Source organism: Anopheles nili, chromosome 2 (genome assembly GCF_943737925.1).
Source record: "Anopheles nili chromosome 2, idAnoNiliSN_F5_01, whole genome shotgun sequence".
Classification (NCBI taxonomy): domain Eukaryota; kingdom Metazoa; phylum Arthropoda; class Insecta; order Diptera; family Culicidae; genus Anopheles; species Anopheles nili.
The window spans coordinates 21580428-21644036 of record NC_071291.1 but is presented as its reverse complement, the minus strand read 5'-3'; the positions used below and the strand labels follow the sequence as shown (position 1 = coordinate 21644036).

The 63609-nt window shown below is 44.1% G+C and overlaps 4 protein-coding genes across 4 annotated transcripts; 3 read left to right on the top strand and 1 right to left on the bottom strand.

The window, feature by feature from the left end:
• Window positions 1-3321: 3321 nt before the first annotated feature.
• Window positions 3322-4924, top strand: LOC128720755 (glutamyl-tRNA(Gln) amidotransferase subunit A, mitochondrial). The gene is made up of 2 exons (XM_053814450.1): window positions 3322-3667; window positions 3724-4924. The coding sequence occupies exons 1-2, from the start codon at window positions 3390-3392 to the stop codon at window positions 4922-4924; spliced, it is 1479 nt and encodes a 492-aa protein (XP_053670425.1). The 5' UTR covers window positions 3322-3389.
• A 50-nt stretch (window positions 4925-4974) lies between these two features.
• Window positions 4975-5536, bottom strand: LOC128720714 (guided entry of tail-anchored proteins factor 1). Its single transcript, XM_053814407.1, has 2 exons — window positions 5468-5536; window positions 4975-5400 (listed from the first exon to the last, which is right to left on the bottom strand). Exons 1-2 carry the CDS (start codon window positions 5534-5536, stop codon window positions 4975-4977), a joined length of 495 nt encoding a protein of 164 aa, XP_053670382.1.
• Window positions 5537-7072: 1536 nt separating this feature from the next.
• Window positions 7073-11535, top strand: LOC128721160 (dihydrolipoyllysine-residue succinyltransferase component of 2-oxoglutarate dehydrogenase complex, mitochondrial). The gene is made up of 6 exons (XM_053814884.1): window positions 7073-7421; window positions 7695-7798; window positions 8117-8806; window positions 9701-9845; window positions 9919-10224; window positions 10304-11535. The coding sequence occupies exons 1-6, from the start codon at window positions 7323-7325 to the stop codon at window positions 10436-10438; spliced, it is 1479 nt and encodes a 492-aa protein (XP_053670859.1). The 5' UTR covers window positions 7073-7322; the 3' UTR covers window positions 10439-11535.
• A 26419-nt stretch (window positions 11536-37954) lies between these two features.
• On the top strand, window positions 37955-40032 carry LOC128731757 (sphingomyelin phosphodiesterase-like). The gene is made up of 3 exons (XM_053824900.1): window positions 37955-38078; window positions 38153-39585; window positions 39667-40032. The coding sequence occupies exons 1-3, from the start codon at window positions 37955-37957 to the stop codon at window positions 40030-40032; spliced, it is 1923 nt and encodes a 640-aa protein (XP_053680875.1).
• Window positions 40033-63609: the final 23577 nt, after the last annotated feature.

Here is a 63609-nt window from a genome sequence, read left to right as displayed (position 1 = left end):
GTCTTCCACGCTCGACTAGGCGCCAATCTTGGGACCCGAAATCAAAGGCGCAACCTTTCGTCTCCGCAGGAAGGCTCTCCGGGTCGCGCCGGGAAAGGTTCAGATCCGGTCCGGGAGTGCGTTGCAGTGTTTGTCACCGGACCGGAGCTATTGCACCCCCGAAGGCCGGAGGATGGCTGGAGCTTCGAGAAAAAGGATGACCCAAAGGCAGGCAGGAGCTTAGCCCGAGCCTTTTGGGCTTCGGTTGGTGAAGTAATGCAACTTTATGGTTTTACAACTGCTTACTCAGGCAAGCATTTCGGTCGTGGGCATTGTTAGTGTGACCTTGCAACTGACGGCAGGACGAAGGTGCTAAATGGCGCAGTCTCGAAAAGGACCTTCGAAATTCGTCACTCAAACGAACGCACCCTGCCGTTTTGGGATGGTTCCGGTCGGACGGGCGCATGGCGCCGATCTTTCGATAAAGGAAGAATCCTTGCTTGTTTTAGATTTTTTGTTTTTGCTCTTAACATTTTCTCACTCGTACGGGGGTTTGTTTTCCAGTCATCTAGAGAAAAAAAATATCCGCTTAAAATGTAACATGTTTTTTAAAGTAATGGTGTGTTTGTTTTCCTGAAGCGCCCGGAAATCGGTTCACTGTAGCAGAACCTAATGCCATGCCACTCTTAAACGGCCGTAAATCGCACACCAACAGAAAGGATGTCAGAGATGCAACTCATTCCTTCAAACACTCCAACAAAAAAGTTTCTCGCACTGTCGAGCAGGACCCTTTGCTCGAGTTCCCCCGTGTTTCTCGTGTTCCTCCGTGTGCTCGTTTTTTTCCCCTACATTCACCGAAATCGTGTAATAAACGCAACGAGCAAGGCATCCTCTTGGTCGAAACTAAAACCACCATTAGAAACAGCCACGAGGATGAGCGCATTTTCTGCCAAAACCCACCTCGGGAGGATTTTATCGTTTGCGCTTTGCTCTCTTATCGCCTCGAACACCGACCGCGTGGCAACCTGCGTGGGGAATGGCTAAGAGTGGCAAAGTTTTAAATTAGACCGTGTACCTTCCGGTTGGCGAAAGGATGTATATTTAATTCTCTGCCGTTCTGTTTTCCTCGGCGGCGGGCTGTTTGTTTTATAAAATGAAACTGTCTAACCGCGGATTCGCAGCTGCGTCTTATTGCTTCGCAGCTCGGCCCGGAGTTGGGGCTCGGTTGGTTTTTTCGCCTTCATCAAAAAAGAGCCTAATCCAGGGCCCCAGAGCTGTGTGTGTGTGTGGACGGTATGAGACGACGCGCCTGCCAAGATCATCGCCTCGCGGATGGCTTACCTTTTCCGGTCGGGAGGCTTCCGAGATAGGATCTTTCGATCGTGCTAACCATGAACATAAATAATTAATAAAGATGTGTCAAACGGAGGGAAAATTGGAGTTTTATTGTTCCTGCTACCGCCGTCCGCTTTTCGTGATGTTTGTTTGGGTTCGTTCAGTTTGTTCTTTTTCATACATCGGTCCCGTACGCCCTTTCCCATCGATGCCGTGGCTCGTTTGCCTTTTTCACCTCAATGGTTACCTTCATAACGAGCCGTTTTCCGTGGGCAAGGTTTAAACAGCCGATACATGCGTGCCAGTGCTTGAGGCGAGCGCACCCGTTGAGACGTCTTGCAGGCGTCGAATTGTGTGTTCCCGAGGTCTTGGCAGGCAGAAGATTTCTGATGAAATTGGTATTCAATGAATATTCAACGGATCGCGCGTATCGGTGTGTGAATGGGTCGATGCCGGAAAACAATTGGTAGCCGGGGAAAGGTCAGATGATGGGACGAATTTAAATGCCGAATATTACAGGGTAGCGCAAGAAAACAAAACATCAACCCGGTAGCCTGCCTTTTCACACCAAAGGACATGCCTTTTGCTTCTTTACATGCCAGAGAGGACAATACTCACTGGCTCATTTCCGGTGGGCGATGCAGTTTGAATAAGGACCTCATACATATATTCAAGCGTGACATCCTATGAAGTTTCGGATCAATAAAATGTACAAGGAAGATGCCAGTCTAAACGGTTTGTCAAAATTAACTCTTCATTCATGTGAGCAGTTAGTTGAAAGCATTTGAATAAATAAAGATCATTGAGATTTGATTTAACTGTCAATATGGTCGTCACATACAATACTTTCTTGAGAGATTTTTTTGGTTCTTCAAAGCTTAATTTAGCGTATATCGTTGATTTGTAACGAAGAGGGTTTATATTATTGATTCTAAATGAAGGAATTCTGTTATGTGTTGTGCTATGCTGTGACTTTCGAGAAGTGCATGAAGTAATCCGCAAAAAGTTTATGGCATTTGTTTTTAAGTTCAGTAGGCAAAATATCTTCCTCACACGAGTATATGAGACATTTCTTTAAATAAAAGATCAATCAGCCAGTGTAACAATTTTTTTAGTTTTGTATTTAATTTAGTTTTGTCTTTTGCTAGTTAGTATGAGCGGTAGTTTCTTTCTTTTTTCTTTAAAAACATTTGGCACTAGATATTTCTGAATATTTGACGACAAATCAGTGTGAATAATTGATAACAAATCTGGTTTAAACATTTTACTTCGAACAACGATTTACTAAATCACGTAAAATGATACAATTGCTGCATCTTTGCTAAGGATTTTTTCAAATCTGTCTTATTCAGAGTTGCGTATCTTTCGAATCATTTATCATTGTTCGACACATGTTTTAAACTGTATAATGAGCAAAATCATTCATGCAGAATACAGTGCGTATATTTTGTCAAATAAGTTTTTAGATTTACTCTAGTTCCTGCTCCTTTAACATACGTTTTTGACATTTTTCAAATCTTTAGAACCATTAAATCATTACATCATTTAAAATACGAAATAAGCAACTGTAATATGTGTAACTCAAGATATCTTTACTGTTGAATGGTCGATAGAATCTACTGTAATGAACGTGATGGTGTAACAATAAACAATAATTAAAATAGACAATAGACAATATACAATAATTAAGCTAGAGTTTTTATGTGTAAAACTAGCGTAATGTGTAAAATACAAATGGACAACATGAAAATCACAAAAAAAAATATAAGAATTTTAAAAATGAAATATTTCAAATTGATTCAAATATCTTGAAATATTTCATCATGATCTACGGACTTTTTGACCGTGAAACATAAACAGATTTTGTAACATAAACAAAAGGTCTTGAACGAATGAGAGACATGACATTAAAACATTTGAAAAACGTTACGTCAAGTTTAGCATAAATAAGAAACTAAGATTTAACTACTTTGCCGGTACCTAAAAATATATCTGAAATACGATTACACCGACAAATTAGTCAGCTTCTTAACGCAAAACTTTTGCAATTGCTAATTACAAAATAAAACCAAATAATGCAACGATTGCCTCTTGGAGCACGCAAATTGTCGGAGTGTTTTCGGGAGAAATCACTAAATCCCCTTGCAGTTACTGAACAAATTTTAGCTCTGATCGAAAGTTTAAAGCCTTTAAATGCATTCATTAGACTATCGTCCAGAACAGCCTTGCAGCAATCTGAAGCCGCTACAGATCGCTATCATAAGAATACTCCGAAAAGTGTCCTCGATGGTGTTACGATAGCAGTGAAGGATAACTTCTGCACCAAAGACATCCATACCACTTGTGCTTCTCGGTAAAAATCATATTTAACTGAAGATAAACATTAAACTTACGCTATTTGTTTTACAGCATGCTTGAGAATTTTATTCCCACATACAACGCTACCGTTGTGGAAAGATTAGAAAAATGTGGTGCTATCGTTCTTGGCAAAACAAACCTGGATCAGTTTGGTATGGGGTCTGGTTGTATCGATTCCATTTTTGGACCTACACGTAACAGTTGGAGTGAAAAACTTGATGATGACAATTTTCGAATCGCTGGGGGAAGTTCTGGCGGCTCCGCTGTAGCTGTAGCTGCTGGTTTATGTTACGCTGCCCTTGGATCTGACACCGGTGGTTCCACGAGAAATCCGGCTTCTTACTGTGGTGTGGTTGGATTGAAGCCTACCTATGGGCTTTTATCTCGTCATGGATTGATACCGCTTGTAAATTCGATGGATGTTCCAGGTATAATGACGCGAACCGTAGATGATTGTTTGACCGTTTTAAATGCCATTGCCGGTCCCGATGACTACGATTCAACGACAGTGAAGAAGCCCTTTGAGAACATACCAACGTTTGAAAAGGAAATATGTCTTAAAGGAGTCAGAATAGGCATACCTATCGAATATCACTGTGCCGGTCTTGATGAAGAAGTTCTTGAAACATGGACTTTAGTGGCGGATATGCTCGAATCTGCTGGAGCTACTGTACATGCTGTATCTTTACCTTATACTTCGTCTTCAATATTCGTTTATTCTATTCTCAATCAATGTGAAGTTAGCAGCAATATGTCTCGTTACGACGGCATCGAGTATGGCCACCGTTCCCAAGAAGACACAAGTACGGAACAGCTGTATGCCAAAACAAGGGCCGCAGGCTTTAACAGTGTTGTAAAGAACCGTATTCTTTCGGGAAATTATTTCCTGCTACGTCAAAACTATGACAAATTCTTCCAAAAAGCCCTTCAAGTACGAAGACTTATAGCAGACGACTTTGCGAAGGCATTCAGAACTGTTGATGTACTTCTTACACCGACCACGCTTAGTGATGCACCATTGTTTAAAACCTTCACGCAAAGCAATAATCGCGATCAATGTGCTGTACAAGATTTCTGCACCCAGCCGGCAAATATGGCTGGCATACCTGCGCTTTCGATTCCGGTGCGATTATCGTCTCGCCGGCTGCCAATAAGTCTGCAACTAATGGGTAATCATTTTACGGAACGCAATCTGTTTGCTATTGCTAGCTGGATCGAAAAGGAGGTGAATTTCATAGCAAACTACGACTAGAGAAAGTAAATAGAACTCGCACCACTAGTTACACACCATTGTGGTATTTTTTATTTAACATATCCAGCTAACGTTCTAGCAACTAAGTTGTTTACCACGATCCAGGACATAACTGATATCGAGTTGGGTACTTGAGTGGGAAAACTAATTAGCCCACCGAATGGCTCAAAATTGAAATTGTTTCCGAACACTATGATGGTGGTATTTCGGTAGGAGAATGAAATATACATCATGATTAGTGCGAGTACCGCCATCCCGCAGTAATGCAATCCGTACTCGTACGCTACACGCTTCATATTATCACGTCCTTTGGCTTCGTTCAGAGCAGTTTCCAAAGCAACAATATTACGTTCACATTTGACATATTTGATATATTCATCGCGCATGGAAATCTTAGCCAAATCCGCTCGCAAATCGGACACTTTGTTCTTTATCTCTTTAACTTCTGAGCTATCGCTGCAGAAGAAGGGAAGCAGCTGTAAATAAATATAGACCGGAAAAGTTACAAACTAACCCACAAATATCTTCAACGAGATAGCTTACGATTTTAGTTATCTTTGCACAGAATGCCAGAAGTAAGCATAAGAGCGATATAACAAACATTAAATACATGATGTGCCTTGTATTGTCTGGCTGGGATTTAAGTTTCAACACGCTGATTTTTTAAATAAGTCTAGCCTTAGAAAGTTTTGCGATCACGAGAAAGCTAAAATGACATTTTTTAAAAATAATCATGAAAATCTATAAAAATTTTAGAGTGTCTTTTCTCAAATAGTTACCTAATTTGTAGATTGTTTCACAAAGTTGATGAATTGTTAGCTTTTACATATTAAGAGCCACATAGAATAAACACAGCATCAATTTCACAGTTCTCATATATACTTGAATTAAATTCAAAACAATGTCGGGATGTATGGTTTGACGTATTTTTTGTCAGACGGATTGCACGATGGAACAAACTGCAAGAAACCTCGGTCACAAATGTTTTTTCCATAGCAATGCAACAATTTTTCACAACGTATGTTAATCTCTAAATGATGTTCGTCTAAAAAAACACATTACTAGATGTTTTGGATCCTTAAATAGCTTCATGAAGTTTTATTTATGTAACGTGTTTGTTATGTTTTTCATTTTTTTACTTCATGTCATTGGACTTCATTTTTGGAGCCTTAATTCTTAATTTCTTGCTGAACGAAAAAGTAATTTTAAGTAGAATTTCTCATGTAATTAAAAACCATTAAAACATTAAAAAGTGTTCAGTTCAAGTCAGAACGAATTTTTTAGTACAATGTTCGATCGCTTTATCAGAAATTGTATAAATCTACGACGAAGAAAAGAATGAAGATGAATTCGAATAAAAAGCTTAATCATAAGATAGCGGAATACCTGTACCTTTCGTATTGCACAGTTAGTAATACATGAACATAGTTAAAATCTTGGGATAAATTTTTGCTTCTAAGAATATGTAACCAACCACGTGCGTTACTATGTAATTCACCAATTGGTCTTTTGAAAATAATTATTGCAGTATGTAACTAAAGCATGTGAACGTTGAAGCGTCCTATGTTGTAATTTGTAGATGTTTGAAGTTTATATCTATCTAAGTTTGATTAAAGATTAACGGATTTCAAATCGACGGGTTACAAAGGGAAAAAGGACCTCTCTTGCTAAAGCAAGGATTGACAACGTTATTTCGAATTACAGTGCCTGTCAAATTAGTTTATCAGTTTTATATTAATAACCTCAATATCGTTGTTGGAAGTATACGGTTGTTTACGGGTTGTGCTTCTTAAAGAGAAGGAAATTCAATGCTTCAACTAACTTAACTAAAATCAAATGATCAAGCGACATTTTTTTTTTACATAGTTTACATGTCATTTGATGCCTACCAGCACTATAGACAGACTCATTGAACAAAGCTATGGCAAACGGCAAGTTATTATCAGTATGAAACAAAGGTATTCTCTAACAAAAAAATATCAACAAATTTTTAAACAGTGATTAAGATAAATTACTATTAATTATGCCATGAAGCCAATTATTACTAGGAAAACACAGCAACCATTCAAACCATAGCTGCTGCAATGTTTACAGTATCTGCCACGAGAGGCGCTTAAATATTGTCTGTCAAAAGTTTGCATGGTCGTAGCGTTGCGAAAATCTTCTGTCGTTATTCCGTTTGGGGCTCGCGTAATTCGCTCGACCGAGCTTGTTAGTGGGTTGTAGAAAGGGGTAATTTTGGCCAGGACAATCCGTTCAAGCAGAAATTCCATTTCCCCATCTTTGGGGATTTCTTAACAGCTGGTGTCCCACTGATCCAAACTTGGTATCGTGGGATTTGTCACACCTTTCACTTGCTGTCAGCAAACGGATCGCGGCTGCTGCGAACACTTGAACGATGGCCGGAATACTGTCGATATCTTCGCGGAATTTACCCCGAACTGCACTCCGCATCAGCCTGCGTTCCCTAGAAGGGGGACAAGCAGTTCCTCAGCAGGTAAGTTGCTTCAGCGTTGGCTATGATTCCGGAATAGAATCTACGTTTTGAGAAGTCCTCAATTTTGTTACACGCCGGCGAAAAAAGATTATGTAATCTGCCCCAAGAATTTGCGGACAAGCGGGTCTTTTGGGCTATGCTTAGCCTTAATTGCCACAGATAACAATAGTGCTGATAGGTTAGAGTGGATTTTAATCGACTCTGGTAGCATTACGGCTTAGTGTCGAAGTATGTTGTGCTAGTTTATTGATGATTTTTATCGTATATTTGTAGGTTACCGCAAGCGGTTCCAGGACCTACCACCAGGGGCATAGATTGCTGTTGAGCATCCGGCAAGCAGTTGCCGAAAGTGGTCGAGGCAGCGTATCCATTCGAAAGTAAGAGAAAGTGTTTTGATATTATTTTTAGAAGCCCAACCCCACCGCACATGCTTGGTCTCTGGCATGTTGTTTGTGAGCATGCCAACTTAATGATAACAAAGTATAATGCTGCAGTCCGCTAGCATACTTGTAGAGAGAGTAGAGTGATCACATGGTGCCACCTGCTGGCGACGATCAGTGAAACTGTTTATGTTGCGCTAGAAGCCTGTCTAGCATACCGGATCTGTTCGGATTTGTTTACCGAAATGATAAAAGAGTTATCTGTTAGCGACAAGGCTCTAATCATATTCTCATCGTTTGTTGTTTCATTGATAGCTCAATCAACGCGCACCAATGGGCAGTGATCGAGCGTTCGATTTTCACGTCGACTCGTTTGTTGTCGTCGGAAGTCGTAAAGGTACCCCCGTTCGCTGATTCTGTATCGGAGGGAGATGTAAAGTTCGAAAAGAAGGTGGGAGACGCCGTCGCTGCCGATGAGGTGGTCATGGAAATCGAGACTGACAAGACGACCGTCGGTGTGCCGTCTCCCGGACATGGCATCATCGAGGAGATTTACGTCTCTGACGGAGATACAGTCAAAGCCGGTCAGCAGCTGTTTAAGATGAAGATCACTGGAGAAGCGCCGAAGGCTGCCGCCAAACCCGCTGATGCCCCGGCACCAGCCGCAGCCGCTCCGCCACCACCACCGCCACCTCCACCACCACCGAAGGCAGCAGCGGCTCCTCCGCCGCCACCGACATTGGCTCCTGGCGCGCCTCCACCACCGCCACCTCCGAAACAAACTGGTCCGATTAGTCGAATGCCGGTAGCTGCCATCCGTCATGCGCAGGCTATCGAAGCAGCAACCGTAAAGCTGCCTCCAGCAGATTACACCAAGGAGATCACTGGAACCCGTACGGAGCAACGCGTCAAAATGACCCGCATGCGTCTGAAGATCTCCTCGCGCCTGAAGGAAGCGCAAAACACGAACGCTATGCTGACGACGTTCAACGAAATCGACATGAGGTAAGTATCGTTGATAATGTCGTTATCTTTCGTTCTAACATTGTTGCTGCATGTCGTCGTGTCTTATCGCTGCTGGCAACAGATAGTCATGTGCCCAATCCCACTTGGTTGCTTCTTTAATGATGTTTTTTGAACGGTATAATCAAACCTTCACCAAACCCGGATTGGTATTTTCCCAGATTAAGTAGAGGTGCACGCGATCTGTGACGCGACACCCGCCTTCGCCCTGGTGACGTTTACATGTGGCGAATGGTGAAGGCCAGTCGGCGCATGACGTAATCTGGGTAAATCACGCATGCGTTGGCGCTCGATCATCATTATTCTCTTGTATATTCGCGTTTCGTCTATCTTGGTATTATTTTGCTGGTTTTAGAGGGAGAGTATGTATAAATAACGTTCGCCGCCCGTGGAATTCATAAGCCACAGATGTTCGTTGATGGATAGCAGCGAGACACGTTTGTTTTTAACATAATGTTTGAGTACTGCAATGACGCACATTAAAATTAGTGTTGCGGTTCGAAATATGCAACCCTCAATAGACTATTCTTTCCTATGTGCACATAGTTCTATGAAAATTCAATCATCAATTAAAACGTTGATGTGATTTGATGAAGGCTCTAAATTTTCATGCTCTACAGCTGTTAATTTTCTTTCTGTTTAAATTGTAGCTTTTTTTAAATAGAAGGAAATATTTTATTGGCAATAATTTTATTGAAGAAAGTAATGAAACAATCTTGTTTAATGATTTTCTGAAAACATTAACTTAAAGAGTTCTTCGATATGAATGTTAGGGTTTTACAGGAGATATGGATTTTGTATTTATCAACAGAAATAATGAACCAATATTCAACGTAGTTTATAAAACAACATTCATGGTAATATCTTTTATTTTAGCTTCATCATGGATTTCCGTAAGCAACATTTGGAAGCCTTCCAGAAGAAGTACGGCATGAAGATTGGTTTTATGTCCGCTTTCTGTAAAGCAGCTGCCTATGCTCTGCAGGACCAACCTGTCGTCAACGCTGTTATTGAGGAAAACGTAAGTCATTATACACTATGGTAGACGTATTTTCATTATAATCACTTCTTTGTATTCAACATTTTGATGACAGGAAATTATCTATCGCGATTACGTGGATATCTCAGTAGCGGTTGCCTCGCCTAAGGGCTTGGTGGTGCCCGTACTAAGAAATGTCGAAGGCATGAACTACGCGGATATTGAACTTGCCATCGCGGGTCTAGCGGATAAAGCAAAGAAGGGTACTCTAGCTGTAGAGGATATGGATGGAGGTACCTTCACCATCTCGAATGGTGGTGTATTTGGATCTTTGCTGGGAACTCCTATTATCAATCCCCCGCAAAGCGCTATTCTTGGCATGCACGGAATCTTCGAACGACCGATTGCTGTTAAAGGACAGGTAAAGAAGAACAAAATTTTAATACAAAATTTCAAACTATTCAAACGGATAACATTGTTTTCTTTTCTTCATATTCAAGGTGGTAATTCGACCAATGATGTACGTAGCCCTTACCTACGACCATCGACTGATTGACGGCCGTGAGGCTGTCACCTTCCTGCGCAAGGTGAAGGCCGCTGTCGAGGATCCTCGTATTGTTCTAGCCGGTCTGTAAACGGATATAAATCGCCAATCGCCGCCTACGTTCGTTCACGGAGCAAGATCATCTAGGGGAATCAAAGTTTTGACCACCATAAAAGCAGCCGTAAATTAGAAATGCATTGACACGATACTAATGTAAAAAGAGATCTTAACACGACAACGCTTATACGCAGCACCAGCACGCCATGTATCATTACAGATTAGACGGTCGTTGTCTGGCCACTCGTTTCTTATGAATCTTTATCGTTGTTTCCTGTTAAACCTCTTGGAGGACCTTCTTTAACGTGCTGCCAGATTAAATGAAGCCTTTTCAATGACTTGAACTTTAAGCATTGGAATGTAGGGTTTTTAAATGGCAATGTCATTTACATAACCCGTTCGTTTCCGATCATCATTGACACAAAATTTGCATCAATGCCCGTTACTCAATTCCTTAGAAAGCTAATGATGGCTTTTACGATATCCGGCGAAGATTACACGTTGTAATGGAGATATTGTTTGGCAATCGGTCAAACTGAATACAAACACGTAAGTGTTCATGGTGCTCTTTTAGTTGTATTAAGCGGCAGTCAATAGCGATGGAATACTGATGATTAGCACAAATATGTGCAAGTGAACGAAGGATGAACGATTAAATATCGTGCTTAACATCATCTTAACTTTTCGAGAAAACCTTTGAATAACAAATCGATGCAACAATGCAGTTTAGGTAGAGAAGTATTTATTTGCGTAAAATGAAATAAAACACTATCAAGTTATCAAACAAATTTCATGTACATTATTCAACATTTAATTTATTCTATAGAACTGACTTTTTATGTAGATACGAATAATTACCATTGTGTCTACATTGTTTTCTCCTCAAGAGACAAGAGGCATTCTCTTCTTGAAACTGTTTATACAATTTATACAACTATTCGAGGGTGCTGCAGTTGCCAAGCGAGTATCCGTCCATCCAAGGATCCTCCTGTGCCAGCATTCGAATGCTCTAACACCAAGCTTTAATGCTCCCGCCGCGTACTGTCCAGTGAAATAAAGCGAAACCGGTCTTAAGGTCCCTTTTTTCATTTTGTTGCTTCTTTGGTCTTAGTTTACAAATAAGATAATTATACGCGCTATATTTTATAACGTCATTAATTATCAAAACAAACTTTTCAAAAACAGATTCCAATGTGCCGCCAAGTTTTAAACTGGATCTTTTTGCAGTCATTTGTGCATAAAATCAACGGTTTGTACAATCCTTTCTTTCTGTTTCATTGAATCGGTTTATGCGCTAGACGGCAAAAACAACAGAAAAAAGCAATGTAAGTAGCAGGACACATTAATGTCGGAAGTTTTGTCATAAAGCATGAGATATGAGCGAATGATTATGCTTTATTGCTCTCTTATGTTGGCAATTTTGCTCGTACTACAGCATCGGCGGAAATCATTGAAGACGGCAGTTGAGTGGAAGGAAAGAAAAGGAAGTAATGAAAGTGGATGCGGGAATCACGTGGTTGTCATGAAATGAGTGCAATTCGCCATTATTGCAAATGGAACGAACAAGGGGGATTGGTAGTTGCTGTTTACCGACATAAATTTAGCAAAATTTATAACACAAATCGAATCGGAAGTTTAAATTATGAAATTAAAAAAAATATAAAACACGTTGATTTGTAGTCTAAACATATATCTTCTTTATTTGCCGATTACAAAAGGTGTTTTCTCTATCGTCAAACGATTAATATTCTTTTCCTTTTCACGGGTGTTTTTAAATTCGTCGTAACAATTCCTTCTTATTGTGGTTACTCTTTATGCGTAACATAACGTGTTCATATATCGAATGAAGTACTGAATATAGTAAATTTTCTATCATCAGTTTTGGTTCATTTCAACGAACCGTTTAAATCGTACTTTGCATTTTTTAATCATCGGTTTATCGAATATTTATAATTTTCGCAACTCTTCCTGTGGCGTCAAATTATAATTTGAAAATACATTTCATTGTGTCTTTATTTTAATTTTATAAACTATTTCCAATTTTTAAATTCGAGTGCTTGTATAAGTCTTGCTATAGTTACTTTGGTTTTATTTTGTACAGCCTATTGCGTCATTATATGTGCATGTTTTATTAGTGCGATGTACTACGTTTGTGGGGGCTTTTTTATTGCCTCTAATTATTTTCCCTTCCAGTAAACCCATTTTAGCTACAGACAATCGAGATAAGCTCTTCCAATCTTGTTTTATAAACTTGTTTTGCCAGGCTATGTTTAATGCTATTGTCCGTTTTCTGAAAACGTGCGCTTATAAAGGAAACTCCTTTTGTTCGGTAATGAATTTCTTCACGGACAGTGACACTAATTACGGAGTATGATTGTTCCAAAGACAGACCATCGTGTACAGTACGAAAAGTGTGTCACGGATTTAGAAGCAAGATGAATTCTAAGACCTTTTATGGCACATGGCAACGTTCTGGATTCGTCCGCTCGTACTAGTTCCCTATCATGATGTAAATCTTTTCATCTGTTGAAATGTACTCGAAAGGGGGCCGGGAAATGCGTTCAGCTATGTGTTGACATTGGGAAAGGCCCGTCCCATTTTTTCCTTTTGCGTCCTGTGTGCCTAAGTTTGCCGGGGCCGTTACGCATGGTTCTGGTTTCAGGTATTGCGACAAGAGTCAATTCGAAACGATCTTAGGGGAGGATGACAACAACTGTGGTTAGCGTTTAGGGGTTGAGTTTCAATTGAAGTCAATGCGGCTTGTCCAGGAAGCAAGCAGCTGCCATGCAACTGTTTTTAGAAGCGTAAGATTTTGTTGCGTCGATAACGCTTGCTCCAAAAAGGCAAATGAATTATCGAAACACGTTGTTATTTCTATTCTTCTTATTTTGTCGAACTGCATCCAATATTAATCCACCACATTTAAGTTAAGCGTATTACGGGTAAGCTTCATATTTTGTTCACTTTTTTAATCGTTCATTGCAATCGAAATGTTGATTTACGAGTTATTCAGTATTTATAACCTGGGATTATGATACCTCAATCTTGTGTCTTGAATGTTTATGCTCAAGTAATATATTTCAATTTCATCATATAATGTGGTTTTCGTTTACTAAGGTTCGTGTGATATATATTTCATATTAATCATGGCACATTTTGTAACGTTATAATGTTAAACACAATTTTCGCTACTCAATTTAAATGCAAAATATTTAAAATTGTCCATTGAACGATTTATCCATAAACGGAAACGGTAAATTATAGAATTTCAAAAGTTATTTTTTATATTTTGACGAGAAATTCGTTAAAACAATTAGCATTGCTATTGCGCTTCTTTATGCTTTGATATGCGATAATGGAAAATTAGTTATATGATTCAAGATTTTCAATTTTCTTTTGGTTTAGTGACTCTACTGAAAGAAATTTTGATGATACAAAAACTTCCTTTGATAGATTAATTAATTCTGTTGATAATAAATTTCGATCTCAATTATATCTAGCTAGATTTAATAGCCTAGCGGTTTTAAACTGTTAAAGCGATGCTGGTTGTTTTCATGAGTAAGTGCTATTAGACATACGCGTTCCTTTGTATTGCCAAACACAGTACTTGTAGAAATTACTACCAACTCACTTATGGTGTGTTAGATTCCCTGTTTGAAACTATTTTATTGTCAGTCATTTTGAGTCTTGTAATAAATAATGTATGCTGCCTGTATTAAATATAAATGAGGTCTTTATTTCGTTGTAATTTTCTTCCACTACCTAACATAAGGCACTTTCTGGACCTCTAATTTCATTGAATATTTATTGTATTGTTTCAATACTGAATTTTAAATTTTTGAATTTTATGATAATATTGTGATCAATTGTTATAATTGTTTGTATAATTGTTGTTATAATTGTATTAATGTTATAATTGTTTTGTTTTCATACGAATGAATAATATTATACTTTTCTCGTATGACTATACCTGTGAAATTATTTGTATGCATTGCAATTAAAATGTATTAAATTCTTCTTCAATTTGAGCATAACTACACTTGGTTGTTTTTAATTGGCACGGAATTTGATTCTTCTTTTTCTTCTTTTTTCTTTTACTTCTATTTTTTCTTTATGAAATCTTCTTTGTTTGGTTTTTTGTGTATTCATTCATTTTCATGATTCAATCCAGTGCAACCTTTTTATTAACTGATTTTTGGTATTTGATTTGAAAGTTCGTATCAATTTAATCATTGCTCAAATGTTACCGAACATTTAAATAGCGCGTCTTGATAAATCAATCATTTTTTCATATATATTAGTGATGCAAAGGATGCAATTGTAACAGTTGCAATAGAGTGAACAGAGCGACATATAGTGCTAAAAAGTTTTTGGTTGTTCTAACATATTTGCATGTTTTTCATTCGCAACCAATAGTGATAATCATCGCTTTTTGAAATCACTCAAGTCGAATAAAGAATATTCATAGAAAACTATCAGTTAAACTAAGCTCACCCCTGTTTTACTAACCTATCTTAGGATTTAAAAGTTACTCTAAGTTATTCAACCTTAGCAAAACTGTTCTATTAAAAGTTTGTACCAGCAGGGTGGATGGGATTTTTTTTCGCAAGAATATATGAGCACAAATTTTCCTTCCGTGCTTTTGCATGGGTAAAATTGAAAATGCGTCAATCAGTAGTTCAACCGTTGCATTAATTTTTCGCAAAATTGTTAAACTTGAACGGTGTGTGGGGCAGTTTTGTTTAGATTGTTGTTCATAGGACAGGACACTATTGCAGAGATTTTTGTAAGTGGTGAAATATGATTTCATTGAGGTTTTACTTCACTTTATAATACTTCATTTCGATTGGGCTCTCTTTGAATAGATTAGGGCGAGATATTAGCAAAGGCATTGTAAAAAGTAAAGGATGAACACAAACAAGAATCAAGAAAACACAAAATTTCACAAAAGAGAACAAAACTACACTCGGTTGAATTAAATATTGTACGCACCTATTAAATAAACTCTCCGAAGGAGCCTGATTTTTCATCGGGATGAATTTGTTTCCGATCAATTACGCTGCGGAACGAGAAACGAAATAGTTAATTTAAATATACAATTTCGCATCGGTTCTAAACATTTTCCCCACATCATGCCTTTTTCCCACGGCATAGCGGTATTTTTAATATAAAACATGTTTTGTTACTCTCACGAAAAGTTCTAAAATACTAAGAAATTTTCAAATATAACTGCTACCCGGGACTCTCCCGACACGTTAGTCTGAAAGCATGGTATTTTAACGCTTATTACTTCAAATGATTTTACCAGACCTGGAATGTATCCGAATAATGCTGTGTAAGTGTTTTGCAATTGGTTTTTGTGTCACATTTGTCAGCTGCAGGAAGCCGCCATTGAATGCTATTATCGAAAGTGCAGGTTGAGGGCTAAGTGTATGAAAAATACGGATAATCAATTGCCATATTCATAACTTTTAAATAACTTTGCACAGGATCTAACAAAAACTAGCCTACGTCGGCAAATGGGTAACGATGGTTCACATCATTGGCCCGACCGATCTCTGTCTGAAAGATAGAGTTGCTGCCTCCGTCGTGTATGGAAAATGGAAGAAACTTATAAGAAACTTCCAAATCCTACCCCGATACCCGTACATGAAATAGACGGCAACGCTCGGCGGATTATTGAGTGAAGTTCGAGAGATTTTCTTTAGTACGGTTCATGCGTCTTAGGGAAAAGTTTACATGGCTTAGCTTCCGTTTCTTTCCCGTTGACTACTGTCTTCAAAAGGTACACTCAAAATATGCAAATTTGTTTCGGTTCACTATTCCAATGAGAGCATACTGTTTAGTTTTGCAAATCCCGTTTGGTTTGAGAAAGGTTTGCAACTTTCTTCGGATTAGAACGTTCAAGGCACCGGCTCGGGGACAACGGAGGCAGAAGAAACGAAAACTTTTCTATCGTCTTTTAAGTCAGCATTGCCGGATGCAGTTGTTGCTATTTGTGCCATGTAATCAAGCAAAATCTTTCCGAGTTTCATCAGTTGTTTGTAAACAATACGGCCTAATTGAGCTTCCGGTTGTTGAATTTGTGTGTGTGTATCAAAATGGTCGTCTTGTTGCATTCTATTTTTTCCAACCGTTTTAGAGGTTTTGAAATGGTTCAAATTTCTAGTTATATTTTCGAGCGCTCTGATTAAATATGTTTTTGATGATTTTTGAATATTTCTTTAGACCGTTTTGTTGAGCCGTGATGGTGATAGATTAATGTTTATTGCAACGTTAATTGACCCAGCGTAGCACATATTTCAAAGCACTTTTTCGAATGACTCTTCCTGTCCCGTATCCAGCAAAGAGGTGCCACCTTTATTTTAAGGCAATGATGTAAAACGTGCCATCAAGAAATAGAACCAAGACCCTTTCCACACCAATGCTGTTGGAAGAAAGTGGTTTCCTGTAACATAGGAAAAATAAATCATAAATTGCTTCACAGCATATTTCGCAGTCGCCAGTCCACAAGCATCGACCCAACCAAATGTGGCTGGGGCGATATCGCAGTAGGCGAAGAAAGTGGCTTGTTCGAATTTTAAAGTGCAAATATCTTGTCATTCACTCGGTGCATCACTCATCCCGACCTCCGACAGAGCTGCCGAGCTGGGCGAGTTGAAACAATTTGGTGAAGGAAATTTGTTTGAAGATACTCGCCATCTAGGAAATAAGTTTTTGGTATCTTTCGGTGAGCGATGTTTGCATGTGTGGGTGTGTATGTGTGCTTGCACGTGTAGTGTTTCGCTCATTCAGCGTGTACGTAGCAAGCCACGGTTGACCATGGTGACTATGACGGCGAACTTCTTCTTACCATCCAAAGTAGGTGGTGCCTCGTGGTCGGTCGTTTTGAGAGGTTAATTAACAACATATTTCGTTCGCATGCTATTAGGAATAATTTGATTACATTTCCGTGCACGGAAAAGATGCTGCACATCTGTATAGTGTGAAACGTCTTGTTGTGTTGCAATGACCTGTTAGGCTATCTTCTTTGCCGGAAATTGTTTCTACCGAAAGGAGTTTCGCAAGATTCAGCCGGGAAATGGTTTTTTTTCATACTGTTGTGGATTTTGCAATACTGGTTTTAGCTCTCATTAGTTTAAATTTCCTTTTTGCTTCTGATCAGGTATTTTATTTTCGTGAAAAATTCTTCAAGGAATAATGTTTGTTTTGAATGTGTACCAAGATGTCTATGAGAGGAGGGCTATGTTCATTGGAATACAATTTTAGCCTAATCCTTTAAACTTTCACCTATGATTTGCTTTTCGATAGAGGTTTGATAAATTGCTATTTTTTGATCACTTTCGAAGTGTAAACTTTGTAGTTCATTTTGTCAGACTGTTTTTCGAATAACAAATTTTCAACGGGTTTTCTGATATAATTTGATATTTTGAATGCAATTACTATGGGTTAGAATCTTTAATCTTCGTATAGATATGCTTTTCAAATTACGATCGTGCATTTTTGTTAGTTTTCTGTTTTAGCGATTGTTGGATGGTTTTTGACATATTTTCAATGTTGGAAAAAGATTTTTGACTATATACCAAGTCTTTAAATACAAAATGGCGTCTGCTTGATTAGGATTTCTAGTTTTGTAATCGAATGTTATCATCACTTGGTTTGGGCAAATATGTTTCGAAAAGGTATTAAATTAATTTCTTCTAGCAAATCGTATTCAAGTGCGATGAAGCGTAAATCCGTGCCCTTCTGCTTGCGCTGAGCGTGTTTTGCGGGGTATTTCGAGTTTTCCTGACGATGGGTTGAGATTTTGTTGTGATGATATGCACCAAAGACGGTCCTAAAATCCTTCGAGAAGCTGTGCGCGATGTGGGCTTTGAATAGATTTTGCATCAAAGAGAATTTCTGTATCTTGAAAATGTTTCCAGGTTTCCATTCATCCGAACACGAATCCCAAATAACCCGATAGACCAAATTCCTTAAAATTCATAATAATTAATATTTGATAGGCCTCTTGATCGTTCGCCGTTTGTATGCCTCCCAAAATTGGTCATGTTTGCCTACAGATGAGTCTGGATGCTAAAGGTTCTGTTCATAATTGAGATTTTTATCGCGGTTTTCATAGTTTGCGACCTCTTAGGTCATGGTAATGAGATTCTGATAATCAAACAATTTTAAAACAAAAGATTTGGATAAAATTACATGCATGGCCCGTACAAGAAGGGACGAAGAATGAATTTTTATCCCTTTCCACGTCAGTGTGCGTTCCTAAAAACGCATTATATTCACCATCCGTTCTCTGACTAACCGAACGAATTCAACGGAATGCCGCGTAACGTTGGACGCACCGTGGAAAAACACTTTTCATTCCATTCTTATGAAGCACACGCTGAATTGCATTTACTTGTATAAACGAACTACTATTGATTCAGAGAAAACAAACTTTTTTTAAATGCGCCAAACGCGATTATATCGATTGAATTGATTCTGTATCATAACGGCGTTATAGTTACTTAGTTCCATTCTTGATATACAGCTTTTTGAGAAATCCTTTTTTTTGGTAGCGTAATAATAATAATGGAAAATTTCCTGCTAGCAAAACAGTGACAGAGATTTGTGTAGTTTTGTTTTATATTCGAATATGTTAATTTGTCCCTTCTGCATGTATGCATCGAAAGCCCTACCGGGTAGCAAATTCGAAAAGGCTCGTCAGAAAGAAATAAGCGATTTTTTGTTCACTCTAGGTTTATAACCATATTCTGTCTAGAAGTAAAGAAGATAAAATTCATTTAAGTATTTCTGTAATAGTACTTGCTGCCCTGTGGCTAACCATGCATTTATCATTATCAGCTTAGCGAGCAGTTGGTTTGGCGAACAGAGTGTTCAAATATCATCTACTGGGACAATCAATCAGCTTTCACATTTCTCACACTGTGAAGATGCACAAAACTAATGGTAATCAGGAACAAAATCAAGAAACCAAATAGGTACTATACAAAAACTGGATGCCTTCTTTCGCGGAAGGGATTTGCTTCATATGGAATGCCTGAGTATCTTTAACTTAGTGATGCATGAAATAACAGATTTTAACGATTTCTTGTCCTCGTACAGTTAGTTCCATTCTTGATAAACACATATTTTAAGATAATTTTTTTCACAATGGTGTGAAAAGTATTGATTGAATATTGACTTTTCTAACGTATGGCCAAAGTGCCATAAAAATTGCGTGACTATCGTGAAACAGAGTCCGATTTTCAAACCAACACATTCATACTGTTTGCAATATTTTTTGCTATCTGGCAACTTTTTGTGATTTGCTTCCTTATTGTTTTTAACTATAAAATTATAAAAATCGTCAAATGCTTCAACTTTTCTGTTTTCTTATTTGCGTTTGATGCTGCTAGAGTAATTAGTGTAAAATTTTACTAACGGCTTCTTTTTGGAACACCTACGCGTTTGATGTATAGGTTGGTATTTTCAACAATAAAAATGATTTATTTAATATCAACAATTGTATTCGATTTTGTCTGGTTTGGATTTGCAGGTCGCTAGACTTTCGTGTCAAATAAATTTAACTATTTTAAATATTTTCATTGTCCACGAAACCCACCACATTGTGTTTGTGTGGAAAACCATCCCTGGATTATTTTTGAACTGGTCATTAGACAATACATTGCATGTTTCATTTGTTAATTTTAAGAATATTGCATCACAGTCAATACAGACAGTTTTCTTTATGTTTGTAATTCTGATTTTGGCCAGTGTATGAGTTATGCACTGATATTTTCATTGTCGTGTTTATCGATCATAAATTTCGACACTAGTTTGACAAAATTAGATCAAATTTATCACATTTTGGATTTTAGCTAGGCTTCATTGTCTAAAGATCGGATTCATAACTAACAAATTCCGATGTAAAGGGTACAAGCTTAAATCATATTCTAGTATGATTTTGCTGCGCTTTTTAGTCGAAGCGGAATGGTGTTTGTTGCACTCGTTAACGCGAATGTGTCGTTGGAGTAAACTGGGTGCTCCTTGCGTTTTGTGTAAGGAGCAGCCGTTTAGAACTGAACCACGTTTATCGAAACAAAACATTCCAGTTTTTGTTTATTGCTATTGTTTCTTGTTTCTGGCGATTGGCGTATGAAAGACAGTGTGTGTCGGACGAGAAATGAGATCGCGGAGCTAGATAGTGTTATGTAACTGTGTATGTTGTGTAGATGATGAAGCTGTTTCCGGTGCGTGTGTCTAATTATGTAAAAACTAAATCCTGAGTATAATCGTATCCAGTGCGGCCGTTTGCAGGAACACAAAAACTTGGTATAATTTCATGTGTGATGAGACAAACTGGCTTATCTGGTCGACATGTTTGTTCGGCTATTCTAATTCTATTGATTGCTATGCATGTAGCTGATATTACGACAGCAAATAATAAATGCTTAATTAAGCGTAAGTGTCTTTTTCGAATATGTCTGATTTGTGTACATTTTATCTAAATAGTTGCTTTTGGAGAAAAGTGAGCTTAAGCACTTAAACTAATGTTTAATATAAAATAAATAAAAATGGAGCGATGCATACGTTTGAGTGTAAGTGTGGTTATGATTTCGTGTTGATATTTTTCTCACTATAGTTTTGAATTTTGCAACTTTTTTTGTGATAAGCTTGGTTTCGGTTTCGACTCTCTTTTACCTCTTGTGGAGGTTGTGCAATTTTGTGGCGTTTTAACATTTGCGTATTTGTATATTTGAGTTGTCAAACACTTGCACTGCAAGACTGCTGTTTTTTGAGTAACGCACGGGTTCGAGAAGAATAAATAAAAACCAATTATCTAAATGGACCAGTATAAACTAAAGCCCAACAAAGCAACTTTCTATCTAACGGCTGCTTTTCAACGAACGAAACAAAAGATGGTGATTATACTTCTCTGCAAGCTTACGCTTGAAGCTTCCGGATGGAAGCTTTTCCAGTTCTGTCCCACGTTGGTATCACCTCGGCTACAAACGACGCAAACACACGCCATGCTGTCAGAATGAAACTGTGAGATTTCTGTTGCTTTTCGCGAGGGGAAAATCGGAAAATTTTCCCCTTATTGTTTCTCCTCCGAGCCTGAAGCCAATGTTGCCGCCGATGCCAAACAATTTCCCGAAGTAGGGGAGGTTTCTCCTCCCCGACTGACGTAGAATTTCTCCGCTTGGAGGAGTAGATGGTGCAAGAACGGATCGCTTTTCCATTTCCTTTATTTCTTTTGAGGGAGTCCCTTTTTGGAGATGATTTGGTGTTATATTGTTTTGCTTCTAAAACTGTGTGCGTGCCCGAGTGTAATTTGCTCGTGTGCTTGCGCGTTCGAAGGATGATGACACGTGCTGCATGCCTAAGTGTTGGCCATCCGTAACGATGTGGCTATCCGGCGTCGTCGTTGGTCCGCAAAGAGCGGTTCCTTTTCGGTCGATCATAATCGACACTCGTCGCTGTGAAGATGGACAAGATGGCGTATCAATATTTTATTCACTGAATGCTTCGGTTCAGTTTCTGTAGTTCTACAGCATTCTGCTGGCCAGGGGTGAGCTTTTCTTTGCTTTCTTATTAACTGCGATATATTTTCAATGAACATTCTTCTGGATGTTCTTTCGGTGATTTGAACAAGCTTGATTGTCCTTTTTGGTTGATATTTTTCGACGATGGAGCAGCGATTCAATGGTTTTATTTTCATTATAGTCTTCAATTTCTTTTTCTTCTGGATATGTAATTTGAAAATATGTTCTTTTTATAGTCTCGGTGTTTTCTTCGATTGTACAACGGGATTTCTGATTGCCCCTACATTGTTGAACACGATCAATATTTGATCAACGAGATATTGCATCAAAACGGATTGTTAGAATGAGATTCGTTGTCAAGAAGAATAAGAAATATTTGTTAAGCAGTTTCTATTCTTTTTAAATTTTTCGACAAGTACGATTTTTCCAGGCATGGTATTGTAGAAAATTGTTGGTTTGATGAGTTCGTTCAACTCCTTCTATCTGCGAATGGAGAAAATTATAGAAATATTATTCATTCCACATAAAATCTCTAGGAGGCAAAACAAGGGGTTTTTATTGACCACTTATATGAGGTGGAACACCTTGAATTTCAGAATATTTTAGAGTTTATTTGTTGTTTGACAAATTAGTCAAACATACGATAGTAGAAAAATCTTTCCGGTGAGTGGCAGCCCAATAGCATCTATTTCAATCCAACTATTAAGCAATTTTTCAAACACCAGTAACTATTTTATAAATTAAATAAATTCTATCAGAATAAATGACGGGTGATAAATTAAGCTTGTTTTGAAAAATCCATTTTACACAACTGCGATAAACTTCACATTTGAAAAGCTATTTCAATTACCTTGTATTCCATTGCAAAGTAGGTTCAACGTCACTTTATTCACTTCAATAGGCACAAATTCAACTAAAGTGTTTTGCGGCTGAATAAACTGCACTTGAGAACTTGATTTATGTTCCAAACTGTACGTTTTTGGCTAGTTTCGGTATTGATTTTGAGCTGAGTTTTGATATCTAATGCACATTTTTGTCTCCTATCCACTGCCAAGGGGTAAGCCTTTTCGATAGCCATAACTGTTTCACTGAATATGCACACCGCGCCACTATTCTTCGCGCACATGAAAGCCAACAGCTCCTGCGCACTAGGAATCGACCGCGACACCAAAGTCCGTTGATGGCATTGCCATCGAAATGATCGGAGCGTAGAGCCTCGACGGAGAATAAAGTGATGTTGAACGGTAGATGGACTTGAGCGAACTGATTTCCTAGCTCAAACTGTGCTCAGCAGGAAAATGTTTCAGCCGAAAATCACGGTCAAGATCGCGTATCCCTAGGCTGGTTTCGTCCATGCAGATGCGCGTGAGATTAAACCAGTCGCGTCAGGCATCGGTTCACTCGCTCTTTCGCGCCACTGTCTGGACCAAAGGGCCGAACAACAGAGACAGCAGCAAAGTGGTTCCGGTTTCTGTAGCCGGTTTTACAGCCGCCAAGGATAACGGATGCAGCGTCCACACCTGGACCACTGGACATTGGGGATGCTAACGAATTATCCGGAATTTTCTCGGGTGCTAGTCATGGGATGGAACTAGTTTTTCCTGTTGCTTTGCAATTAAGGAGACTGTTTACAGGGGCAAGAACTGGATGCTGGTTCAAATGCAGATGTGCACAATAGCCTTCGAGCTGATGCTGGGAACGGATGTAAATGCTGGAAGCGACGCTCGGATGCTGTTGTAAGTTATCGGGCTCGGTTGGATTATCATTTTTGGCGGACGTTATTTGATGCATTGAAAATATATTTTTCTTCCCTTTCTGATTTCGAAAAGGAAGTCATTAGCATATTTTTTACTCCAGTTTAAGCCCGACTGTTTGCTATTTGATGGTGTATGTTGTCAGTATATGAAAAGGCAAAATTTGTAACGGACATTTTTCGAGCTCACCCCTAGGTTCATTCAAACTTGTTTGAAAAACATAGGACGCTTATATAAAATCCAGTAAACTGATGTTGATATAAAATTTCTTTTATGAACAAAAATAAAAAAGAATAAAAAATGTGTTATTGGCAAATGTCTGAATATTGTATAATTTATAAATAATGAATTCAAAAACAGTTTTGTGAACAAATTGTGTACAGTTATAAATTAAAATCTATCATATAAATATGAGGTGTTCGTACTTCACAAAAAGAAACTTTATCAAAATATTTTAAATGTATTCTTATCTAATTACAAGCAATAATTGCATTATACTGCTCAGTATTGCATCTGGGCTCTCCAAATAAATTAAGTAGATTGATATATTTCAATTGTAATATATTTCTATGGTTTTGACTGTTTCAAACGATTTTATTTGCTTAATAAATAAAAGGTGCAATATATGTATATCATCAGGATTTTAAAACTGATACCAAATAGTTTAATCTTTGTTCTATTTATAATGACATTTGACAAAGTTAAGTAATAATTGATTTTTAAACATTATGCATTTGAAAACAATTATATAAAAATTTAAAATAATAAAAAAACAAGATTTCATATTTGTAGGAAATAATGTATATTTATTGTATGAAACATCATATTTAAATTTCAAGTTCATAAATTTATCGTTTAAATTTCAATGGAACTAAATACATAAAATTTTCTTAAACCCTTTGACACTTTTGTGATGTTGATGAAATGGATCAAACAGTTTTCACAAATTTTTTCCTTCCGATTTTCTTCGGTTGTGGTTCGATCCCGCCTTTTTATCGGAAGAAACATATAAGTTATAAATTCATGAAGGAACTATCCAGAAACCACCAACACCAACTGTCATACGGCTAAATTATAAAGTTATAAGCATGAGACGAAATTGGAGCAAAAGTTTAAATTTATACAAGAATCATTTAGTGAAAGAATATTGAATGGTTTTAAATATACATTTTTTTTATAATAATATTTTTCAGCATGATTTATCTAAATACAGTACGAATTTTTGCTTGTTTCTCTTTATGTTCGTATGATTGTTGAGCTCGGCTACATTTTTATGATACGCAACATATAATTTTCCATGCGATTTTCATGAATGTCACGTAACTGGTGGAAAATCCTGTTGTAATGTTGCAATGATGGAAAATGCTGCTGTTCCGTAAACGAGATACATTTACGATCGTTCGCAAAATCTGAATAAATTAAAAATTTTATTTTAAAATCTGTAACATATGTATACTACCAAATCTTAGACGATGTGTAGACATAAGATAAGTATACACATAAATCATTAGATATAGTTCAATGAATGAATGCATGGATTGAAAGTGATTAATTTTTTTTTCTTTTCAAACTGAACTTTTTAATTTAATGCATATTATGATGTAAGTAATGATAACAATATGATATAATTCGGTTACCCTTCCTATCGTTGTTTAATAAAATCGCAAAAGCAAATATTTGCAAATCCATTAATAAATAGAATCACTTGCAAATTTAATTAACGACACAACCTTCTTTCCTCATTGCATTTTATCAATCGATCGCATAAAGATGGAAACTGCTGGTCACTTGAGGCATCCTTGTTGAGTGCTATAATAAATTAGTCTTGGTCCTCATTCCACGAACGACAGCACCTACCAAGTATGCTATCTTTCCAACTGTTTTTTTGTTGCCTAAAGCAATATCCAAAAAATATTCTCTTTAAACCAAACGGTACAAAAGTGGAGAGACAATTCCGCAGACACACACGGATAATGTTTTATTTCCTTTTCCGCTTCAGGCATCTAGGACCAATGAACAGGTTTTTCCTTGGTTTCCCCCAACTAACCAAGCGAATTATCGCAGGGTCAGTCCTGGGAGTTCCTGTTCCTGAGCACATTGCCTGCTGTTTCTTCGCCTTATAGTTGTCGGACGATTCGCTTGGTCAACCCGAAGAAAGGGTGAAAGACGTCTACTTCTGCAGTGAGGTCCCGCCTGGGACGGTTAGGGACGCTGTCAACCATCCTTGCATACGATGGGGGGGGGTCACAAATGCGATGATGTAGAACATAATCCGTAAAACACTTCTGAGAAACGGCCAACGGCTAACGTCTGTGATGCCGGTCCTCATCGATCTCGCTGTGGTAGTCGTGGAAAATCGATGGCTTCTCCTTTGGTAAGTTTCCAAGTCACCGGTTATCGTATTAGCAACTCTTGGGTTTTGCTTTGCTTTTGTTCGGCTGCCGAGCGGAGACAATGTGTATGTGTGCCGGAGCCAAAATGAGCATGTTAAGCGAGCAGGGATCCATAGTTTCACCAGTGGCTCCTTCATGTCAAATTCAGCCGGCGAGATGCGATGTTTGCGCCTGTGTGTACATAGTTTAATATCTTTAATATTATTAATTAAACCTAACGAAGTCTGCGAGCACGTAGTAAGATGGCCTCTAGCAGTAGTACGATACAATGTCCAGCTCACAATTGGAAACGAGAGCGCAAGATTGTTGTCACTATTTGATAACATTCTGGTTGGTAAAAAGGATATAAGTTACTTGACAAAAATCGAGCAACTTGAATGAAATAGATTTTTAAACCATTCACACTTAAGCCCACTTAATGCACTCAAACTAACCCATCACGCATAAGACATACCGAAATGTCATCAAATTTTGTTGAAATTTTTCATTTTGTCCAGTTCACCGTCACATTGGCCCATTGTTGACATTGCGCGCTAACAACTGCCCAAGACGGCTTCCTCGATGCGATCCCATTCCCTATGTGACCGGTATCTGCTCGCTCATACGCTCATGCTCCGGAGTGGTAAGGAGTTGCCATAGCAACGCCGGCGATGGAGACCGACAACGACTACGACAATACAGGCAAAACGTCGTCCGGCATGTCTTCCGAGGCGCCCGTTCGTCCTTTCGACCGCTAGGCGCTCGCTCCGTACGATGCCCAAGTTTTCTCGTCCGAGCAAAAGGAGGGGTCGGAAAATGAGTTTCTTCCCTTCCAGCATTTCGGAGCGTTTTATTTTCCACCCGAAAAGGGGACTGGCTTGGCAAGGGCTCTGTGGCCAGAGCAAGACGCTCGTTCGCTAGCCGAACCGGTGGTTTGATGTGCCTTAGGTATTTCGTCCGGCCTCCTAGCTGGCCGCGTACTCCTCGCCCCATGCTCGGTGCGTCGTTACTTCGACATCCTCACCACTACAGCCGCACGTTGTGGCGTTCTCCGCAACATCGATGGCAGGAGTTTTCCGTAAGGGCCTTTAGTAGAAAACTTCGATGTGCAGTAGTTTCAGTGGACTGAAAACATAATAGATGTGGTGACCCGAGCGAAATAGGAACCTCAAGGCACTTTGCACACTAGTGGGGTGTGGGGCTGGAAGCAGGAGCGAGAAGAAGCATCTAAATGGGAGAAAGTTTTATAAAAGGAAAACTGAACCCAGATCCGAGGAATTTGGCTCGAGGATAACGGCTTCGGCCGGCGAGGGCGCCGGTAACGGGCGGGATGCTATTTTATTATGTCTTTTACTTTATGATGCTCAGTTTTTCAGCAATTTCATGCTACACACAACCATTTTGAGGCTCGCTTCCTTGCGCCTGTGTTCGACCGAGTTCAGGTCGAAATGGCGTCCTGGAAGAAAGCAACGATGGTGTGTACGTGCACCTATGTACAAATGTCGAACCCTTTTCATTCGCTCCCCCAAAACGGGTTGCCGATGCTTTCCGATGTCTCATCACGGGACGTCAAATGCCTTGTGGGGGTGGCAGCAACACGAGTCCTTATCGGAAACCAGTCCATTGAAGTCCAAAGCGTCCAAGCTGCGGACATATTACATGGTTCATTAGCAAAGCGATGCTAACCGAAGAATGCCTCTGGTGGGGACCGTTTTCTGGCCGATTGCCGCCGTTGCAAACGCGGCACAAATAGCAACAGCTCCATCTGAGTGAGCCTAGCTTGGGTTTCTTGCTTCTATTCAAAACCATCCAGCGGGTGTTGAGAAAATTCCTGTAATTTTTTCCCACATGCACTGGTACGGCATGGGATGCTGCGGCTGTTGCCGATGAAAAATACCTTCGATTCACCGCCGGTTCTGTAACGCGCTCGTCTCACTGCTGCAATTGCAATCGGGCAGGAAAGGAAAAGTGTGCTAGATTAAAATGCATAAATTAAAATACCTCCCACCGCACCGGGCGTTGGCGGAGCGAAACGCCATTGATAGGAGGTTCCAGGGCTAATGTGTGGGTCGAATTTGCATGTTTCCTGTTCACACGGCGACCGTCGACGGCGCTGGTTCGAGTGCATCTAACACACGGAGAGCCCTCGGTGCGCGCCATTGTGCCCCGGCTGATGGCCGGTTGTCTTCGGAATCTAATTAAAACGCTGACCTCAGCAAAGACACCGTGGGGCGCACCCGGGAAGAGCTCGCTTCATTAGGAGCCTTTCTTTCAATCAATCGAGAAAAGAGCAATTGAGGATTTGCTGATTTAATTAAGCCATTAGAAACTTTAATATTTGTCCTGGGTGGGCCCGAGCAGGCAGGATATCGAACCGGGGATGGGTTCAGCATTACATATCCTTTCTGTAATTACTTTACAGTTTGATTGCATTATTTGATTAGTGCAAAATGAGCTTCGGTTCCCGGGTGATGGCCACCTTGCAATGACCAACGGCGGTGGCAACGCAACAGAAAGCTGCTAATCGCATTTCCGAGGCAGTTTTGTCTTGCAATTAGAAATCAAAGTGTGTTCCCTTTTAAGACGATGACTTGTTGGAAACCATTAGATGAGCTTTGTTCTTCGGGGACGCGCTATAATTAAGTTAAACTAAGAAAAAAAAGCCATGCTTAAGCACTCGGGCGCTGAAAAAACGGACGCTCATCTAGCGCAATTGGAAAATTCAAATCTTAACACATTTTTCACAACCCAGCCTGTGCCAACTTTGGCGATTGATGGGAAATTTATTCATTATACACTCTCGGGAGTTTGCCGGGCAAAACTGAAATACGTTTTTATCGATTTTCACCCAGTAACAACCATCCATCCATCCTTCCCCGAAGGAATAGAGATCGAGCTGGCTTCGGTCGAGGCTAAGAAAGAGTAAGCTAGTTTTCTCCGGATGCTGCCAATGGGATCGGGCCCCAAACGGCACAGATGGAGGGTAGGGCAGTAAAATATAAAACATGATAAAGTAAGTGAGCGTTGGGTGTTTGTGGCTTACCCGCCCGTGTTTTCTAAGAGTGTCTGCCCTTCATCAAAGATAACTCCCGAAACTATGGAAAATTGCTTTAACATCACGGCACCGGCATCGGGCCGAGCACGTGCGGAACTCTCCGCCCGGGGAAGAACCCGGGGAGCTGATGGTCAAGTCATGGCCGATTTTCCTGGCGCTTTCATACTGCTGCTGCTGCTGCTGCTGTTGCTGCTGGCGTTTTCGTTGTTGATGGCGTTGTTGTTGTTGTTGTTGTTATTGCTCGTGGCCGATGCCGCTCTGGGGCTGATGGCTTTGGAGCCGAGTGCCGGGCTGCCTGGCTCGATCGATCCGTTTCGAGAAAATGCGAACGTAGCAGGAACCTATTTTCATTCGGGCTAGCCCTCTGCAGCCCGAAAGGCGAATTGGTCTATAAACTTTATAATAGTTATATCTACGGGCGTAAGTTTTGAGCACCGAGATTTCCCATCGGTTCGCCTGTCCGCCTGGTGCCAGGAGGGCTCGGGATTAGGCACGGGCCGTGCAAGACGGCCCGCCCCGGGGTGGCAAGGGCGGTGAGTCACACCAAGGGATGGGTTTATATATTCTTCGATCCCGAGCCCCTAGTCTCGGTCGCCTTCACCCGGTGGCGGTGCCTTATACTGGCTCATGTCTTCCCAGCACCGATACAAGAGCTTCACCCACATACACACGGGTGAGCATGTATGTGTGTATGTGTGCACAGTCGGACGGAGATAGGACACTCTAGCAATGGTCAAATATGGCTGACCAAGGCGCCATTTGTGCGGGGCAAGTGAGACGCTTCAGAGCGCCGGAGTGCCATCCTTGAGGAGGCTCGAAGGGTCCCTAGACGGGCTGGGATGGGATGCTTCCAAAGGTGGCTCCGAGGAGCAGCGATATGGTAAATTATTCATCATTGGTGAATTTTCCGCACACACGGCAAAACTTATCTTTATGCATAATGTATACCTTAGCAAACTTACTACCCACACTGGGCGCCCTTCGAATCGGGCTCTGGGTGGGAATCCGTTTTGTACGCGCACCCCGTGGGAAAAACGTTGCCCCCTGGAAACAGGCACGTGGCAGAAGCGCAAGAAAACGCTCCCCAACGCGCCCAAGATGACCAAGAAAAATAGTACACCGCTTTGAGCCGTGGCATTAAATGGATGGTGCGAGGAGTGCGATTTTCCACCCCTGCAGAACGCGCCACGATGCCCAACGATTCGTGGATAAAAAAAGTCCGGAATCCAAAGCGGAAGTCGACGAGGAACGATGCCATTCCCTGGTGCAGCACGTCCTGGTGTCCTCGTCCTGATGTCCTCGTCCTGGTGCCCTCGACACCGATCGACGGATGAAAACGACCGGTAAAGGTGAAGGCGGAACATGCGAGCGAGCGAGACGGCGAGATCGAGACGAAGAGATATGATCATAAAGCAAAATAATGGCCACTATTCCCAAAGTATGTATTAAAGTATTCAACGACTCGCCAGCTCGACTGTCCACGGTGAACCTCGGACGGGGATGGCTGAGTTTGGCGGCCATTACACCCCCGGGGGTGGGTTGGAGGGTTGCGCCCGAAAGGGGTGAGCAACATTTTATGATTAAACATAAAAGTTGTGTGTGAACAAAAATTATGACATAACCGGGCGGCGATTAATGTTTAATATAGTTCTGGCTCGCCACTGGGCCGGGTGGAGTGGTGGGCTGGGATGGGGGGTCAAACGGGGTCTTCCGGCGCGGACCAAACCAAACGAGTCCTGTGCAAGCTGTGGGGGCATCTTTCCCGGGCACGGATTACTTTCCGGTTGCCCCAAGGTATGGCCAACACAAACGTAGAGACAAACACAGCGAAGCTGACAAATGGCGGCACATAAAAGAGGGCGGAAAGTTTCGCCATTCCAAGACATCCGATCGCGCGCGCCTCAACCAGGAACTGCGGGACCATTAGCAGCCGTGTATCGCTGACAATTAGCCCGACCCTTTCGGGCACAATCGCAAATGGCAGAAGTCATGACATCGCTATCCACAAACGGGCCGACCCGTGCCGGCAACAACGCCCCTTGCAAGGGGCAGGACCTGGGGGTGAAAGGCGAACACACACACACACACACACCCTGACGTCGACCCGGTTCCTGGTGGTGTCGGGTAAAATGGCGGGTCGGCGAGCGCTATCCACCAACGGGACGCACCGTCCCGTGCTATTCACCCCGGAAAAAGGTTGTGCCCTTCCTGACCGACCGGGACTTTGGTCGAGCGGTTTCGGGGTTGAATCGCCGAAAAAAAAGAAGAGGGCGCCCTTTTCGCGACCCTTCGCGTCGGTTGGCCTAGTTCACGAGGATAGGGGTGCGTTTTGGGACGCTTGAAAATCCGTGCCGGGGTGTCGTTTCGATCGGCAATGGTTGGGATTTTGGTGCCGTTGCAGCTGCCACAGGAGGGTGATGCTGGGCAGCGATGGAACCGGTTTTCCGGGAACGAATCGGTCAAACAAACACACAGAAAGGGATGTAATTTCCCGCCGAGACAGCAGGACGAACAGGATTCGCCGGCGGAACGGCGGGCAACTACTGGATGGCGCTGGAAGTTTGTGGATGGATAAATGTTGCTTCACGCAACGACTCGGTTTTGACGTGTTGAAAAATATATCATCGATCCACCAAAAAGATCTCTGTGTATCTCGTTTTGATAAAATTCATAAACTGATCCACTCACGCTGCACACAAAACACACGATCGACGCAGGACTAACTATCCAGCTACGAGTAATTAAAAAAGTCATGAAAGCCTTGGCTTAAGCATAACAAGGTAGGCCATGCCATTACGACGTGCTCAATTGTGAGCGGGCCAGTAAAGAAGAAGAAAAAGATCCACTCACATTATATATCTTCGTGTTTCGATTTAGAATAACGTAACGAAGAATAATACTTCTAGTAAACTGTTTCTCGAATAAAACTTTACTTCAATACATAATAAGCTTTCCAAACACCGGTAGTTTTGTAACGCAATTGTTTTGTGTGCATCAGAAATTGTGTGCATCAGCAAAACTCACATCCACAACAAATAAAGAACGTGTTGAGCCTTCACCGTATCCTAATCCAAAAGGCACGATACGGCAACGATGCACAGCCCCTCGCCGGGATGGCTCCAAACATTAGCTTCCCAACGTTGCGCAAGGCCAGAATGTACATCGACGGGATGCCGATATGCTACCATGCTGGCCCGATTTTCTATATACTACAACAAAAACCGATGCAGTTACTGCTTTGCGAGCACGAACCATGAGTGACAGGCGACCGGGAAGAAGCCACCGGGCGTGTTGGGTATCACATGCTGCATGAAGCTATAAAATTTTAAACCCAAAAGTTAATTATATATGCAAGATTATTATAAACTATAAAAGTATACAAAAGAGACTTGCTCTCTGGCTCTCGATGCCGGTGCGATGCTGCCCGGCGTATGACAACGCAACCCGGTGCCAAAGGTTGATAATGGGGTAGGCAGGCAGGAGATGGGGGGAAAATAATTTGAAAGTTTATCTCGGCTGCCACTTTGGCATGTGTAGCGGACCGATAGCAAAACGAGGCAAGATAGAAATCCCTGCATAAAAGATGAAGATGGGACGCCCGGATCGGGGCAGGGCCACGATGGGTCCAAGGACGAAGGATGTTCCCGTCGATTGGACATCCTGGCCGGGCATCGTCTCGAGCTTTTGCACATCGTTTCGATGCTGCCAAACACGCCGGCCCGTGCGGGCTTTCGTACACAAACCGTGCGAGAGGTTTTGCTTTTCTTAGTATTGCCGGAGCCAAAACTAATTCGCTTGTGTATAACAAAAATTGTGCGGTTAGTTAACTGTGAGCAGTTCGTTCGTTTCGTTTCGGCAACACTGCGAGTGATCAGGCGAGCGATACAGGGCGTTCGTTCGTTAGCACGAATTAATTAAACTAATAACACTCCGCACTGCTAGTGCTGCAAAAAAAAAATGCGTCTTTTCGCTTGCTCAAGGATGTGTTGTGTGGAAAACAAAAAATCAATTGCAGCAGATGGCGCTTCCCGTTTTATGAGCGGCAAGATGTGTCTAATAAAAAATGATTGATCGAATCAATTACCATTACTACATTATTCATTCGACCGCCGCTTGGCGAAGTTCATAACTGTAAGCATTAAGCGACAGGCGTCACCTGGCGTCACCGATTGGCGCTGTTTATTTCGCCCCCGAAAAGGGGTAGAATTTCGGTCGTCCTGCGCATGATTGCTCCACCCGGCAATATCCGTCCCCCTTGGGTGAAATCTTTACCACTGGCCGGACCGCCCGAAGCCGATTTGTGCTCCCGGATCCGATGTCTTCGCCCGGTCGATAGTTTAATGAGATCTATAAAATTAAAACCCAACCCTTTTCCAATCTCCCGAACGACGACTTACATGCCGGCCACCATGTTGGTCGATCCAGCGCCTCCCCAACAGCTGCCCTTATCGCTCCATCTTCTGGGCGCTGGGGTGGGTGAACGTATCACTTTTGCCGACCTTTTGCTACGGGTTGACCATGCGGGCCGGATGTGTGCTCTTTTTGGCTATATCACAAAGCGAAGGAAAATGTTTCTTCTGATTAAAGATTATGTAAGCTTCTCCATGTGATCCCCCACCCCCACTACTGGGAGAAGGGGCCGAAGGTTCGTTGGAAAATGCTGGTAAGCGGCCGTGGCCCAAAATTGGCTTCCCTTGCCGTGGCCCGTTCACGGGTTTCTTCCTTCGTGCTGTTCGAAGTTCGGACGGTATTGTGCGCATTGATGAACTGCTCACCAATGCCACATATTTCCACATTTGGTCGTTTTTTTTTTTTAATTTTCCCATAACTTTTTTAATTAACTTGTCATCATCCTCGGCCGGTGCAGTGACGTGAAATTGAGAATAGTTTCATCCACCCCGGACCGTCCTCACGGTGCCGAGTTTCGTGTCCTTCTCATGTTCTGCCGTAGCGGCTACGGGAGAGCTGTATCTTTCTCGCTTTTGCTTCGGCAGCTCGTTTTTCTTCGGCGGCGTGTAAAGTTGCGCCAACTTTTGCCACCCACAGAAACTGTCAGAAACGGTAAAAGAAAGATGGACCTATCACCCACCCCAGGGATGCTGCTGGTATTAGTACTTTTATTTGATACGGCATAAACTTTTTGCCGGGCATGATACGGCCGGGCCTATGCGTATTAAAATAGGATCCTAGTGGTTGTGGGCGGGCAAAACTAAATTGAGTAGAAGTCTTTATCTTCCATCAATCGGTCCTTCTCGGAGGGAACCCCGCGTTATGGTTGCTTTCGTTCGTTGCCTATCTAAATCGATGCTGGCACTGAAAGAGGCACACCTTTCTTAGTACAGCAATGGCGCTGGATAGGCAGAAAGTATGAATGATTTCCAATGGCCATGAAAGTTAGGCTGTCTAATGACGCAGCACGCAGCACCGAGCGCGTCAATATGCAATGCTGCTCGTCATTGATAATGAAAAGTCATTTTGATTCAAACTGAACATGGTGATGGGCGAAATCTCAAAGGACTTGAAGTAAAACCACCCCAAACAAAGCTGAAGCATAACCAGTATCTGACCTACTCTTTAAAGGCTGCTTCTTCGCTGCTAATCTTTAAACCCCATTGCCGTTGTCCCGGGCAGCTGGGCTAGCCGGCATGTTTCGCAAGCAAATGGGACGGACATCGAGAATGGACGGTTGTATATTTAGCACCCGTTGAAGGAAAAGGTCCAGAAAACTGCGAATGCTCACGAGCACACGAACACGCGCACACGACGCAGGACGAGCGAAGGGTCGGTTGACTAGGCGCCATATTATCCACCCCAGCTGCCCATAGCTGCAAAGATGGGAACCGATGGTTGGTTTCGGCCGATCAAATCATCGGCAGATCTGGTGCGGCGGTTAAGAAGAAAGCATGCAAATCGAGGGGCCTTCTTTGCCGCTTTGATCCACCCTCGAGAGATTACGGCGCAGAGTTTAGGGTGTACGTGCCTTTCGGGCTTGGGGTGGTGCTTTCGCTCCCTGAAGGATTCATATTTTACACTAGCTCGAGAAATGGAACGCTTCCCCTGCTCGCAGATTCGTCTTGTTGCGCAGCCAAGCAAACAACGACACGCTGCCAGGGGTGAGGGCCAGTATCGATTATTTCGAAACGGCTGGCGTTGGTGCTCGGTTGGTATGTGATTGTATCGTTTCAAACTCCTCACGGTGGAGTAACAAAGGAACATGCCGCCTCACGTATTTTAGAATAAGAAACTGCTATCTGTTGGGTTCGTTGATTCTGTGATAAAAAAGAGGTAAAATCGCATGCCTAATCGAGTCATATTTACGTCGGATCGATCGGCTAGCTCTCCGTTCGTAACCATGGCAACCATCGAAGCCGTAGCTGACGTCAAGAAACTCGAACTCATCTCGACAGCCCAATGCAGATGCGATTGCCCGCCTGTCCAATGAGCTTGCAGGCAGAAAATGCATTTCATCCTGCAGCGACACGCTCCTGCAAATCTGTGACTATTTGTGAACGATGCCGTTGGATAGAAAAATCAACAACTTTACTTGTGCAATTTGTGAAATTATTACTTTTCCGAAAACCTGCTGCCGGTTGCGGTGCCGGTTGCAACTTATGAGCCAACGACCAAGGCAAGGGTCTCTCTGGTGGAAAACTTGCTCCACCGGAGGAATGCCTGCGGTCGAGCAGAGCAATTTTCTGCTCTGCCCCCGGTGTCTAATGCACCGGGCTGACGAGTGTGGCAGAAGGAAGCCAACATTTCTAATCTAAATCTATTCAACTGAAACCGAAGGAAAATTTTGGCACAAGGGAAGAAAACGAGTTTGATTGCTTTAGGGAGCCGTCGTTTTGATGCTGGACATTTTTTTTTCTTCTCTCAAATATATTTTACGCTACCCCCGGGAAGGGCTGGCCATTCCGTTCTCACGGGCGGTGAGATGTTGTCCGGTTTGACCGTTGGCAGGACTTTCGGGGAACCAGTTTATTTTTTCTCACTTCCTTTTCGACGCCTCGCATCCTTCTCGGGACGTCGCCGGAAGATGATGCGCCATGCGAGACTGGAGGATGCAAGCGGAAAACCCGGTTTTGCGTCACTGCATCTTACCGTCTGAGAGCTGGGGCAGGTTTTCAATCACGAGCGACCGTTACAATGATTAAATGGACAACCGTTGGAATTTAGATTGCATTTCCCGCTAAAGCGGATGTAGTATTAAAGCACATGCAGCCTCAGCAAGCGTGTTCAGTGAATATGATCTTACCAATCGTGCAGAAGCTGCTGCAGATGGCTGAATCGGATGGATTTTGCCATCTTTTATCATTCGCTGGGCATCGAGCAATCAAAGAAAAGGACGAACACGGTCAGGCAAAATGAAAAGAAGGTCCAGCACTAGCACAATTTCTGCTCAACCGCAAGCCAACTGAACCCAAGCATGGTTACAAGAAGCTGCTGCAAATAGGCAAAGCTTCCCACAAACGGCCTAAAGCCTTACGCTGCAGTGAGCTGAAAAGATAGCCGTTAAGAATTCATAGGCACACATAGGTGGTGCACGCTAGCAGCGCGTTTTCAAACCCACAATTTGAATCGCTTTGTTTGGCTTGCCAGCCAAATCTTCCCGTTCGCCTTCCGTTCGCGGTGTTTCTTGCACTGGCTGGTGGAGTACGCCGCGCTTGGAAGATGTGTCGGAAAGCAGCAAAGCAGTTATCCTCTCGGCACCTACTACATCCGGGCCGGATTCGGAAGACCGAAGCTGGAGAGCTTTGTGGCACCGAAAAGACCCGAAACTTTGCCTTTTGCAACCACAACGACCGAACAAAGACAGGGTTTGTCGAGGCATTTGAACCGTGGCTTGGCCCTATGGAAACCCATAACTCTAACCGAGATGCTGTGAATGGGTAGAAAAGGCCTTTCCTGAATGTATTTTTCATTCGCCTCGAGAACCGTGCGATACATTCTGCAACTTCCCGCAGGACATCCGCTGCGCGAAGAAGCGAAAGCGTACGATAACAATGGTGCGAGTAATTTTAATTTCACCACCAAGGACCGTGTTGCATTTTCCAAAGGCTCGAGAAAAGTCGCTCTCGCAGCAGGTGCCTCATCGAACGTGGTTTGTTAACGCATTAATCTTCTTGTTGCGCTTTATCGATTGCATTACGCAGCCACACACGCGGACGTACGGAAAACACGCACGTCCATATCATCGAATCGATCGCTCAAGAAACAGGTTCACGTTCCACGGCGCGAGCACGTGTTTGCGGTTTGTTGTAACGTTTATCGCCTCACCAACCACCACGGGGGCTCGTTCGAGGTGTGTCGTTGTCGTTTTGGGGCGGGCCTGTTGTGTTCTTTTGTTTGCTCCGTTTTCCAGTGACACGATATTTTTGGCACTCATTACTTTGCGGGAACACTATCGCGTCGACCTCTCGACCGTTCGACTGTGGCCGATTGGGGTTTCGATCTATCGACACATGTACACATCACGCCACCAGTTCGGGTGGCCCTTGAAACTGAAAGTTCGCCGATACGGGCGCACCCCACCATGCGAAGGACTCCACGGGGAGACCGACAAAAGTCGGTGGGAGGGACCTGCGCCTCACGAGACGCTAATGGCCTAACGGTACTGGCTGGTTGTCATCGAAGAAACAACACAATCGACCAAGGGGTTGATAACGGTGGTGGCGCGCAAGAAACACCAAAACGACATCCACGAAATTCGATACATTCCAGAACTGGTTTGCTATAAAAACGGGCGCCCACTGCAGCGAGCCCCAGAGAGAACCGCTAGGGGTCAGTTGAGGCTGCCGGTCAACTGGGAGCAGTCACGTTACGCACAGCTTTGCCATCATGGGACGCCTAACGCTTGCATTTTCGGTCGCGATCGTGGCCACGGTGATCAGCTCGATCGCTAGCTACCAGGTGAAGCCGGCCAACTACGCCAAGCTGGTCGAAAAGCAGAAGCAGTTCGATGGTAAGTGACCACTGTGACATACTTGCGTGACCGAACAGAGTCAGTAATTTTGGCTGCGTTTTTCCCACGACCAGAGGCGTTCGAGAAGGAGTTCTACGTGGAGCACACGCGATATGTTGAGACAGGCGAGCGATCTGAGCGGTTGGACGAGATGTTCGAGCACATGCGCCACAAACCGGACATGTTCCGGCAGGAAATGGACGACCATCCGTTGCCATATGTGACGGTTGAGTGTACGGCTTGCCGGGCTTTGATGACGACGTACCTAACGTACCGACGTGTACTTGGTTGGGATCGTGACCGTATTGCGGAGCAAGCAGCCTCAACCTGTACGACGCTCAACATCCTCACACCAGACAACTGCCTCAAGATCGTGAACAAGAACATCGACATCCTGCTGTACATCATCGACAATCGGCCAGCACTTACGGCGCAAACCATGTGTGGCATCATTTTCCAATCGGGATCGTGTGTGCTCGAAGACCCGACATTCCTTGACTGGACGATCAACGTGTCCGGTGGTGGACGACCAATTACTGGTTCCAAAACGACACCAAACCGCAGCCCAGGTGACTTGAAGATCATCCACCTGACAGACCTGCACTATGATCCGCACTATCGCACTGGCTATAATGCTGTGTGTGGTGAGCCGTGTTGTTGCCGCGAAGGACAAGGCATTCCAGCGAATCCCGCTGACGGTGCTGGTGAGTGGGGTGACTACCGTGACTGCGATTCACCCTGGAAGGCCGTCGAAGACGCTGTACGAGCTGCGGCCACTCAACATCCGGATGCGGCCTACATTTACCACACCGGAGACATCATCGACCATGGTGTGTGGGAGACGACAGTGGCCGGTAACATCGTGTCGATGACGCGCACCTATCAGCTGTTCCGGGACGTGTTTGGTTCCAAACCCGTCTACCACGTGCTGGGTAATCACGAGAACAACCCAACGAACGTGTTCGCGCCCAGCTACATCACTCAGTCGGACTTTTCCGCTAGCTGGTTGTATGACTTTTCGGCCGATCAGTGGTCGACTTGGTTGCCAGCTGCCACTCAGCAGACGATCCGTCAGGGTGGTTACTACACGGCGTTGGTAAGACCCGGTTTCCGCGTTATTGGCATGAACAACAACGACGCGTATACGTTCAACTGGTGGATCCTGTACGATCCGGCGTACTTACGGACGCAACTCCAGTGGCTGCACGATACGCTGCTGCAGGCTGAAGCTGCCGGTGAGAAGGTGCATATTCTGGCGCACATTCCTATCGGTGCAGGTACGAGCTTCCGGACCTGGGCTCGTCAGTACCGGCGTATCTTGGATCGCTTCTGGGATGTCATCGAGGCGCATTTCCACGGACACACGCACGCGGACGAACTGAACGTTTTTTACTCGCTGGCAAACCCGCAAGCTGCTATCAACGTGGCGTTTAATGGTGGTGGAACCGTGCCGTTCAGCAACTACAACCCGAATTACGTCGTGTACTACGTCAACCCGACCACCTACGTGAGTACCGCTGTGACGCTTTTCTTCTGAACCCCGGGGATAATGTGCGTGTGTGTGTTCTTTTTTGTCCCACCATTGTAGCAAGTGACGGACTTTGAGTCGTTCTACTTCAGTCTGTCGGAGGCGAACCAGAACCCGAACCGCAACCCACTCTGGACGCAGCTGTACTCGTTTAGCCGGGACTTCCAGCTGACGAATGTGAGTCCGGCTTCGCTGGATGGGCTTGTCCGTCGGTTCGCGTCCAACCCGGCCGAACTGCGCCAGTACTGGGAGCTGAAGGTAAAGCGTGGTGATCCATTCCTGGCCGCCGGTTGTGATGGTGACTGCCTGCTTGGCCACCTGTGCCAGATCGTCACGAACGAGGCTAACGATGACAGCAAGTGTAACGCGTTGGCAGCGATTTTCCGCAACCTCGATGACGAGCTGTTCCGGGAGGTGAACGAATAAGTGGCATTTCGATGGCTCTGAGCGCTGAGTTTGACTAACCGAAAATATAAAGACTGCATTTGCTAAGCAGCGTTGTACTTCCGTGTTTTATTTGCATGTTTTTTTATTTGAGACCACACACACAGTACGCCATTATTGACGCAAATGATTCCATGTTCGGGTGTCTTGTTGGTTATCGGGTTTCCTTCTTTGTCGCTTGCAATCTGCCGATAAATCAGCCGTTATCGCAAGGTACAGTAGCCGATGGAAATGATGAATCGTGCGCGATACGGGAGCTGTACTATCAGCTTCTTACGCGCGATATTTCCCAGAATTTGTACAGTTTAATAATAGCATTTTGAACTGCTCACCAAAAAAGGGGCGACATGCGTTGCATCTGGCTGTTGAGACATGCGGGGTTTTGGAGAACCCAACCATTTCGTTAGCCATTTTCTTTTAGCAGCATGCGCTCCGAATCCACCTAACGTACTCCATGCGCTTGCTGTGACTAACGTGCCCATCGGAGAAGGGTTGTGCCGGTACAAAAGCAACCCCCACCGGGCGACCGGGTTCCTGCTGGTTTCTGCGCCTTCGTGCACCGAATACGAAATGGGCAAACTTTGCAACATTCGCTCAAATTGATGTACATCAAACATTCAAATGAAAGAAACTTCTGAAAAGGAAAGATGCATCCGTTCTGGTACAGCTTCCGATCTCGCTTTCCGGTGGTCCCGTGGCCGATGGTTTGGGCGGCCGGCTGAGACGGCTGAGTGGTCGAGCTACGGGCGGTGTAAATCGTGTAAATGTAGTTTATTTTCGTACGGTCGCATGCTATTCAACACCCCCGAAAAACCGGGGGGTTGCTGGGCTTGGGCTGTGGCTGAAGAAACGAAGTTTGCCAAATCCTTCGAGCCGGTGTCCGGTGACCAGTGGCGGGCAGTTGTCGTGCATGTTAAAACAGGACACTGAATCGAATGAATCGTTCGTTGTGGCAGCCAAATTCGCCGTATTTCGGCTCCATTCCTGGCCCGGTTTCTGGGGGGGCGGCTAAAACTTTGCGCCTTTCTCCCGCACAACAGCTGTAGAAATTTGGTTATTCATAAAAGTTGCACCGCCAATGTTGCCTGCCACTGCTGTGTTGCTCCTTGTTGATCGTGGCCAGCAGAATGAATGGTATTTATGGCCGTGATGTCCGTTTCTTCGCCACACACACTCAATCTTACGAGCACGACCCACGAGCAAATGGACTGCATCAACGGGGGCCATGCACAAGACGCATCTGTATTCATTTGGAGCTAAGCCTGAGAACCCTGAGCCAGTTGACCATTTTCATTCATTTTTCAACGCCCAACCATGCTGCTCGAAGGATGTCCTGGGACCTGCGTCGGTCATTGGTTAGGTAAACCGTTACGCAACACCGTTGGCCGGTTCTGGCTGCGTAAGAAGATCGCCCCCTGCTCGAATGAATGGGCGATTACGGTGGGTAAGGCGACTCCGGTTGCACCAGAATGGGGGCGGTATTTTATTTGCATTTAGATATGTGCGAAATGACTGCCCGACGTACTTATTTTTCATCGTTGGCCATCGTCGTCATTGGCGGCTCTATCATCGTTACTATCGTACCGAGTGCGCTCTGTTGGGCGTGGGTCGGCCGTTTAGTGGTCGGACTGATAAAGAGTGGTGTTATAGCGTCAGAAGACAGTGTCCCCATGGGTGCAGGCCACTTTTTGAAGCAATTTAGCAACACACACACACACACACACAGCAAGACTGCACAACTGCAAACCTCGTACCAGGGATCTCTGGCCAGCTGGCAAAGGCGTCGATGTGCCTCGCAAGAGTTTATTTGCTCCCGCAAAGTACGGCATTCTCGGGATCTTGGACTAGCCAGCACCGGCACTCGGTACAGGTTCCACCATCATCCTACGCTCGTCCTGCGACACCACCCACCCCAGTATGTGTGTGTGTGTGTGTTGTGCTGAAGCGTGTGAGGAGTGGCTTCTTCGTCGCGTTGTCTTTGGGCCGTTGTTCTTTGTCATTTTTCTGATCTCCGTGCGGCTCTCGAAAGCCTTTTGCAGGACAACGCTTTCCCTCGCTTTTCTCGCTTTTCCCACCGGCAGGCGCACCCGGTTTCCCGGTAAAGTTTCCTCTCGAATGTGTGCACACTTGAGCCGTTCCTTGTCGGGTTCGTTTTATTCCAACCCGGTTCGAGTGGGCGGAGGGTTGCAAAATCCTAGCCACCGTCCAAGAAGGACACCCGAGCGACGCCGACCGGACAAGTAAGTCGCTTCCTGCACCGGACAGTGCGCCCGTGGTGGAGAAAGCAACATCAACGGCACCGGCGGCCCACCCTAGCCGAACGGAAAGGAATAATGTATGGAAATGAAACTCGAAGCCCGAATCTGCATAATTTCGAAGTTTGAATCATCGTCGTAAACAACCAAGTTGCTCGAGAGACTCCTCGGCCCGGGCGCCCGGTTTTCCGCCGTAGTTGTTTTCGTCGGTCCGCTTACAAGAAGGTAGGTTTGATCGTTGTTTAATTTTTGTAAACAGCGATAAGGCTGATAAAGACGAAACTGGTCAATGTGGTCGACCAGGGCCGGTAAAGTGGCTGGCTAGCATCGTCCAAAGGCGGGTGAATCCGGCATTCTCATTTTACATAATAGTATTACATTGAATTAAAAATGGACCAATTTGATATCAAAACAATCGCTCACTTGTTTTATTTTTGAGTGTGTTGATAATAATTTTAGCAAAGCCACAGCTTGGATAAAATACCTTTTTATTCGGATATTTATGTGCCTCTAACTGAGATATTGATATGAAACAAGAGTAGACATTTTGTTTCTTCTGATTTATTATTACAATCTTTTTCGAATATTGGACAATTGTTCCTACTTACACGGAAAAGAAAAAGTGCACTATTGCCTAAGCCATGTGAAGAATTTCCCGCGTGACGTAAACTATAAGTCTCCAAGTTTATTTTGTCGATAAACTACATTTTGTTTCGTAATGTAGCTGATGTTTAACAACAATGAATGCGTTCTTAGAATAACATATTAGAAGTTAAAAACATGCACGCAAATATTAGATGATTTTCACGTTGGAATGTGGATATGGTTTATTCAACAGCCAATCGAGTAATGTTCCACATTTCTAATAAAACACTCAATGGTAGATTGGAAAGCGTTAGAATTACGAAAGGCGAATGTTACGCAGAACCGTGTCTGGAAAGTGGAACATGCCGAGTATTCCATAAGGTCTGAACTTTCGACCTATGCATAAACCTCGCGTACAGCGCCACCTACTGTGAAACGTTGTAAGCACAGCTTTTCCTACCATCCGCTGTAGCAGGACAGTAGCCGCGAGAATGTCCCTTTCAGCGAAAGCCCTCTTGCTGCTGGATGCGTACGCTGAGTAGCGGAATAAGAAGGACATAATCCTTCGGTTAGAAATCCCGCCTCCTGGGATGCAGTTGGTCGGTTTCGTCGACCAGGAGGGTGCGTAGGACTGTTTAATTTCAATCCGCGAAACCAGCGAAACTAGTTTCGATATCAAAACTAGTTTGCGCCTTCACCCCATACACTTTTTGCTGGGTTAATTTGCAATCGCTCTCCCTCCTGTTCGGGCAGCGCGGCGACCACGGAAGCATTTGCCGTGCATCTGCTTTTTTGTATAATCATCATTTGATGGTACATTGGGTGCGTCGGAAGCAGGCAAATAGTTGACCATGCTTTTTATCCGCTTTCTGCCGTCTTGCAGTTCTAAGCGGCGGCAGGACCTCACGTGTCTCCTGGCACACACAAACACACACACACATCACGGCATAGGCTGCAGCTTCCACTAGCGGCGTGGCAGCGGCGGATTCACGTGGTGGTGATTGTTATTTTTATCTTGAAGTGCATAAATTTATGGCCGCACACATCTGGCGCTGTCAGTTGGCGCACTACTCGAAATACCCCGACCGTCGTACGAGCAACACGCCGTTAACGGGATTCATGTGGCAAGCCAGGTAGGCTCGACCGAATAGTTTGTTGAAATTTATTTCATACATTTTAGTGAGTGATTTTGTGCCGTTTAAATCCCGACGGCCTGGGCGAAGGGTGCGAACGAATCGCTGCCAGCTGCCGCCTTCCGAGCGGCTGGAACGGACATTTGCCTCAATCGTGACGAAATGGCGTCTCTACGCTCCGGCTTCCAAGCATTGGGCCCCTTCATTGGCATAATGGCATCCATGCGAACGTCGCGCATTCGCACGCAGGCGCCCTGGCCGGTGCCAGGAAAATCGATAATTTTCCCAAACCATACCCACCCACTCGGCGCGTTGGAGGCACGATTCACCTTCTTGTTCTTCGCTTCTGCTTTGTGCCTCGAAGGCCGGCCTGGTCAACGCGCAAGCAAATGGCAACGGTTCCATTTTGGATTCATTGTACGGCTTCGCACATGCTAGCGGTGTCCTTGCGGGTGGACGGTGAAGGGACCCGATTCCTTCTTGGCGGGAATTAACGTAAAGAGTGTGCACCCCGAGAGATGCGTCCTTCCTTCTCAGAGAATTGAGCATCGTAAACGGTGGAAGAGAGCAAAAACAGCATCACATCGTATGGGGGTAGCGTTAATATCTAAATTTGCTGCTGGAACCAAGCAAGTGTGTATGTGTGTGTGTGTGGGTGAGCGAGGTTAATCTCGGTGAAACACCAACACACATGCGGGCAGGTTTTCCTTTGCCGTCCCGCACGGACACGGGAAAATGGGTGGCGATTCACTGATTCCGAGCCGGATGAAGCGAACCCTTTGTACCCTGATCCGATACGAGCGCGTGGCGAAAATGTTTCCCAGCGAGGGGTGATTTTTTAATCGATTCCTCTTGTTTTTTGTCTGTTCGCAGGCTTACGGGGATGGTTTTTTTTGCTCTCTCTCTCTAAGACCATACTGTTTTGACTTTTTTTTTTTTGGATGCTATAACCTTTCGACCCAGCGTTTCACGGACGGTACGTGGTCTGGTGGTCGTTTTGACCGGGGGTAAATGTCGGTTTTTTTTCTGTACTTGTTCATAAAACAGAAAATAAGCAGTGGGTCTGAATTTTTCACCCAGGACACCAACCTGCTTTGCGAGTTGTAAGATTAGAGCTGCTTATCCATGCTATAAAATCCTACCGTTATTCAAGTGCGCACAATTAGTTTCTTTCATTTTGAGTAACCCGTTTTTGCTGCATTGCAATTTACTTGAGTTACAAATATTACTAGCGATAGTAAAGGTCCTCTCACTTGCTCACTCTTTCTCTCTATGTGGCTTGCCATTCGCACGGCAATTTGCCATTGAATAAAACAAAAATGTATGAAATATCACGCTCCAACAGCCACAATGATTAATCAACAGTTTTCCTGCCAAAGCTTCCTCTTTTCCGCTTACATTTCTTTCGCGACCATAATTTACCCGCCGACAAATCGTGTCGCCTCTTTGACATTTCACACTTCCTTTTTTTCTTTTTAATGCACCCTGTCGACCCCTTTATGATGTCCTGCCTGCACGTCACGCTTTCCCGCCGGCACTATCCACACCGACCGATCGACCCTTCCCGATTTGGGACCCCGTCCCGTGGTGGCAACATGCAGCAACCCGTTTGACCTACGCCGGGTCGATCTATGCTCGAGCAGAACGGCCTCCATGCTGGCTGGTCAATCATCGAACGACCCCCGGGCCAAGACGGGTACGGAAGCCGACCGCACGGGTTATCTTGTTACAAACCGAACAGCTTAATTGCGTAGTAATGATACCGTGTAATAAGGATGATAATGTTAAGCCTATTTGTCGATGTGTTTATTTAATTTGTTTACAGCTTGTTGGAGTGTCATAATAGGTTAAACGTTGTGTCAAACCAAACCACCGCCACAAATCCGTCCGCTTGCGAGCCGTCCGTTGCCGACCTGGCATTTTCCCCGGGTATGGTCACTGGCGCACTCATTGTCACACTGTTTCACAGGTGTCACAGAAGTCATCCCTCGTAATCGACTCGATACTAGAAAGAGAGTGAGAAAGAGAGAGAGAGAGCACGCTCGCGAGATTTGTGACCGGTACAGGACGAACGGATTCCGCAGGATACGGTTGTGGTGATGCTGCATCAATTATGGCTGGTTTTGGCGTGTTTGCAGTTCGATGTGTGGGCATTCTTTTTTTTTTTTTTTGTTTGCTTGTAATTTTATCCCCGTAGGCAACTGTTCCGCGGCGGATACAATGCCAGCAGCTCCCAAAAACCACGTGGTTGGTGTTCCAGTTTGCAGCGGGGAGGCTTCAATATTTCAAATCGTTGCTGAAGAGCCGCGTAGAATCGATACAATCCGTGCGATGGGAGAAGTTGGGCTTTAATCGATGCACCGATCGGCTAACTCACTGCGAGAGGCAGTCGAGCAGAAACGGAAACAAGCTAAGCTGGATAAAGCACGTAAAAAGCGACGTCGGTTCGAAAACATGAAAACCGTCCACGGCAGCAGCAGCACCGGCCACGCCATGTGACAGGTCTGAATAATATGACGCTGGAAGAAGGAATAAAACTGTCAGTGAGAATGATTGACTTAAATTAAAATTAAATAAAACGTATCCCGTGGGCATGAGGCAACGGAAAGCTGATAGTGGCGCACCAGTGAAGGGTGGATTTTTTTCCCCCGCCAACGGCTTCAGCTCTGTGATTTGTGTTCGGGAAGAATTCCGCAGCCATTCTGCTGCTGCTGGGGTGGTTTCGACGCTAGTGAAGGTAACAGCGGGCGCCGGGATCGAATAAGAAACGACGTCCGTCGTGGGTGGTGGCATTCGAAGCACCAGCCTTGCCATGCTGGACTCATCTTTCCATTCGGGAAATTCTCCGAAGAACCAAGCGATGATGAATGGAACGCAACGTGAGTCTCGTCAGGCGACGCTTCGAGGCCATTGGGTGCTCTCTGCTCTGATGGCGTCTGCTGACGGTGACTTATGCGAGTCGGCCCGGTTTGTGCGCCTCCGGGCGCGATGAGGGATGTCTCCGGAAAGATGCACCGCAGCTGGATCGGGCTCGTCCACCGGGGGTGGTTTGGTCGTGTCGGGTGATTTTTCTTCCGCCACGTTCCTTTAGACTGAGCTGCCGAGCTGCCGTAAGGAACCGGTGGAGAACTGGCGGGACATTTTTCAATTTCATTCCACTTCTTCCGGTCCGCAAAGCATCCATTGTTTATGAGAATTCATTTTGATTTACGGTGCCCTGTCCGGGTGGGGCAGCCCAGGAAGCCGTGAAATGTGTCGCAAATGAGTGAACGTGAGTGAGGAAAAATTATGACAATGACTGCGCTTTGCTCCGCCGTGCTGTGTGAGATGCTACGGTGCTGGAACCACCGTGGGTTGGAGATTAATCTTGCTTGATTGCTGAGACTCGACGTAATGGCTCGAGCCTTGGCTGGTAGTTTCGTTTTATTGCGTTTGCACCGTAGTTACAATGTAATTATACCGTTAGGAAACGCCGGTGTAGGACTGAGCGGTAAATAATAGCATCAAACTAATGGGACGTAAAATGATATCGCTGATATATTTTAAAATCCTTTTCAAATGATCATCACACGTCGTAAATGCATACAGCGGAAAGACCTGGTGTAAGACAAATGAATAAGAAATGTAGAGATATGAGGCGAAAATTTGCAGCAGGTTCTGATGAATGAATTGTACTTTGAATGATTTTATTTCCGTAACTCATAGAGCTATAGAGAGATAGGGAAACTAAAAAAAATCTAGAAAAATTACAAACAAAGTTCATAACGCAAACTTGTTCTTACCTTTTGCAATCGCTTATACAAACTGAAACAATTCACTCTTTCTAACATTTAGTTTTAAATCTAAACGCTCGCGTTGTTTTGTTTAAATTCATGTGGACATTTTAGCTAACGATTTGGATGCTCTACGCCACAAAGAACCTTTTTGAACAACGTTCGTTATGCACAACAGCAACAGTCGCACGGCTGCAATGGTCGACCGAGGTGGGATGAAATTTAGTGCTACCAGGTTTCAGCACTCGTAGCTGGCTCCACCCCGGTGGTTAAATGAAACAAAAGCAAATGGTTCGGGCTAAAGCTAAAACTTGTTTTAATTAAAATATTTTAATATTTAGCCAACCAAATGGGTTCGAAAGCGGCTTCCCGTGAAAGCATTATCTAGCCACCACGTGTTCCCATGCATCCGTACTTTCCGTCCCTCGATGTGCGCCACGCGATAGTAGCGATGGGTTCGCAATTACGCGCGCCCAACGCGAGTGGCACGTGGGTTGCGGGTGGTATCTCTATTCCGCATCGGTACCGAAACTCGAAACTGCTTGTTGGGAATTAAAAACTTTAAACTTTGCCGCATGCAACCAGCCATATAAAGGGATACCATCCGGGTTGCGAGCCGGGTCCGTGTGTTTGTGGTCTCTAAAAAGTTCGCCATTACCGCCGAGCCGCACTATCGCCTCTCTGCGCAGGCCACACGGCGAGGCGAGGCGGAAAATAAAATTAAAACACAAATGGAAGCTTTTTTGTCTGATCTGCCGGCCCGAACGGACGGACGCGGTAGCAAATGGACATTAAATGTACTGGTGCAAAAGTTGAATTAAAATAATAACCGAAAACTGAATTTCCACTCGCCATTCGGGGCTGGCTGGGAACAACAAAATAAAACTACGCAGTGAGCGCTAAAGTTTCTATTCAATTGCAAATGTGCTGGCCATCGGCGCGGTGTGCGCGATGGCCATTGCTTTGTTTTTGAGCGGAGCTCCTTACAAACGCGAAGGAACGTGCAACGGACGGCGACGGATCCGTTTCCATTGCTATGGCTGCAGTTGTTAAGTATCCACCGTATGGCAGACAATGTAGTGCTTGCACGTATAATATAGGCATTAAAATTAAATGAGCAGGAAGCCGGCCAAGATATTTACCGAACGCTTTAGCGAGTGCGCAAAGTTACATTGTAGCGAAAGCATTATGCGAAAATAATACGGGCAGAATAATGCATACAATACACGGCGGACGGATTTGCATTCGTTACACTCGGGCGTCAGCATGAAAGTGTAAAGATAAAAAATTATGCCGTACAAAATTATTGATTTAAGTCGCTATGTGGAACGCCTCCATTTTGCAAATGTAGTAAACATAGTAGAGTCTATTGTAATCATATACAAACTTATGATTGATACAAGCTTAAGCGCCTCTCGCTACAATAAGTTGTAATTATAATTTTTGCTTTACGTTTGATTACTAGTAACGCTATGAGCATGTGTTTGGCTTCATACCGAAATGATAAGCACAGATTGCCAAGCAAAATTATCTCGTTTTTCCTTATGAATGCTCAAAAATGGATCCTGAATCCAAAACAAGAATTTTATTTAACACTCTAACTCTTGCTTCTCTGATTTTCGCTTCGGTGTCGTTTACGCTGGAAAGACAAACGAATCAGTTATGAAGTTAAAACGGAATAACCAGCTTTTCGAAAAGAGCACTTTTTGGCGGCTGAGGATTACCACATTTTAAAAAGTTAGTTTGAATTTGGCATTTATCCTGCATGTGAGTTTCCGTGACCATTATCATTTGGTATCTCATTCGTTTTTTTTATTTCAAGTTCTGCGAGCATACAGAAAAACATCACGCCATAATAGTTCCATGTCGAACTGAGATTGCTGGTGGGGAAGGATTTTTTTTTCTGCATGCCGGTAAGAGAACGTTCCCATTCAATGTTTTTCAGCGCTGTCTGGGAAGCCAGAGATGGGAAACGATTAGAAAAGATAACAAAAGTTTTCCCTCATCCGTAGATCCTCGAGAGCTGTTCATATCGAGATTTCACTGTACTTCTTTGCACCATGAAACGAAAAGGAAACGGGCGAGCAAAAGATACTTACCGTAGACAAACCCCCAGCACGGGATAGTGCAGAAATGTACGAGGTATATCATAAATCAGGCTTGATAAAAGTTTCAGACAAAATATGGCCCCGACGCATACCGCACCTGTTATTTTATGATCGAAAAATATTCTCAAAATTTGCCGCGACTCACTTGTGGTGGAGAGACAATTTATTTCTTATTCCAAGTAGTCGGCGGCTGTTTTCGCTTGAACCAATCGAGTTGAGTGGCCTTCCGGGGATATCATATAGCAGTAAATGAATGACTATGCGAGCAAATGGCGTTTTTGCTTGCTCTCAGTCCGCAAAAAATGTATAAAATTGCAATAAAATCGTGTTGAAATACTTTTTGCTTGGATTGAAAACAGGCGTTTGTGATATTATAAAAAAAAACTTGCATGGCCGATGGAGTCGCCTGGTGACGCGTGAACAAAACGTCACTAAATAAATTGAAAACCATTTTCTGATGACTGCCATCATTTGTTGTACGCTTGATTTGAAGAATTCATAGCCACACAATTTCTAGGAAAAAATCGCATTTTGTTTAACGTATGCAATATACCTTTAAGTTCGTCATTCAAACACTTGCATTCCAGAGTGCTTGACCAAGCCTGGAACGACAGGTTCAATTACATACTGTTTTCTACTCGGCTGTACGAATCTTAATAAGCAATACCTTCCACGCCGTTCGCATCGATAGAGCGTGATTGGCATCGGCGCTGGTTAGAGAGACGATGCTTTCCCCAGCTACAAAGTATCCTATGCATCAATATCCCGATACCGAGTGTCCATCGTTATTGAGTTAACCGGCAGAGATTGGATCAACTTAATTGCACCTACCGCCGCATTCGTGCTCCTTCGCAAGCAAGAGCATTTCCTTCCCGCACTATGAATCTTTTTTACCCTCAGCAAGGTATACGAGTGCTTGTCAGCGAGCACACAGGAGGGTGTAATTTTTTACGTCTTCTGCTGAGCGATGGTTTGTAATTTTCTCGTCATCATCACGCCACTTCAGGGATGCGTATCGATGCGGAACGGCCTGGTACATTTTCAGCCTTCCACTAATGTGCCACCAGGCACGGCCGGCGGTGGCAGCATTCGTTGTCGTCATCCTTGTCAGCTGCAATGCAATTGCAGCATAAAAGATAATGCAATTTAGGCGTACACGTCGGATTACAAATGGAAATTAACTGCATCCAGTGGATGGCATCCGTCAGGATGGGAAACATCCTCGCCGAAGGCCTCGAAGCAGGCGGCCACAAAACGACCAAGGCACCTTGCAAAGCCCTCGGCGGACGATGCGACCGATGAGCGTATTCCACACGGCCGAGTGCATCGGCGGAACAGCAACGATAATATCGCTAAACTGTCCATTCAGCAAATAGTCAAAAACTCTTTCCTGTCACGCTTGGAATGATGCGACGCCTCGTCGACGTTTTCCGAAATCCCTTCATGGCCGCATGGCCGTTTTTCTTCGCCGCGGGTGGAGGTCCTTTTTTTCACTGCTTCACTGCTGCGTTGCGTGTGTAGGGACGAATCTCCGCCTCGCGTTTGTTTCGCTTTAATGGGTGGGCCCGCGTCGTTTCCGCTGCATCCATGCACCTCGGTGCACCGGTGTCTGATGGGCGCGCAAACTTTTTGGTGACGAATTACGAGTCTGTGGACGGTCGCGTAGCTCTGTCTGTCTTGCTGGATGGGTCTCATTTTTCACAATTTTTATTGGCGCGTCGCAACGCTTCCGTTCTGGAGTTGGGACTTTTCTTCTTCCGACGTACTGGTGCTGGAGTCGCGGGCACTGATGCAAGAGAATACAAAAAATAGCCAGTAGTATCGTTCTTAAGGACGTCCTCGTTTTCAGTAAATCAGATCAATGCAGCAACCAAACCAATCTGAGCCTTTTGTGGATTGTCGATTTTGCCACGTATATCCGTTCAAGCAGAATTGCAAACACTGTGCACAATTTCATTCGAGCGTGGTCCAACACACAAAGCAGGTTTTAATATATTTCGCAAGAATCACGCTCACGGTGGATGTGTTTCCAATACGTACAGACCAGCGAAAATAAAAAAAAGGACGCTGCAAGTGCATGTGCATACGCAGCACAATGGCGCGTAGGCCGCTGTTTTATTACATTTAAGCTTAATTCCTGGTCGAGACCGAAGAACGCCGGTGGCTGTGTCCCAGGTCCGTTGCCGTCGATGCGACCGACGCAGGACCGTAAGAATGCTCGATTGTATCCCATTCAAGTACACCCGAAGTGTACATCGAAATGAACTTGCGTTTCGTCCATTTCGATATCGTTCCCGGGCTGGCGCACGGGCAGACATTTTCCACCCTCCGATGCGTTTTGTCCTGGGGCCATTCCAAGACCACGAGGATGACGATAGCGAGCTGCAGTTCCTTACGGTCGGTTCAGGCGTGTGGTATTGGATGCACGCGAAAATTGCACATTGAGCGGGCCCGGTGCAAGGCCACCACTTGACAAACTCGCACCAAAGCTACCAAAAAGGGAATGGGCCGACTGTTTGCCATGCCTCTTCTGTTTGCCTTGCGGCAGACCGAATGCTCCGATTGCTCGGGGTGTACCGCATTCGAAGTGCAGAATGGTCGGGCTCAACCGGTGCATCCATGTGCATTTCGACATCCTTTCGGAGCCTACCCGGAAGATACTCGGCCTCCAGCCGGGGATGCCACAAACTGCGGATGGGTGACGAATTGATCATCGAATCTTTCCTCGACACGGCCAGCGCGATGCATCCGCGAGGGTTTTTCCTGGTAGAGATTTTTTGTTGCGTTTCACTTTTGTCCGACATTCTTTTTTACGAGCCTTTAGTTTATGTGCCGCGAAATGGAGCGTTGAACTTCTCTCACTCTCTCTCTCTCTCTCTCTCTCTGTTCCTCTCTAGTTTTTATTTTATTTCGCTGTTTTGAAAGCCCTCGACAGGCTACCCGGTGTACGCGGATGACGGGCATGAGAAGATTGGAAGGATGCATTGTTCCACCACTCGCAAGCATCCGTGGAACGGTTTCGATCAGAGGTCCCCATTGCAAATTGTACGCTTTTGCCGAAAAATCTATTTCTAGATAGATAAAAAAAACCCTCGATCGCACCCATTATCCCAAGGGCTTTAATATGTTTTTGATGATGAACAACACAACGATACAGGGCGCCTAGCGGCGGACGTGCGTGCAGCAAAGCGCGAATAAATGCACCAGCATGACGGTGTAGGTGTGGGTAAATTGATGGGTAGTTGACAAAAAACCGGAAACCTGGCCATTGTGCGCGGATAATAGGTGGTACCGGGAAAGACAGAAAAATTGTGCCGCGAAAAAACGCGGGCTCGTTCGGATGCAGCTAAAAATTGTTCTGTGCATGTGCATTTTTGTTTTCTTGCAACCGCGCGCTGAAGCATTTTCGTGCAACACGTTTGAAAATGAATAGCAACACTTTCATACTGCCACCAACGAGTTACTCCGGTCGATGTTTCGCTATATATTATCGTCTTGAACTACACTTTTTGGTGAAGTAGTGTTTTATATGAAGTTAAAATTTGTGTTTTCGGATCTTATTGTTTTCAGCATAAAAAAACGCCGTTATGTGTTACTACATCATAATTGAATTTTTAATAGAAAAGTAAAACATAGGAGATGATCTTAAAATTAATCTAAGACAAATTAAACAAACCGTGCTACATTTTGTTTGATTTACTTCGTAAAAACAGTTGTTGAAAAGAGGTTTAATTCAACATTTGTTCGAAATTAAAATCAAGATGTTCAAAATACGTTGATAATACAATTATTATATTCTTAATAAAAACTTGGTATGAAGAACACTTGATCAACAAAAAAATTCTGGAATAATGAAACCAGTAAATGATTTTTCGTTAAGATTTATGATTGTAAACTTTTGAAACAACCGTGCTACAAAACCTGGCTAGTTTATTGACATAAAAAAATAAAATAAAATAAAATAAAATGAACCATAATGTTTGAAAATCTTAAGCTACAGCATGAGAATCATAGATTTATAAAAAGGAAAACAAATGCTTGATTTCTAAATTAATTTCTAGCTTTGTGTATCGTTATTAATCTCTCTATGTTTAAAGTAACTACTGTTGCAGTAATGTTATGATATTTTGTCATATAAGCTTTTAAAATGAATAATCTCGTAGTAATATCAATATAAGTAAATTGATTTTTTTGAACATATTTTTAGTTTTACCCTAATTGATATGATCAAATAATGTCTCTAAAATAGTCAAAAAGTAATGAAAAAATGGATTATTTAATGCAATAAACGTAAAAGAACGACAGCAAATTGAATAAAACTGATCGAGAAAACAATTTAATTTAATTGAATATAGTTACCTAAATAATATATTTTTGTAATGTACGTTTTGTTGTTAAATTTAAATCTTAGCAGTTTTAAATCTTTTATAATGTCACATTAACTAAAATTCAAATTTTTTAATTGAAATTAAAATGTTATATCAAGCAGTATCGTTAACCATTATGTATTAAAAACAATGAAAAATATTCAAAAGAAAAATATAAAAGAAACAAAAATTGAATGATTTTGATAAATGAAATGAAATGATGAAATGAAACAAGCAAATGTAAACCTAGAAAATAGTTGAACAAATTAAGTAGATAAGTAAATGTTTTAGAACTACATCCGATTAACAAACCCGCATTAGTGAGCTAATTGTTTGCCGAGTAAGACACTGAAGGGAATCAACGACGGCTGCAATACACGTTGACAGTACACGGCTCAACAGCTCGAACCGGTTATGCGAACGCCTCAAAAGGAGAAACAGACGAACGTAGAGTCACATTTGCACATGTCAAGCTGCCGCATGGTTTCGCTGGTGCCCTCTCTGCAAGCAAGAAGAAATTTAATAATATATTAGAACCTACAATCCTCGTCCAGCGATGACGGCGGCTAGCGTAGCCCGTTCCGATACGTTGGACGGTACACTTTTACTGTAGGCAAACGTGGCACACGATTGCAAAAGGGATTTCATACACAGCTACAGCACCCTAATCACGCCACGGTTCGAATGCCTTTTCCCTTGCCGAGCATTGGTATGGGCGGTTGGGTTAGCTGGAATCGGTACTGCAGGGAACATCAGCATCCAAAGGATGCAAGGCTGAGAAATTACACCGAGGGTTGAAAGATGGCCGATCCGAGCGCCAATGGCTACGGAAATGGTGGCGCGAGCATGAAGGCGAATCTCGCAGAAAATGGAGGAGGAAACCGGACGGCAGTCCCGTTGCGCGGCCTTCCACCTCGGCAGCAGGGCAAGGCAAAGCGATTAAAACAGATAGCGAACAGGGAGCGAGATAGACTCGAGGATAATCATCCCTTACGCGTGGGCAACCGTGTGGGTTGAGATGCTCGGAACAACTGGCGTTTGAGTGAAAGTTTAAAAAAGGGGGAAGTCTTGTTGGTCCCTTTTTCTTTTGCTGCACGTATCCCCACGGGGTTTTCACCCACCGCTTCGTGGCATTCCGGTGACTTCGAGCTCGGTTTTATGCGGCATCGAAGGCTCAGAGTACGGAACGGTTTGAATACTTCTGGCCACCCTTGCGAGTCGACCCGGACACCCTTCCGGCTTCGGAGGATGGTTATGTAAAGCATGGCAAATACGATGAGATTTTATATCAAAATGGCCTAAGGCACGGCAGATCGTCTCGTTTTTTTTCTTTTCGTTGTTTTTTTGCTGAATGTGTATGATAAATAAGAGAAAAAGGACCCAACACCTTCCCGCGCCGCTCGCTTATCTTTACCGAAGGCACAAAGTACGGTTCGCAATTTATTTCAAAATGTAATGTTCCAGCAAAGGAAATGATTGCTGCCTGGGGATACAGAACCAGGGTGGAAATTGTGGAGGATGCAGGCGAAATTGTTGGTGAACTGAGGGATCCAACATGTAGCCGATGGATGTGCTCACATGCTGAAGGTCGTCGTAGAGAGGAATTTACCGAAAATTAATTTTATACGAGCTTCTTTGAACGGATTTAGGTACGATCATGAGTCAATCATTTTATTTCTTTAGCCGTTATATCATTTTGACGTAGTTCTATTATTTGTCATAATGTGTGGTATTTCGCGCATAACGACTAAAATGCAATTTTATTCCCAGATATTTTTTTATCCCTTTTCCCGATGCATTTTAGAAACATCAAGTTTAAAACAGCACTACCATTGCCCACAAACAAACGATCCAAGTTTTCATTCCTCTAAAAGTCTAAAGCCGTGGTACTCGTGGCGGAGCGTGAGCAGAAAGTAACCCAGGCGTAAGATGGAAGAAATAATTAAATATGGCGGCGCTTTCGCATCGTAGCACCCTTCGCTTCTTCCGACGGTTGCTAGGCAGCGTACCGACCATCTAACCACCCATTCAAGGCATGGGACAGAGTCCAGACGCTAACTAGCTGTAGTTAGCCTGTCTTCTCTTGCACTAGCAATTTACGCCATCCGTCCACCGGGCTTCAGTCTATGTATGTGTGTTTGTGAATGTCGAGCTCATGCATAAAACATGCTAGATATAATCCCCAACACTTTTCTCCTGGTTTCCTTTTCCCGGATCCTTCCATGGAGCTGAATGTCCGATGGTCAGCCCACTCCCAAACGGGTCGACTGTACGAGAGTTTGAGCTCTCCGGTTACTCGGAACCGGTGGAAAGGAAAACTGACCGTGGAATGAGAAGCGTGTCCGCATGTAAAGGCGCACTGATCCGTGCATCCTTCTTAAGGCCACGGGGCCGGCATAAAGAAAGAAGCACGCTAGAAACGAATAAATCGCAAAACAAAACGAAACGAAAAGAAAACTCGCCTCTCTGATTTCACATCCGATTCCATTCCCGTTGCTGCATCTTCAACGCTGTATGTTGCTGCTTCTGCCTTTTGAACAAACACATTTATTTGCTTGCCGCTGTGTCCTGCGTGAGCCAATGGACGATTGACGGACGTGCATCCGAAGGCGACCGGGATTTAATGCGATCGGTTAGTTTACATTGCCTGGTCGATGGGTCCACAGACGAAGGACCACCGTGGGCGCTGGAACGGTGATGGTCTGAATTCATAATCAAGAATGGAGTGAAAAAGTGCTATTATATTTGGATCCTCGCTCGGTACCGGCGCATCGGAAGGACATTCGTTCTGACCCGACCGAGCCGCACGACCGAGTTCCGGTTCACCCGACCCGGGAAAGCATTTGCGGAGGAGTTCACGGGGGGTGGAGCTTCTCGTGTTTCCGGCCACTCCGGGGGTTGAAATCCCGTCCCATCGAGGTTGAGGTCTGGCCGAGCCAGACAGTCTTACGCACACAACGATATACATATATTATTCCAACATCTCGTCTTTGTACCGCCGACGACGCCCACCCCTCCCCCGGGACTGCTCCTTCTCGCTCTCGCAGGATCTCTCCCCTCGGGTCATCACCGGGCCCCGGAGCAGCGTATTAAGTCACACTATCGCAGTAAACTGCGTCGTCACCATCGCTGGACACGGCTCGAATCATGCACCATCTTTATTTCACCCCTTGGCTCACCGTCGCAGCCATGTTGGAATTAGTGGGCGCGCACACACACACACACACCCACGCTCCCGGCCAAGCATATTCTCTTCTTCTCGTCCTGGCGTTGGGTGCTAGGTGCGAAGTGGGGGTTTCGGTGCCCCCCCCCCTCCCCACTCACCCCCCCCGTGTTGCCACCTTGAAGGGACACATTCCAAGCAGCACACCGGGCAAGGGGGCTAGATAAGGGATCTTCGCCCGGAATAATGTGCTGCAATTAAATGGAATGAGCTTTGGAACATCCGCCCAGTTGCCATCCGCACACAAACAGGGCGAGCGTGTGCACGAGCTTGTGAGGGTGAGGGAGTGAGAGAGGGAGAGAGAGAGAGAGACAAAAGAAAAGAAAATGAAGCGTAGCAGGGACGGGACGCGTGCGAGCCGGCGGTGGCGATGGCGGAAACGAGGGATTGCGAATGCTTGAGGCTAAGCTGTACGCCTGAGTTACTCCTTTGGGTTGAAAGGGTGGGTTTAGGGTGGTTGTGTGTGTGTGTGTGGGCCACCACACGGCCCACCCCTTTTGTTCTCTCGCCCGGAGGTTAGGAAAAACAGAAAGCCGAAAATTTATATTCTAGAAATGTTTTTATTCCTTTTGCAACCCCCTTCCCCCCACCCCCTTCTCTCTCCCCCCACCCGACTCACGTCCTGCGCGTGCCTCGGTTGGGATTGGGGGGGGGGTAGCTAGATGGCGTTCGTTCTAGCTCAGATTTTATCCTCCGGGTCGGTCAGCACAGCCAACCCCAGTGGGTGGGTGACGGGTTCGGTAGGCGAGAGAGTGAGGCAGAGGGTGCGGCATCAGGTCTGGCGTTTGCACGAAAGGTTGGTTTTATTTTTCCTATCGCTTTCGCAGGCGCTGCATATTTTAGCAGCAGATAAGCGTACCGGTCGCAGAAGCCCTTATCCGGCCACTCGGTTGTTCGTCGCAGCGAGGGTGAGAGTGAGGGTTGCAAAGAGGGTGCCCGGGAAGCGCGCGGAGAGATGGATAAAAGTAAAGGGATATATCTTCTATCCTACGGTCAGCAAACTCCATCTAGCCCAGCGGTCCAGGATTGGATAAATTCGCTCGTTCCCCAGCGCTTGGTTCTCGAGCTGCCGTTGCCATGTCCTGTGCGCTGCCGCCATTGCTGCCGTTCCCTTCGGTAGTTTCGAGGAAGCGTACACGAACGCGAGGGCGCCTCCCTTCGAGCAAGAATTCTCGGAGCTTTGCAGTACAGTTAAACGGGATTAATGGAAGTATGCTAGCCCCGCTACGGCACCTGTCATCTCCGGCGACCGTTTGCCCTCGTTCCGAACCAGCGTCGTCTTTTGGGTTACGCCGCAGAAAAGTAATTTCATTTGAAGTGATATAGAAATTCTCCAATCTTGCTCTTCGTTTGCATTTCGCAAAGGGCGCGATAGAAGCGGATAGAAGAGAGCACATCCCGCACGTGCAGGGAGTTTTGTACTTTTTCTTTCCATCCAATCCGCGCGCGGGAGTTTTGGGCGGAAATGTAATTTTTAGCACAGCAGCAATCGATACCGGGATGCGGTTAACGCGAAGATTGGACGATGAGCGCTAATCGAGACAGGATTTAGATATTTTTCTGGGCGGAAATTACTTCGTGCCGATCGGCAGACAAACCAACCATTGGTTTGGTTGCGTTGGTATATATTTGAGCATAACTTTGATATGGAATGAAGGTTACATTTATAGAATCTTCAAAACAAATCACTCTTCTGTGACCTTCCCTTCTCATAACATGCTTTTTTTCTGTAAAATGTCCCAAAATAGTCTGTTAACCCGTTGATCCTATCTTATAAACCCTCTTCGACATGCTTCGTTTTTCAAAACGGTTCAAAATTAAAGATGGCGGCGTTTTCTCATGACCACTCGTCGAAACTCTCTACACCTCGCTGAGAGTCGGCCGGTGCTACGGACAGCCGAATAAATGAACCGCTGGCAAATCTTTCCTCAAATGCTCATTAAACAAAGAAGAGCAAACTCGTCCTAACGACGCGTTCGTAGGACAAGTGCCGGCAGGAGCGGTGGCCGTGGCACTCTGCCCATCCATCATCGGTGTCAGAGCGATATCTTTGCCGTGCTGCGAATCGTCCACAGGAGGCATCCACAATGCATTAGATATGAGCATAATTACCCTTCTATAAATATAAAATCAGACCACTCTACTAACGCAGCCAGCGATGCCGGGGCCAGAGCCGATGTCAGGGCAACAGCTTTTCATCATCGACCAAAAAATTCTTCCATTCAAATTAGAAAGGGCACTCGTTTGAAGTGTATTAAACACACTCCTCCCGGTGCTTAAGCATATACACACACACACACACACACGGACCCTGCACAAACATGCCACGCTCGAACGGATTCGCCGGAAGCCACGACGCAACGACGGACAAATGGCGATGGAAGCAATGGTGGCCGCGGGATTCTGGACGGGCAGAGCCTTCTCCGTACGTTTGGTAAATGAGTTTTCAAAAACAGGCCAAAGTTGACGCCCCATCTTTTCCACCTTCAGACACACGTACAAGGGTGCACACGTCAACGCACGGGCACAGATTTATGCGCGCTCGAAGACGCACGAATCGAGCGTGGGCACGAAATAATATTTAAATATTCATCCACCGGCTGAGCTGGGGTCGGTTGGAGCAGAAATAAGCAGGCCTCAATTTTTAGCCAGAACGGGCAAGATTGAAGGTTTAAAAGCAAACACCGTGGGTGGATATTTGTGCGAAACCGACAAAGACATGGGCTCGTAGCACGGACACAGAATCAACATGGTTTATTTTTTGATTGTGAGTTGAACGATGAGAAGAAGGAGGAATAAGTCAAAGTTGAGAGAAGAAAAAAAATATAAATACAAATTTCACTCTCTAGAAAGAGTCTAGCAAACATTTTGAATACGATAAGTAATCACCAACAATACCATAAGCGATGTATATGGGTTAGGAAAAGTTGCTTCCATGCACTTGTAGATTAATAAAAACTATTCTTTTAGTTAAGGAAAATTTACTTTATACGAATAAAATTAATAAGAGCACAAAACACAGGACACATAAAGTTTGCAGACATACAGGTGCTGAATATTTCTCTTTTGCTTCAAATTAAATCCTTTTTACGGAAAGGGGAATCCGTTTCGTAAATTATCGAATAAGTGCGCCTCGTTTGGAGCAGTTCTGTGTCGCAAACCACCGTAAACTTTTCTCCGGTTTGCTTGCGCCTTAAAAAGCTTATTTAATTTGAAAGTGCTACGACGCAGGGCAATAAAATGTGATAAAAAATTAAAATGCTTACTTTGCACCATAAATAAAGCAGTTCATTTGAAGCGGTATCTCTCCCTGGGCAACAGAGCGTAGCACCGGCTCGAGGGAAATCATCCACCTTGCTTCGCAGACGGAGCCATCAGAGCCATCTTCAGCAGCCATGTGCATAATGTGCAGTGGCGCTACGAAAGGAGAATGTAACAAAGGCAAGCAGGGTGGAAAATAAGATAAATGGCGCGTGAGGTTTTGCCTGTTTTTTGTCTCGCACATTCTCATCCATTTGGGCATGCGGCTTCCACTCCCACCTGTCAGTTTACGCTCCACGATTCTCGGATCCTGCGCTCGCAACCGACGACAGCGTAACCGGAAGCGATCACTTTCTGGAGAAGTTTTGCTTCCACTAGGGGCGTATATTTTGCATGCACGTCTGCCCAGACTCCAACTCCTTTCGCGAACCTGCATCACCGTCCGATGCCGAGCCGATTCCGGTCGCTTGGCCGGGAAAGTTTAAATTATAAAAGTGCCGTTTCCTTCCTGCCGTTGCCCGTTGAAAGTACCGTTCGCCTCAGTGAGCCGTTTCTTTGGGACCTCTGCGTCAGAGTACGCTTTCCACCACAGGACGAACCTGGCCATAGACGGAACTTTGCCGGATGGCGTTTTTTTTGGATTGGACTGTTCATTAAAACTTGAAACATAATTTATTTGCATCGTTCAACTTCGGGTACCTTCATTAGAGATTCTACTCAAGGATGCTCGAGTGGCGCCGTACAGCTCAGTTATTTTTGCGCTCACTCATTCTCTATATCTTTTTATTTTTCTCGCTATATTCACGTTTTTCACGATACATGATATAAAATCATCTCTTGGCACTGGGGCTATTTTTAATTTCCTGTACAGTCTCGGTCTCATGATTCGCCTCAGTTATGCAAAATGATAAATATGTCCGATGGAAAAACAACATCTACATTCGCATAAGCTCCCTAAAGATGTGCTTACTTAAATGAAAAATAACCCACTGCAAATAAAATTGAACCTTCTGCTAAAGTTTGACTGCTCGTCCTATTGATGGTAGTCGGTTGCATACGCACAGGACGATCGAATCGATTCCGAATGCATGGTCGATCAAATTAGATACTCCACCATAGGTAGGTCCATCATTGCTACATATACAATCGAGTCCAGCTCACAAATATCGATCAAAATTAGGCTCCCGCACGAGTACATGGAGAAACATTTAAGCTTTAAATGACTCAGCAGCGTCATATGCTTTGATGGCTCTGAAACAGAGGAAGCTATTGAAAGCACCATTAAATGTGTCACGCATCTTCTTCTAAAGAACATTCTATTGTTCATTTAAAATATGTATTTTAACAAGAACAACTAAAGGCAATTTGCCGCTCTATCTCTTTCTCCGCTAGATTTGCGTTATTTGCAAAAAATCTCCTAAAATTGCGCACTGCTTAAAGCGGAAGCAGTAATTATTCTAATTAAAATTAAATTTAAACAAACGCACGGCACAACATCAGCACGCTTAGCTGTCGCATTATCCTCGGGAGCTCAAACAATGCGAATATCTGTATCATTTATCATAATTACGCTAAATCGTGTGGATTTAAAAATTGCTGTTTTCCAACAGCACCCAATGCGGCTTCCTTGCGTTGGCGATCCTTTTTTTTATCCCTTTTCCCCCAGGCCAGCGGGCCATGTTGGTAACCAACCCACGGCGAGATGCCCGGGGCTTGAATGTCGGGCTGGGCTGGGGCAAAGAAACAAAGCGGCTAAAAAAACTACGCAAATAATTAAGGAAAATAAATGGAAATTTCTCTGACATGTTTCTGATGCCGCCCGCCCGATCCCGGTGCCGCACCCTTCCGGGTACCCTGTGAACCAACAAAATTCCCTGCGCCCTTGCGAGACTTTCTTTTCCCGCGTGCACACCCTTTTTGCGCGCGTAGTGATGTGTTGGCAGAATTTTGTAGCATAAAAGAACACTCATTCTCGCTTCCCGGTCCGCCCCCGGTTCGGTTGCGAAATAATCCACCAACGCGCGATGGAACAGGACCTCGATGAAAGGTGCGGAAGCGAGATCACGCGATATCGTCGGCCGTAAGGGTGACCGGGACGCTGGCGGCACATAATAAGGATCCTAAAACTTTTACTACCACCCGGTCGTGCGAAAGGCGCACGGAGTTGGGCACCTTTTTTTTCACTTCGCTTGCGCAAAGTGGGAGGCGGGCCTGTTTCGCCGTGCCGTTGCTTTGAAGCCGGTGGTCGCTTTCGTATCGAGGAGAAAAGGCGATATCCCGAGAGGGGTCCTTTTTTCAGGACACGTCCTACCGGGTGTGGGCCTACTGGCCCGTCCGTCTACCCTTCACAGCCATAGCCATAGCCGCTGGGCCCCGGCCTCGCATGGGGCCATTTGGCCTCGTGTTTATGTTGTTTGCCAAACCTTTTTCAAAATCCTTCCGCGCATGTTGGGCGAGTTTTGTGCCGCTTCCGTGCGCTCGGTACCCAAGCAGAAGGGTTCTCAGGACGCTCCCGAGAACGAGCCCCGATGTTACTGCAAATTATCCAAACGATATAAAAGAAACTTTTTTGATCCTTTTTTTTTTGTTTTTTGGTTCGCTTTTATGGGACTCCGAACCGTGGCCCTTTTCCACCACGCGTTTCTGCATGCGCAGAATCCGGGCGTCGTGGAAACGGGCTTCTACGGAGCCGACCACGGTTTGTGAGGAATTTTTTGTTTTCAAATCGTATTTTTCCTAAACCGGCCCTTGCGCCGCACCGCAAGCAGTGGCGATTTTGGTGCGAGTAAATATCCCCGGTACACTAGCTCGCTCGAGTGTGGTTTTCCGTGGCCCGATGGAAATGGGAGATAAA

What these genes read in the sequence shown, in the direction of transcription:
- LOC128720755 (XM_053814450.1), top strand. Translation starts at nt 3,390, where the DNA reads ATGCAACGATTGCCTCTTGGAGCACGCAAATTGTCGGAGTGTTTTCGG. An exon ending in CATACCACTTGTGCTTCTCG is followed by an intron (nt 3,668 to 3,723) that starts GTAAAAATCATA and finishes TTTGTTTTACAG; the next exon opens with CATGCTTGAGAATTTTATTC.
- LOC128720714 (XM_053814407.1), bottom strand. Translation starts at nt 5,536, where the DNA reads ATGTATTTAATGTTTGTTATATCGCTCTTATGCTTACTTCTGGCATTC. An exon ending in GTGCAAAGATAACTAAAATC is followed by an intron (nt 5,401 to 5,467) that starts GTAAGCTATCTC and finishes ATTTATTTACAG; the next exon opens with CTGCTTCCCTTCTTCTGCAG.
- LOC128721160 (XM_053814884.1), top strand. Translation starts at nt 7,323, where the DNA reads ATGGCCGGAATACTGTCGATATCTTCGCGGAATTTACCCCGAACTGCA. An exon ending in TTCAACGAAATCGACATGAG is followed by an intron (nt 8,807 to 9,700) that starts GTAAGTATCGTT and finishes CTTTTATTTTAG; the next exon opens with CTTCATCATGGATTTCCGTA. An exon ending in CGATTGCTGTTAAAGGACAG is followed by an intron (nt 10,225 to 10,303) that starts GTAAAGAAGAAC and finishes TTCATATTCAAG; the next exon opens with GTGGTAATTCGACCAATGAT.
- LOC128731757 (XM_053824900.1), top strand. Translation starts at nt 37,955, where the DNA reads ATGGGACGCCTAACGCTTGCATTTTCGGTCGCGATCGTGGCCACGGTG. An exon ending in AAAGCAGAAGCAGTTCGATG is followed by an intron (nt 38,079 to 38,152) that starts GTAAGTGACCAC and finishes TCCCACGACCAG; the next exon opens with AGGCGTTCGAGAAGGAGTTC. An exon ending in ACGTCAACCCGACCACCTAC is followed by an intron (nt 39,586 to 39,666) that starts GTGAGTACCGCT and finishes CCACCATTGTAG; the next exon opens with CAAGTGACGGACTTTGAGTC.